The 72,089-nt window shown below is 37.7% G+C and overlaps 2 protein-coding genes across 3 annotated transcripts; both read left to right on the top strand.

Annotated features, from left to right (window-relative positions):
- Positions 1-1,385: 1,385 nt before the first annotated feature.
- CER1 (cerberus 1, DAN family BMP antagonist) lies at positions 1,386-3,101 on the top strand (the record flags this gene model as incomplete). Its single annotated transcript, XM_084225290.1, has 2 exons — positions 1,386-1,913; positions 2,808-3,101. The coding sequence occupies 2 exons, from the start codon at positions 1,386-1,388 to the stop codon at positions 3,099-3,101; spliced, it is 822 nt and encodes a 273-aa protein (XP_084081416.1).
- Positions 3,102-11,874: 8,773 nt separating this feature from the next.
- ZDHHC21 (zDHHC palmitoyltransferase 21) lies at positions 11,875-50,157 on the top strand. Of its 2 annotated transcripts, XM_084224836.1 has the most exons (8): positions 11,875-11,902; positions 18,103-18,301; positions 19,068-19,166; positions 21,872-21,983; positions 22,893-23,031; positions 30,907-31,023; positions 44,375-44,418; positions 44,908-50,157. In XM_084224836.1, the coding sequence occupies exons 2-8, from the start codon at positions 18,130-18,132 to the stop codon at positions 45,038-45,040; spliced, it is 816 nt and encodes a 271-aa protein (XP_084080962.1). In that variant the 5' UTR covers positions 11,875-11,902; positions 18,103-18,129; the 3' UTR covers positions 45,041-50,157. The 2 variants fall into 2 exon arrangements, with proteins under 2 accessions (XP_084080962.1, XP_084080963.1); XM_084224837.1 differs by lacking the exons at positions 44,375-44,418; positions 44,908-50,157 and adding an exon at positions 37,357-37,507.
- The last annotated feature ends 21,932 nt before the right edge of the window (positions 50,158-72,089 follow it).

Here is a 72,089-nt window from a genome sequence, read left to right as displayed (position 1 = left end):
GATGACCTGCAAATATGCATCTTGCTTCAAAAAGCCAAATTTCAGGTTTGAAAGGCATTGCTGAATAGTTTTGAGTGACTGTTACCAGTACATATCAGATTCAAGGTATTTTAGCTACAAAAGTCAACTGCTTCAGTTCAAATTGTTGGCAAACAAAAATATGATGTGTGGATTCAAAGTGCAGTTCTAGGCAAGAAACTAATTCCCTGAAAATTAAAGTCAAGTAACATCATACATCTAGTACACACAATTTTTCAAGAATAATACAAACTTTAGAGTCTACTGATAGACTTTTGTAGAAACAGGAGTGTGTGAAGATTAGCATACCTAAATGGCAAATTATCTGAAGCAGAATTTCTTTTTTGTATTTTAATATTAGGATCACTGTTTGCAATGTTTATTGAAAATAACTTTTCCTTCTCCCAAAACTTTTCTCTGTATGCTGTTCCAGCAGATTATTTTTTCTTACATGTTGCATAACATGGTAATTATGCAAAAGATGCCTCTATTTTAAGGTCTAGTAGTCTTTAGGTATTTCTGTTGAGACTTTGATAGCTAGAATAATAAATATCTATTTTAAACACATTCTATTTAAATATTCATTTAGCATTATCACTTTATAGGATGTCTGGAGTGGCTTTGGTGCCTGAACAGGATGTGGCACTGTAAGAGAATCTTTGAAAACCCAGGAAGCAGAGTTTCTTCACCTTGAGACCTTCTGCTCTGTGCTGGTGACATGTCTGTACTCCAGCAGCTGCAAAACTGCTGTGAGGAAGATGAAGCGAGGACTATTGCTTCCTGACAGATTCCTCTGACTGTCTGAGCAGCAGTCTGTTAGTTGCAGACCTTGGGTCATATCCTAAACCTGAAAGTCCAAAGTTAGACTTAACTTTTGAAAACACAGTCTACAGATTGAGCTTACTGTTTCAGCAAACTTTAATCAGCTTGCCTTTTCCTATTGTAATGAAATAACACTCCCTGTTTTGACAGTCTCTGGCTGTATGGAATGGAAAGTCAAAATAAACAATGGAGACCACACTGAACATTCTAATACACAACCTCAAATGTTTACTTAATTCCTCAGCCTAAACTAGACACCTTATCCAAACATTTCCCCCTGTTGACTCCTTCTGTCCTCCACAACATCCTGGGTTACTAGATTTTAGATAGGAGCTTCTAATACACATAACTCAGATTGAAAGCAGAGTTTCATTAGCACAAACTTGCCTATCATAATTGTAATCTACAGTAAATGAATGCAATTAGCCCCACCAGGGTCTCCCCTGAGCCCTCCTCTTCTCTGCCATAATCTCTTCTTGTATAAAGCTAGCATACTACATTCACTGCAATAGCAGCAGGTCTACAGGGTTGCCCTTTCCAGCATCATGTCACTGCTTCTCCTTCAGATGTTAGTGCTCTCATGTCTTGGAGCCACAGAGCTACAGAGAAATTCACAGCAAAGGAAAAGCAGAGGGCCATTTCAGCACTTCCTCTACCTGAACAAAAATCTGTTTGAAAGTCAAAGTTCTCCTGAGCGGATAAGCGAGAACCCAGTAGGAATTGAAGAGACCCTGAAAGTACCAAGCTTTTTTGTATCGATTCCACAGACAGCATCTGGAAGTGAGAAGAAAGAGGAGAAAAAAATGTCCAGATTCATACTTCCCAGCGCAGGACTCCATGCAGACCAAAACCCAAAAACCTGGGTTGCATCCAGAGAGACCTCTCCTGTGGAAAACGTCTCTCCACCCCACTATTCCAGCAAGAGAGAGTCTGAAGTTCCCTACAGAAAGGATGCCAAGAAATTCTGGGACCATTTCATGTTAAAGAAAAATTCAGCATCTGAAGAGGTTGTCCTCCCAATCAAGACCAATGAAATGCACCAAGAAAACTGCAGAACCCTGCCTTTTGCCCAGGTAAGAACAAGTATCCAAGATCAATAAACATGCCTTTCCCCCGTCTCTTGTAATCAGCAACTAAAGGGACGTGGGTTATTTAAGTGGCTTAGTCAAAGGGCTTCAGAACACTTGCTCAAAAGTGGCTGAAAGACTCTGATGAAAAAGTTTAGTTTGATCAGGCAAACTGCTAAACGGCATCACTGGAAAGCCATAGACTCAATTTTTATACAGTTATTTATTATTTTTATGCACAGATATTTGGACATGGTCTAAGCAAGCAGGAAATTGATGACTAATTATCCATTCAATAAATATACATCTCGACTGTTTGTAGATCTGAATTATGATCCCTCTCTCTATGTACAGATATAGATATGTATGTGTATACACACACACACACACACACTTGTATGTGTGTGTATGTGTGTGTGCATATACAGACTCTCATAACAAGTAATTACAGGAAAAACTGGTTGTTCTCTTACACCTAAGCAAGGATTGTTTTCTTCTGTATTAATTAGAAAAACTGATGCTTATGTTAATTCTATGTTAATTCTATGTTAAGAATTTCAGAGAACTAGTAAATTGTCCCATACACAGACGAAGCCATTCTGTCACATTGTAACATTAAGATAAGCAAACAGTATAGGTAAAAATGCTGTATTCCTTGTAAATCACCATCAATTCTCAGTGTTTCTGTAACCACGATCTGTGAAGGACCACGTCTTTTCACATCCAAAACTAAATTTATTTCACACAGACATACAGATGTTGCCTAGAAACCTGTACTATTTGTTCTGAGAAGAAAAAAGTGCAGTAGCTAGTGCAGTAGCTTTTTTTTCCCCTCATGCCTTATAGCAAAGTACATGGGCTATTTCTGCATCAGAAACATTAAACTGCTTTCTGTTTCAGGGTGTTACTCATAACAGCTGTGAGAAGGTGACAGTGCAGAATAATCTGTGTTTTGGAAAATGTAGTTCTTTTCATGTTCCTGGTTCAGAAGATCATCTTTATACCTTTTGTTCTCGTTGCTTGCCCAGCAAGTTCTCCATGAAGCGCCTGGATCTCAACTGCACTGATTCTGTTCCAGTGGTCAAAGAAATCATGATTGTAGAAGAGTGTAAATGTGAAAGTCGGAAGATTAAAGACCCTGTGACTGGATCTCTACTGTCAGACTTGTATGAAAATGTTCATGAGCACAATTAACTTGGCGCAAAGTACCTCTTAACGTGATCATAAGAATTTGCCAATGAAAAAATTCAAACAAGTTGTCATCACTCTAGTACAAAAAACATTAAAAATGTAGACTTTCCACATGATTTCTGTTTCAACAATAACTTCACCTAAAGTGTAACAAATATTTCCTTGCAGCTGTTAAGGAAAATGAGGTGAAATTACTGAGCTTATGTGTAAAGGTCTCTAACAAGGGAAAACTTCAAAAATTTTCCACCCTTCCTATCATTGTTTCTAGGATGCTAGTAAACACTGAATTAACATGATTTATCTGTGCAAAACCCAAATGTTGACTTGTTTTGCTTGTCTTTGCTTGTGAGGAGTACCAATATAGCTCTATTGGCAACAAAGATGAGATTTTTAGTCTGTTCCCTACAAAAACAGGTCTACTTTTACAGCAAGATAATGGCTGGAGAGTGTAAAACATAAATGGACATGAGGTACATAGAAAGCTGTGATTAGTTAATGCCATACTGATTGATCTCAGCTGGGGTTCAGCTCTCATTGAAAACTAATATACCACACAATTTACACCAATAGATAATGGCAACGGGTATTTTGCCACAGAAACCATTTGCTCTCTTTTCCACATGCCTGCATTCACTCTGTACCTTTATTTTTACTTAAAGTGTTCAACTGCAGAACGAGGAAAAAAAAAAGCCACACTCCTACAGAAAACATCACAGATAAATACACTATCGTTATTTAAATTCACTGTGGAAAGACAACGCACATTTTCCAGTCTGATGAATTTTTACATTGTCACTGAATATAAGAGAAAATTTAAATAATGCTCTCAACTCTTAAACCAAAGCAGAAAAGCCATTTGTGTGACAGAAAATCTGAGAAGGGTTTTATCATTATAGCAATACCTTAACAACTTTACAGAAGAGCTGAGAGAGCCCTGCTAGGAAGCATTGGAGTCTACTACTAGGCAACACAGCACTATTGACTATTAGCTGAACTGCTGGCTTTCCGGCTCTCTCCAGCTGCTTCTCCCTGGATTTCTCTTGCAGACCTGGCACACCAGACAGAGATCAGCTTCCAGCAGACGAGTTCAGCATATTTCTACGCCAGTTTTTTCAGTCCTCTGGAAATCTGCTCTCAGATCTGGGCCACTGTTGTTAAACTCTCCAAGCTCTTTTTTAGGGTATTGGAAATCACTACTGACTTAGCTTATTCAAGGTCAAATTCAAGGGCTGAGTATTCCTTGTATATGAACTGAAATGGAATTAGAAATATCTTAATATTCTTTCAGAAAACATGTGCATCATGGCTTTGGAGTCCAAGGCCCATGTTGAATATTTACTATAAATTGCATCTGAATTATATTCTGATACTGGGTGTGAAGCTGTTTGCTTTTGCAGGTCACTTGCAGTGAATGAACTAAAGATTAGTATATACTTACCTTTCATTACATATAAACCTTTTTTTAATTATTAAAATTTTGTACTAAAACTCAAGCAAGTCTTCTATTCTTTTATATGAAGGAACGATGTGAAAACTATATATGGCTGTTTATATGCTATATACGATGCCATTCCAAGTAATTAGATATCAAGCCCTTATAATCCCTGTATTGTGTGTGAAAATTGGTGTACATTTTTAATCAAGCCTAAGGAAGAAAAGCACACACAGCATTAAAGTTCTCAAACTTTTTCTCTTTATTGATTTTTTTTAATCTGAAAAAACCAAGTGTTCTGAGTTGTTTTGCTCAAAATTTTTGATATGTTTTAAAGCTGTCTGAATATATAATAATGTTCATCTACTTTTTTTTTTTGTTTTGTTTTCTGAAATGCAAGCATGTTTTTAGGTTTGCAGGAACCACTTGAAGGTAGGACCTACATACACTCCTAGTAAAATCACACGTCAATTATAAAGAAAAATCTTCCAATCTTGTAATTTTGACAAAACTGACAGTATGAGTTTATCATGATGATGTCTGAATAGAAGCTATATTGTGGACTGCAAACTATTCAGCCTAATTTTTAAAGCTTCTTCTCTGTACTGGAGCATTACTGCAGTCAAAGAAAGCTTTTCATGTAAGGAGTTTGCAGGATGAGATTCTTAGTGTAAATTTGCACAGCTTAAAAGTAGGTGAAAAGAGGTAATGACAGCTGTAGTAATTGCTAATTAGATTAGTGCTGTAGGTTTTTTGGATACATGTTTAATTAACCCAGCAATGACTGGTTTCATGTAATTAGCACAGTATTTTGCAAAATCAATCAATGTGTTAATTGGATCAGATTTCTCAGCGTTTAAAAAATCCAAATTAGGAATATGTTTTATCCAGGGCCTAAAGGGATTTTGCTCTCTGGACATGACGATTGCCTCTAAAAGCAGAACACTGTGGATTAGAAAGGTGAGGGGTGTGATCCATATCAGTATATGGATGCTTTCAGTAGTAACATTTTAGCAACAAACCCTAGTTGTGTCTGCTCAGAGCTTGCAAGCATTCTGTAATGAAAGCTTTTCCACTGCAGCTATGCTGACAATATAAGTGCTGCTAATGCAATCTATTTAAGAGCACTCCTTGTGCAAACCTACTCACAGAACAAGACTATAGTTGCAGAGTTCTCTGAAACCTCTAATCAATTCCAAGCAGAGTTTCTACACTTCTGCCCTTTTATTTGTCCCATTGTCTCTTTTCCACGTGGGTGTGCTTTGTGTAGAAAATAAGTGAAGTGCTGCTTTTTTCCTACTGCTTTAGCAAAATAAGTCTTCAGTCCAGGCTATTCCATTAAGTGTGGATTTAATGCAACCAGCTTTAATGCCTGTAAATACATCAAATACCAGGTTTACATCAAACTCTTATTGAATTCTGCACAACCATATATTCCAGGGAAAAGTCTCTGAAGCTGCACTTCATGCTGTGCTTTCTACTTTTTTCACCACCTATGAAACATTCACAACTAAACCCATAGCTCTCAGCTGATTAGCTTTTACCGGCAGGTGGTGAAATTGCTTGCAGTGCTTTCTCCTAAATGTACTCCCTCATTCCTTGCTGCAAAACAATACTCCTTACTCGGACAGAAGCTCTCTGCCAGCTGCATAATCATGTCTGGAATCATAAATATGCTGAGTTGGAAGGGACTCCCCAAGGATCATGGAGTTCAACTCCTGAGCCTGCATAGGATATCCCCAAGAGTCACATCATGTGTCTGAGAATGCTGTCTTCTGGACTGACACTTCTGGAACTGTCAGGCTGCTTCTGTGACCACTTCCCTGTGGAGCTGTCCCAGTGCCCAACTAGCCTCTGGGGGAAGAAGCTTGTCCTAATATCCAACCTCAACCTCCCCTCACACAAGTTCAGGCCATTCCCTCGGATCCTGTCAATGGTAACCACTGAGAGAAGAGTGTCCACCCCTCCCCTTTTCTTCACAAGGAGGTTGTCTTCCAAAATGAGGTCTCCTGTCAGTCTCCTCAGTCAGGCTGAACAGACAAATGACCTCAGCTGTTTCTCATAAAGGCTCCTTCCCTCCTAGACCCTTCATCATTTTCACTGGCTTCTTCTGGATGCTCTCTAATAACTTAGTATCTTTCTCATATTGATGTGAGCAAAACCGCCCCCAGCACTCGGGGTGAGGCTGTCCCAGCTCAGGGCAGAGCAGGACAATCCCCTCTCTTGCCTGCTGGTGATGCTGTGCCTGATGCCCCCCAGGACAGGACTGGCCCTCCTGGCTGCCAGGGCACTGCTGACCCATGCTCAGCTTCTCACTGACCAGGACCCCCAGGTCCCTTTCCATTGAACTTCATATGGTTGGTGATTGCCCCGACCTGATTTGTCAAGGCCTCTCTGCAGCGCCACACTACCTTCAAGGGCATCAACTCCTCTTGGTTTTGTATCACCTGGGAGTTTGCTTAGTATCCCTTCCAGTCTTGCATCCAGGTAATTTATGAAGATGTTGAAGAGCACCAGGCTGAGGATGGAGCCCTGTGGAACCCCAGTAGTGACATGTCCCCAGTCTGATGTTACCTCACTCACTGTAACCCCTTGTGCCTGATCTGTGAGCCAGCTGCTTACCCATCACAGTGTGTATCCGGCTGTGGGCTGCACATTTTGTCCAGAAGGATCCTGTGAGAGACAGCATCAAAAGCTTTGCTGAAGCCTAAAAAGAATACATCAACTGTCTCTCCTTGACCACTTGCGTGTGTTACCTTGTCATAAAAGGAAATCAGGTTTGATAAGCAGGACTGTCTCCTCATGAAGCCATGCTGGCTGTGACCAATGACTGTGTTGTCCTTCAGGTGTTTTTCAATACCTTCCAGAAAAATCACCATAACTTTACCAGGCACTGAAGTGAGACTGACAGGACCCTGCAGTTTCTGTCTTCTGCAAGATAAGTTGTCTTGCCCTTCTTAAAAACCAATGTTCTCCAGCTTCCTATCAGCTGGACAGCTCTGGATTCCCAAGACCACTCAAAAAATCATTGAGAGAGGCTTTGCTATGACAGCAGCTAGCTCTGTGAGGATTTTCAGATGAATCCCATCTCACAGATTTGCAGGGATCCATCTGGAGCAGCAGATCCTCCGCAATGTACCCAGAAGTATGTGCTGTGCCAGATGGTGCATTTTTAAGAGGTGTGGAACTGGGGCTACTTCGGGTCCTCCATCAGACAGTTTATCAGTAGAAACAGGAACACTGATAATGAATTATAAATATTTTGAATTTTCTATTGTGCAAAACCTAACTCCTTGGATATCTGGTATGTAACCACCAAATTCAGCTCACTTGAAATCATTCTCTGACAGCTCTGCACAATCCTTCTGCTCAAGTGAGAAAGAATGGGGATGAAAAGACTTTGTAGCTGGCCCTCATGCAAGAATATTGATAAAAGGATAACTGTCCTTATTGAGAACAAAATGTTTAGAGCACCTCAGGCTCCATGGCATCAGCAAATCGCATTTTCACTTGAAAATTAAAAAATTAAAGAGAAGCTAAATACTACTACTACTACTAATTTAACAATGATAATTGTCATGATAATAACAATAATAATAAAAATAATAAAAAAATAATTACACTTACAACAATAATAAATAAAAAAGGGCAAGCCTGATGTTTCTTTACAGGTTTTCTGAGGCATTTTCATTTTTCCTGGTTTAACTACTGCTTTTACCAGTAATTTAATCTGACATTCTGCTGGTGGCTGCAGCCCACAGTCAGGGTGTTCAAAATGAGTAGGCATGTACCTAAGCTGCCTTCTGAACAAGGCTGCATCTGCTGAAGCTTTTTCAAACTCACCTCACTGCAGAGATGTGGAACATTCAAGCAGTCTGTTGCCCTGCCTGGTGTTTAGACAGCAACTCTTGGAGGAAGAGAGGCATTAGAAGAACTAATACTAGGACATCTACAGCTGGGCACTGTCTGAGCAGAACTCCTCACACCACTGAAGTGCCTTAGATGAAAATTAACTCCCTAAATTACACTACTGCCTGGTCTGCCTTAGTACCCCACCTAATCTGTTTGGGCTGCAGGATCAGGAGATTTCACCATGTCTACAATTGAGGCAGGCAGATTAGAAAACATACCTTGTCTTTGATTTCTCTGGCTATTAAGAAAGAGAGAAAATGGAGCCTGAGACACATTTTCCTTTAACACCTACAGCGTCTTCCTCAATATGTCACATAGTAACTTGTGGGCCACAACAGGCTTTGTTTCAGCATGCTGTTTCATTGACACAGACTTTTTTCTTCAAGACATCAAGAATTCTGCTCCCATTCAAGAGTTTACAAATGTCTTCTATGTATGTCACCAAGGTTTACAAGTAAGTGAGCAAAGCAGCACTGCTGCAGAAATGTAGTAGCAACACATTTTAGGAGGACCCAGGAAACTGAGTACTGCTGAGAAGGCTGACTTCTCAACTCAGTATGTATCTGTGCACAGAAAATGTCCCTTCTGCATGTTGGTCAAGGGGCACAGTTGGGCTAAAAATGAATCCTGGAAAACAGCCTCAAGAAGCAAAGGGCTTGTAAGCTGTAAGAATCGTGGGAGTCACAGTGCACACTTCTTTCTTGCATGTGTTCCCCATAACAGAGCCTCAGCTGTTAGTGCACATGGCTTGATTTTAGCAGGCTGATTTAATATTTACAGAGTGCCAATAAAATTTATAGGACGACAGCTGGTGGCTCCTGTGGTAATTTATAAACAGCAACAACAACACAACACAGACATCAGAAAATCCAAGAGGAATTCTATGCCATTGTGCAATATTCAGAAGAAGGTGAATAATTTTGCAGACTTCTAATGATCTTTCTGTAATACATCCATATTGGATTTTATTTAAATCCATACTATGCAAAGCTAGGACTCCCATCGGTATATTTTTCCACACAGAATGTAGTTCATCACAAAGACTCATTATCTGTCTGGATTTGATATTCTGGCAAAGGAGTAAGGTAATATCACTAGGTCAAGACTTTTCAGTTGGGAAGTCCAGCACACAACTGCCTGCTTTTCCTCCTGCAAAGTGCTTTCTCAAACAAAACAAAACAAAAAAAAAGCCAAACAAAACAAAACAAACCAAAAACAAAACCAAAAAAAAGCATTAACAATGCTGTGCTATGACTAAGCCAGAAAAGACCACTGCCCTTGTTCCACAACCTACGTTTACATCACATTCCTGAATACAAAAAATATAACCTGCCTGGCAGGATTACAGGCCATTATCCGTGTACCACTGCAGAAATCCAAATGCTTGGTATTCAAATGGAAGATAGTATTACTGATTCTTTTTCTTTCTATATGAAACCTTCATTGGTCATACTATTATTCTTTTCTTACACTTCCATTTTACTTCCCAAGAACATCGGTTTCCTTTAAATTTCTTGGTTTTTTTTTTCCCCATTGAAATTAATTCTTCAAATCAGTGAAAAGTTTTCACAGCTTATTAGGTGTTTTACATAGAGACATAAATATATATATGAAATTTGTCATGGAATAGAGCCAGAGCCTGGTTTTTGTTATTTTTAAATATGTATAAAAGAACAACTTCAGTTTTTCTTTTCCCCTTAATAGACATATTAACAGTCCCATTAATAAGTCCATTATTTTCAGTGTTACCTGCTCCTATTAACATATATAGATTGTTCTGAAAGATCTGATCTCTGATTTACCTGGAACATGCTGCTTTCTCCTTCCAGAAACCTCCAATTTCTGCTACAAATATCTATAGTCAGGTTAGAGCAACTTTAGGTTGAAATGCTAACAACTGCCCTGTGTAATAGTTTGGTTTTTTTTAAGTGGTGTTGTTGTTGTGGTTTTTTTTTGTCGTTGTGTTCCCCCCCCCCCCCCCCCCACCCAAAATAATCATGTTATGATTAAGTTTTAGGAAGAATCTGATCAGTAATTAAGGTGAGTTTTTGGCATTGGTAGTCTTCACAACATTATTCTTCATCTATTTCATCCATCATTGTGAAGGAAAACTGCTTCAGGGTAAGAGCCCATCAATTTACAGTGGGAACGACGCCATTCAGACAGATGGGGTACCTTTAGGTAGCCAAAAGATCATATATGTTCATCAGCAATGGGTGCTCGAGGCATGATTCCCAGCTGGGAACACTGAAAATTTTGTCCGTTACAAGCTGTCTGTGGCTCTTACCCAAAGGTAATCCCTTGCAGGTCTGAATTATCTTTTTAATATGAAGATTGGCTTCTGTGGACAGGTAAGGGTTCTATGTGAGCAAGGAGCACAGCACAGCAGGCAACCAGAATGTCATAAAAATGTTCCAACTGGTCTGAGCTGATTGAGGGGAGAGGCAAGGATGCAAAACACATAATTACAAGAGTAGTTCTTCCCTCATGAAGTGTTCCATTCAAATCAGGAGGTCACACTGTCTTTAACAAACAGTTCTTATCCCTTTCATGCATTTATATACAACATGATTTGACCACTCACCACATACCCCACATTCATGCTGCTATTCTGGAAAACAGCAATAAATCTATGGTGTCACCATGCAGCTGATTGTTTCTTGGTTTAGGTGTCCCAGGAGTTGGTCTTGCTAGAAGACCACCTATGCCAGAAAATGGCAGGGTTTTGCCAGAGGTGTTGAAAGTACTGGGATTCTGATATCTTCATTGTCCAGAGATATTTTTCTTCTTCATATGGCTTTAAGATTCTGAGAGATAATAGGTCTTTATCTGCAAGGTGGGGCATGTCTTCCTCTTTGCAGCGAGCTGGGGGCTTTTACTTACCGTGAAACCACGGTAAAGCAAGTCTCCTTTAAGGAGGCTAGCGTTAGTTTATACTATTAAGTTAATACAACTTCAAGCTATGAGGCCTAGCCGCGGCAGCTGCCAGATTCTCCTAGGAGCAGCCTGGAGACTGAGACAGAAGCCTTGCCTGCAGGGCTCATTTTTCACAGGGATTGCAAAGGGACTCTGCAAAAATGAAGTACGGAAAAGGGCTCATGCCGAGTGAAGTCTGTGCTCGGGAACGAGCAAGTGACAGCGAGCTCCAGCCCTGTGGAAATGAGGCTGATCGGCCACACGGTTTCCCACCGGGCAGGGTAGACCAGCCCTACAGAGCGGCTCCCCCGGCGCTGCCTACACTCAGCATACCTGAGACCCCCGCCGGGCCGGCGGAATGCCCGTCTCTCGCATGCGAGGCGAGGCGAGGCGCCCACGCCCCACGGCCGTGAGGGGCAGCTGAGGCGGCTCGGGCGGGTCCGAAGGGCGGCTCTGCCTCCGCCGCGCCCTCCCTGAGGGGCGCGGTCCCGCCCGTCGGGGCGCTCGGAGCGCGCACGCGCGGCTGGACCGGCGGAAGCCCACGGTTGGTTCCGCCGCGTGCCCGGGCGGGGGGCGGCGCGCGCGACCCCCGTTGGGCCGGGAGCGGCGCTGCGGGCGGGCCGGGCCGGGCCGGGCCGGCGGGAGGGGCGGGGGGCGGCGGCACCGGCACCGGCACTTTCTCGGGCACGGTCCCGCCGCGGCCGGCGGGCTCTTGCGGGGCTTCCTCCATCCCTGCACCTCCCCTCCAGCGCTGCTGTTTGTGCGGGGAGCTGGGTGGGGAAACTCTGGGCGGAATTGCCGGGTATCTCCCCAGCTGTGAAATAAGGAAATGGTGCTATCGCTTTCGTGCTGTTGCCCTGTGAAGGAGGAGGAGGAGAGTGTTTGCTGGTATTGAGGTGTTAGTAGGAGAGGCACGAGGTTTTGATTAGCTGTGTCCTCCAGCAGCGCGGCACAAGGAAATGCAGTGGCCTTGGCGTCCCTTGTTTTCACACTATCACTTCCCAGCTCTAGTAGTTTGTCAGGTGAAGTAGGTCTTCGTTCGCCTCAGACTGATGATCCAAACACTAATGTTCTTAAAGTAACGTACTTTGTCTGTCTATTAGTGGCTGTTTGGTCAGCAGTGATTGACTTGTGATAAGGAGGGTAAGGTGTGCGTATGCTAATGTCAAGCCACATCCCTCTCCAAGCCCAGGTGACATTTTTTATAAATGAAGTAGTTGTTTACAGGTGTGCTTCGCTAGATCCTATCAATGAAAAGTAACTGGGTGGGAATATCTTGCCTATCTCAACAAACCTGTCAACAGCCACCTAACAACTACTTTGTGCTAAGGTCTCTGCTGCAACCATCCATTGTATAAACACAAGAAGTGCCTGGTGTGTGGGGTTTTGTCATAGCACAAATATGCTGTTGCTTATGTTAACTGGCTATTCAGATACCTATTCTATTTTTTTAAGCGAGTGTTGCAAAAAGCTTAATGGCAATTCTATTCTGACACTTGACAATATAACGTAACTTTCTTAAAATCTAGTTTGTAAAAGAAGTTCAGTTGATTGGTTCAAATCCACCTTGTTTTTTCCCACTGAGTGTATTTTTTGTTTTAGTATCAGTAGTCTTTGGCAGTAATTCTTTAGATTTCAGGAAGGTCACTGGTGTAAAAATGCAGCTGGATACAGAAATTGGGGAAGGCTGTTGATTGTTGCTGCTCTGCCTAGTTATCACAAATATAGTGAGAAGTGTGGCTCTCTTGTGTTTCTACTCTCTGTTCTTTTTTCTGACTTGCTTAGGACACAGCCTTTTTAGAAAGTGGTGTTTTTTCCACTCTCAAAATGTGTATTAAGGAGCATAGTATTGTTCAGTTTGTGTGGAGTCTTAAAATTGTCTTTCATGGTGAGCAATATAATAAGTTATTGATCGGTGTTGTTCTGCACTTGTTTAAGGACTTGTGAAAAAAGTTCTGCAAGTCAGATTTCAGAAGTCATACTTTTCTTAAGGAGCAGGGCTACAGTGAGGCGCAGTATCTAGTTGTGTATCAGTACAACACCCATGAATTTGCAAGAAACAGGATGTCCCCAGAGCTGACTGTTGTGCTTCTTAGGCTGAGAAATTGAGTACTGCTCATGTTGGGTGTATTTATGAAATACAGTTTTCTAAGTGTGTTTTGGGACATTCTTGATGCAAAATTATATACTTTTTATTTTTCTAAGGTTGCATTCAAATGAGTCTATTAAAGCAATTTATATTTCACCTTAACATTTCTGGTTAGCACAAAGCTTTCTCTTTTCTTGGAATTGACTTTCCACCTGCTTGACCCATTCTGTGGTCTCAATATTCTGTGGATGTCACACAAAGAGTCATATTGCAGGTGATTGTAGTGAACAAAATACTGAGTTTATGATACCATTAATGGAACTGCACAGAAAGAAAAAAAAGGGTTAGGAAAAAATGCTGTCCAGGCATCCTGTAATAAAAGTATTTTTTGAAAGGCAAGAACAATTCCCAATAATGTAGGAAAGACTCAGTCATGTTTTGGTGCAGTTGAAGCTCTTCATAGGCGCAACTACTGTTGGCTTTCAAATTATTAGTATTTGAGTTATTTATTTAGAAGAAATAGCTATAAATTAGGGCACAAGGGAAGAAAACCACAAAAGCTCTAACATTAGTGCTCTCTGTTTTCTCCTAAATTATTTAATTGGAAAATTACTTTGCTTGGAAAATTTCATTGCTTGTATGAATCCTGAGTGTATACAGATATAAATAGCTTATTTGTTTCTCTCCATTTATTTGTTGTTAACCTTCTCATAGGGTTTTTTCTTTGCATATTGTAGTTTTTCTGAATTTTGAATTTTGAAGAACAAAGTTATATGAGGTCAATCATCTCTTTTTTTTGGCACTGTGTTTGAAAGACTAATACATTCAATTTGTTTATGACTTAAATTTTAGTCTAGTACTTCCTTCCTTGTTATCAGATTTTGGAGCTCTTACTTTTTCTTTATTCCCCACACTTTATGTATTTATGCGTGGTACATAAACCAAGAGAAAGAGGGGAAAAAATTACTTTGCCAGAGTAAGTCAATATATTGACATCATTTATTTGCTGTTGCTGCTGAACTATAATGAAAAATATAAAACTTAATTTACTGTTATAGGAAACTGGAAGCAAATGTGTGTAACTGAAATACACTGGCAGTGCTGCAGTTTTACACAGATCTTTCTCTGAACTCTTACATCTGAACTCCCTCATCTTTATATATATATATATATAAAGATGTATCTATATCTATATCTATAGATGTATATATATATATATTTATCTATCTATATATCTATATATATATATATATTTAAAAATTGTGAAATGGCCTAGAACTGAGATTTGAGAAATGCAAGTTAGAATTAACTTGTCAGTTTGGAGACAGTTCTACTCAGTAAAGTGGGGTTTCAAAAGCAGAATAGAAAGTAACCTCTTACGTGCTGCCTTTCAGACAAGTGATAATGGTTGATTGCATATCACACTTTCAGGAGATACAGAAGGCAGATGAAAAATCACCCTGTCTTGAGAGTGAGGCCTGTGTTTGCGTAGTTCTTGCTTAATTCTGGGTTTTGGCATCCAAGGTATGGTTTTGAGCATGGTGGAAGTTTGTTTTTGTTTTCTAATGATAAAAGTGAATATGGTCATGCAGGCAAAAGTAAGTTACTGAGGGATAAAAATTTGGAATGTATTTTCTTGATGGGCATTCTTACTGTTTTCTCCTATATCCCTCTCACTGCTTATTGCTCACACATCATGCAAGTCGGTCACTCAGGAGCAAATATTTCAGTAATTATATCTCTCTGCTTTGTTTGTTGAGCTGTTATTTCCCATTTTGAGGAAGTGCTGTGAAGTCATGGAATCTCTGCTGCTCTGGTAAGATGGAAAACACATGGATTCCTCAGTGGTCAGCAGTGTTTCTAGCTACATTTGTTTTTTTTGGCCTCTATATTTCTATTAGTCTGCATGATTTTCCCTTTGTAAATTCATGGTGATTACTCCTAGTCTCCTTCTTGTCCTTCATGTGTTTGAAAATAGTTTCCAGGATTGTTTCCTTTACCTTCCCAGGGACTAGGGTGATGCTAGTAGGCTTGTAGTTGCCTGGCTCCTCCTTCTTTTCCTTGAAGACAGTATTTTCATTGACACTTGTTTTCTTGAATCCTTTGGAATATCACCCATCAGCATAAAACTTCCAAACGTAGTTGAGAATGGCTTCACAAAGACAAAACCAGGTCTCTCAGCACTCAGGCTGGCACCTCAGTAGGTCACATGGAAGTGCTAGGTCCAGTTCACTTAAAAATTTATTAATCTGATCTTCCCTCGCTCAGAGTAAGTCTTTTGTATTCTACACTTTCCCATGGGTGTCGGAGACCTTGAATTCCAGAAGGCAGGTCTTACCCATGAAAGAGCAGAATAAACAAGTTGCTTTGACATTTTTGTATGATTTTGATACTTTCAGCAGCAGGCTGACGTTTCCTCTCCAGCCTTCCTTGTGCTTCTCATGTACCTGTACAAATCTGTCTTGGAATTTCACATCTCTCATCAGATTCAACTCTAGGAGGACCTTGGTTTTCTTAAGTCTATCCTAGGCCACCTAAGTGGTGCTCTTGTGTCAGTTGTGTGTACACACTTGGCGCAGCCCCACTTTACCTTGGTTTGGTTGATTATAAGATCTCTGTTTTCCACATCATCCTGCATCCTTTGCGTGTGAACCGTGACCACCACTTCCTTGCTCATTCAGAGGTCACCACCTTCCTCTATCATCATTCTTTGTTTAAGCATTCCCGAGCCAGCCTCTTGGCAAAGATACTCTTACTAACCATGTAATTTCGGGTGAATCTTGTTCCCCTTCACCCTCAGTTTTTGAGCCTCATAGAAGATTCTATGGATGTAAATGCTGCACAACCACTTGTTCATTTGCAGGATCTGTCTGCTTCTCTTCAAGTTCTTCCCCTTTATCACCAGCATGAATGAGATACCACTTGGCTACTAGACTTTGGCCAACACCCTGTTAACTGTGTAGTCATGCTTGGTAAACTCCTGGTCTCCCCTGGCTGTGTCCATGGTGCCTGAATGGAAGAGCAGCTAAGGGTAATAGTCTAAGGGCCAGACTACTGCCAGCCTCAGTAACAGTCAGTCTGTGGTATCCAGGACCCTGGACCCTGGCAAGCAGCATACTTTGCCAGTTGACAGGTTGGGCCAGCAGAGGTGTCTTTGTCCCAGAAGCAGAGACCCACTGCTGTTCCTTAGCCCATGCTGTTCCTCATACCCAGTACAGGTACTGCCGCAGCACTCAGGCACAGATGGCTCAGAGGTATTCTTGGACAGAGTTTCCTGTCCATGTGTGCTGCCAGGGCTCAGAACCTGCTCCGTAGATCAGAGCTGCAGGCCGAACAGGAACTCTCCTCTTTGTGCTGGAGCTCAGAGGCTTGACATGTCCAGCTGGACAAGCTGAGGCTCTGTCTGCTTCTCCTCTTCTAGTGGGGGTTTCTGTAGCTGCAAGAACTTGGGTGGGGATCTGAATGATACGTGAATGGGAACATTGTTATATTAGAAAATAACAAACAGAGGGTGATGGTAAATAACACAAAGGAGAAGTGTGGAAAAATGACAGCTTGTTTGGGTCTGATTTTGATTAGACATCTAAAAGAAGAAGAAAAGAAGACAATGAAATTTGTGAATAGTATTAAGTAAATTTTGAATGCAATTGAGGACAGTCAGACATGAAGCACGTAAGCAAAACCCTTGGAAACAGAGATGTTTGAGAAACGAAATTTCAGTGGAACAAGTAGAAGCTGAAAGGAATGGAAAAAAGCCATCAGAAATGGAACAAGATTCCTGAAGCCTAGAAATTGGGGGAACTAATGGGTGAGAGTAGATTGGGATTTATGTGTGCATTGCAGTAATAAAATATGAAAGTAGTCTGACAAAAAAAATAACAGTAGTAATCCCTTCCATCACAATTGTGCTGATTAGTGATTAGGACTCAGTGCTGTGTTGTTGAAATCAGTTTATGAAGCTCAGAAGTTTACACTGTAAGCCTTGGTGAGGTTTTTTCAGTCTAAAACCAAAAGGAACCCAGCCCACTAAAGTGTAAGGATGGAAACTTTGATGTTTTAAATGTGATTAATAGAAAATGTTCTATTGTGTGATATTTTCAATAATTACGTGAAAGATGTCAGGGTTTGCTATTTATGTCATGAAGGACATTTTTTAAGCAAGGAAACCCTGAATTCTTAGTGATGCTTTTGACTATTTTAGCATAAAAGCTTTAAGAAAACAACCATGAAATACAGGGGGAGACTGTAATAGATAGGTGGGGTGAATCTTTGTGGAACCCCAATATTTCTTATTTGCTTTACAATCTTTTTACTATGATGGAAGAGTTTTCTTTGCTGCTGCCACCTGACTACGGTTGCTGTTTTACCTATGGCTTAATAGTTTCCCAGGTAGTGTTTTTACTTGCATCTTGGTGATAAATGTTGCTTCTTAGCCAGATATAACTAATTAATGAATTCATAAAATGTTTTGCTACCTGGTGCTTAAAAAATGTATGTGAAATGTTTGTAAGTTTTTATGTAATTCCTTAAATCAACAGCTACAGGTTTTTTCTTTCTTACTTGAATGTACAAATTTGAATGTATGAACCATATAGGTTGCACTATACTACTTAATTTACTCTTTTAAAAAAATAATAATTTATTTGTCTCTTTAGGATTATCTTCCTGGGTCGTGACAATTCATGATGTGTTTGTGTTCAATGGGGCAACGAATTCACTTTGTGGTTGACCCTCAAGGTTGGTGCTGTATGGGCCTAATTATCTTCGTCTGGCTGTACAATACAATCTTCATACCAAAGGTCATCCTTTTTCCTCATTATGAAGAGGGAAATATTTCTGTTGTGGCAGTTTTGTGTAAGTAATTTTAACTTTTTTCTACTAATAAAATAATATCTCTACTCAATGTACATTTAAAAAAATCCTATCAGAAAATAAAAATTAGGGTGAAAGTAAAGACAAAAGATGAAGGGTAAGTGTAGTGGATGCATCCTATGTTTTTGTGTTCTGAAAAGCTGTGGCACTTCATTTTGCAGATGTTATTGTAGAACTTGTTTTTGCGGAAACTGGTGAAAAGCCTGAACGTAACTTTCAGGTCCTGTACGTAGAACTTGTTGACAGGATTCCAGGTTCACATCTGCGAGTGCCTATATCAGAATTTTGTGTGATAGTACTGATGATGGGCAGCAAAAGAAATTTTGTTAGTTTTGTCATACGTCCCTGTGTGGGTTAGCTCATGCAAGTTTTGCTGGTAGGTTTGCTGGGGAAAAGTCTTGAATTATGGCTGGAACAAACTTCAAGGTGAAGATGTGCTATTGGGAATATTGTACTATTGGGAATATGGAGGCTTTGAGGTGTGGTATGATTGGTGTTTATGTGGTAAGATGGTGGAGGAACTTCTGAAAAACAGTAGTATGGTCATAGTAGCACCTGCTAGTGCTATCAGAACTGTTTACTACTTTTTTATTCTATGTATTGGGGAGTACTTAATATCAAAATTATATCTGGAATTGAATGAGAAGGCTGAGTATTTTTCAGCTCAGTTCTAGAGCATCTGTATTTTTTGATATAGTGTACTTTGCACACATGAAAAAGTCTAACAAATGCTTATTTATTTTTATAGGTTATTACTTCTGCTCATTGTTTTGTATAGCTTCATTATTTAGAGCCTCAGTAGCAGATCCCGGGAAACTACCTGAAAATCCAAAGATACCAGTTACAGGTATATTAACTTGTTTCTATATAAGTGAATGAAAGTTATTTTAATAGTGTCAAAATAATTAGGAATAAATTTGTCTTCGTGAGACTTACTGGAAACCATGAGCTGTCCTTGCTTAATAAAGTTAGTATGTCACTGTTTTAAAGTTGTAAATTTCTAGCACTTTGCCTTGTGTAGTTTCAAAACTTCTGTTTCTTAAACTTCTATTCTACCAGAAATTACACCATTTTTCAGTTATATAGGACCTTCTGCTAGGAAATTTTTCTATAGGAAGATTTTTTTTGTTTTTGCATGCTAGACTTTTAAACATAATGCATGTACTATTAATTTGATGATATTTACTGAAAAATGTTTATAGATGGCTAGTTAATTTAATTCTATATATTTTGTCTTAGTTAATTTATATGATGTTGAAAATGGTTGTGGAAGGTAGTCCTATGCTGGTTTTTACCTGTGTATTTTTTTGCTGGTTTTTTTCCTGTGTCTTTGATTGTATGGGCTGTTAACAAAAAAACCCAAACCATGGTGCTAGTTACACTGCATTTCTGTGAAGTAGCAACTTAATCAATCCTTTCTGTCCTTGCAAATTTACCCCACTATTCCTGTATGGTATCCAGTGCTCCAGAAGTTGGAGGAAATTTAAAACCTTAATGATTCTCCATCGGAGAAGGACAGTATTTTTATGAACTGTTGGGAGCTATTATCTAATGCATAGGGCTTTTACTTAGGAGTTTAGAATGGAGTAGGGCTGTTAAACAGCATGAGCTTTGTCGTATTAACAGATAACACTTCATGAATGAAGAAAATGTGTCCCATCCAGTGAGGGTGAATGCTTCAGTCTTGTCTTTAGATGTGATGAATGCCCAGAATAAAATTTTTCTCTCTCTTCCCAATGTTACTGAAAATCTTAGGATGATGCGTTTGGAAACATGATTTTTTCAGCCTTAGTTGATGATATGAAGTAGACAGCTTATTGTAGAAAGGAGTGTGTCTCCCTGGGATTCAGATGTGTCACCACTAATTGCAGAAAATCTCATGCCAGTGTTTTTCTGCTTCTGGCAGCTGATACTTTGATCCAGTGAAACATCAGGTGTTTCAGACTTGGGTTCTGGAATCAGAGATTTTGCTGCAGGAGGAGCAACGTTGATTTTGCAACCTGAGCTGGATAATGAAGACACTTGCTAGTTACAGACATTTGTATTGGAGTTTTCATTTACCTTCAAAATACCAGGAGCAGTACAAATTCCTTTTGTACAGAAATATTTTTTTTCTAATTTAAGGTATCTCTTTGCATAGCTCTCCAGCTTTTGCGTGCTCCAAGTACTTCCAAAGGTGGAATATTTAGGCTAGGTCACGACTTTGATATTTTGATTTGGTGTGTGATGTATCAGGGGTATTGTACTTCTGGAGGTAGCCCTTCAATTGTCTGGTATGTGCTAGGCTGACAGGAGGATACATTTTTGCATAGTATAAATTGTGTTAAAAATGAGTTGGGGTGTTTCTGAACTCTGCTGGTAGCTACCCTATTAGTGAGTGACACCTTTGTGACACTGGATTTATGGGAACAGATTGTAAATCAGTTTCCATCTGTCATTATTACTAGTTTAATGATCTCAGATATTGGGTTTCTTTACTTCCAGTGTCCAAATGTTATTTTGCAGCAAGAAAGACCAGATTAGAGCTGCCTGAAGGTGGCTCAGAAGTGCTAAATATAACTTTATTTTGGTTACATTGGGACAGTGTTTTACAGTATAAAATTTTGGAATGTCCTACTGTAAATATGAAGCCTATTTGCTTTTTTCCCTTTTTTTTCCCTCTGTCCCTGAGATATGAGAAGTTTTTGTGCCTCAAAAAAGATTATTTAGGTAGAAACAATTTGAACAGTCAAAGTATTTCTCAGTCGTCCACCTGTTTTCCTTAAAGACAGAAAATATATGCTTTTGTGACTGGAATTATTTCAGTGTTAATGTTATTGTTTCCCATGGGAAGATGAAACTCTTGAACATATAATATGAATTTTCATTTTCAAAGAATTCCTCTAATTTGGGTGGTGCATTTTGAGATAAATAATAGCCAGGCTGAGCAATAGTACTCCTGGTACTTTCAGCTAGTCAGTATCTCTGGGTAGTAGCTTTTAAAAAATCTCACATTAGTGATTTAAAAATAGTATATATTTTTAAATACAAGTCTATCCTTTATCTCTTTCTTTGATTGTCTTATATCTAAAATTGCATGTGGTGATATGCATGTCATTAAAATGCTTTGAAATGGAAGATGCTCCTGAAGTGTTTACTGTGTGTCATATTTTAGTTAGCTAGCAGTAGCAGTATTTCCTCAGGGGGTTCTGAAATAATGAGATTGTATCCTGATTCTGTCTAGCAGATAATTTTTTTTCACAGTAAAAATGGGAGGAAATAATTGAGTTACAGTCTTCCTTTTCTGAGTCACAGGTTTGTTCTGTAATAATTACTTTGTAGAAATTTATAGGAAGAGAGGGCATTTTGGAGATGGAAACTGGAGTGGAGTAGCAGTAATATCTTCCAGTTTAATTAAGGTCACAGTGGGAAAAAGCTTTTTATGTGGTGCTTATCCTTCTCAGATCATAGTAAGATTTGTTTTTTTAATTAGAGTTACAGGCATATAGATTTATTATGAGTACACATTACTGAGTTTAAATCTCTCTAACGTGTTTTTCCATTTTCACCTAGAACGAGAATATTGGGAGTTATGTAACAAATGCAATATGATGAGACCAAAGCGTTCACACCATTGCAGTCGCTGTGGACATTGTGTGAGGAGGATGGATCACCACTGTCCATGGTAAAACCAGGACATTTCTTCTAATTATCTACTGTTGTTTTAGTGAATCATTCTGAAATTTGTGGTCTTGACAGCTGCTCATGTTTTCCTGTTTCTTTCCCAGTGGTGCTTAATCATTTAGGCATATAAAGCAAGGTAGTAATAAATTTGAGCTTTCCTATATCTACCAGTAAAACTCAGAGTAAGTGAAAATAAACATTTCTGAAAGTAGTTCTGAGGTATGATTTTTACAAGACAAACTGCGGAGAACAGAATTGATGTCAGGATTCCCAAAAAAAGCTACCTTTTTTTGTTAAGTTTTTCTACTTCAGAGAATAGTACTAGTATAATGCTTTTGTCACGCCGGCTTAACTGAGTGTCTGTGCCAACACTTGTATGAAATTGCATTCATGTAACTTTTGATCTTGTACTTGGTACAGATAAAATCCTTGCATTTCTTTTACTCTTTTCATGTTGGAGTATGCAGAAGGAGTTTCTGAATAGGGATGCCTTTATTGTCTTCTGTGCCTTTGGTTAATTTTTAAGTTGTATTTCTTTGTTACTGGGGCCTGTGATCACATTTATTTTAAAACATTTGTTTGTGTTTCCAGTTTTTGCACTCTTGTAGTTCACGACCTGTGAAATGTATTGAGTAGCAGAAGATAAGACATATTACTGTGAAATTTTGCAGACTTTCAAAAAATAACTTTATTACTAGAGTTTTACTTAAAGTTGCAGCAGTATCTTTGCTATGTAAAAATGCAGAGAAGTGTGTCTCCTGTTCTAAGCAATGGTCTCAGTGCTTTAAGTTGTGGTGCAAGGGATCCAGTAGTTTGCTCCTTAAGCAATCATGAAGTCTTCTATTCACAGTATCGTAGCTTTAGTATTTGTATTTCTGTTTTTATATATGCACACTTTGTTTCTCTTCAGGATTAATAATTGTGTTGGTGAAGACAATCATTGGCTGTTTTTACAGTTGTGTTTCTACACCCAGATCCTTAGTTCCTATACGCTGATACTTGACTTCTGCCATTACTACTACTTTTTGCCTCTGAAGAAAGAAAACTGGGTAAGATCTGTGAAGTGAACAAATAGTATTGCAATGTAATTTGTTTCGGCTTCTAGTTACTGCACATTTCTGGTGGGTCAGCTTCACTCTTAGTGAAGAGAGTTCAACTAGCTGTATGTTATTAAGTAAGCAAAGTGATTTATGGTTAAGTAACAAAATATTTTTATGAAAGGGCATATGATTTCTTTGTGTTAAAAGCACAACATTAGTTCTCTTACGAATATAGGAAAGGAGGGAAGAACCAGTTAGCTTTCTTTGGAAGTGATTATCAGTACTGGAGAGAATTAAGGTGATGTATTCAAATTTCCTTTTACTTTTTCCAAAGTAGATTTATGCAGAATATATAGTTATCCTAATACCATGTTTTTAAAAGCTGATAGTGCTTTTTTAAGAAAGGAGAAAAACACATGATCATCCTGCAAGGGGGAAAATATACATTGGTTTTGTAGCAGTATTTTCTGTTGCTTTGAAAAGGTTATGTGGGTTAAGGGAGAATGAAGTTTGGTTTGTCTCATGTGGCCTTACCAACTGGATTAGAGTAAAAGATCAAGGACTTCCTTTCACTATGAAACTTATATTGTAAAGCTGCTATCTGGTGCTCATTTATGCCTGTTATCTGTAGTATTCAGAATATTAAAGATGGTTGCTTGAAATTTCCTCTGTTCTTGAAAGTGCCAGAACAACAAAGTTAGAACTGTTTCTTAATAAGAAAACTGTTATGCTGTCTTGCTTATGAAGAACCATAAGAACTTCTAGCTTAAATCTGAGAAGAACTTTGTATTTATACTGGACTCTTAACAAATACAAGTACACTAAAGAGAAAAAACTAGAAAACAAGTTCAAAATATTTTTAAAATTAGGTAGCATTCCAAATATCATAAGAGAGTAAGATCATCTCAGATATTGCACTCTAATTTTGTTGAGATTTTTCCCAAATACTGAGGTGCAGAAAATTTTTTAATTCTGTGTTGATGTGGCACCCCAGCATGCTCTGTGCTGGTGATGTCATACTCATCTTTCCAGGCTACTGGAACCTGACCCTTCATTGTGGGTAAGGCAAGTCCCATTTTCCAATTTTTTGAACAACTCAAGTTTGTCATATGATTTTGTATCCTACATTATATAAGAATTTCACTTTGTGAAAAATTCTGCTTCTGGAAAAGGATGGGACATAGTCTTCTGAGCTTCTTATTTGCTCCTGTGTCAGTTTGAAGTGGGTGTGATGTTCCTATAAAAATAGATGTGAAGATGATGTGGCAAGGGAGAGGTGTAAGTGTAGGAAGACTGTATTACTTGGTTAATCCAAAACTGATAAAAGTGCCACATTCAAATTCATAGATACCACGTTTTTATTATGTAGAATGTTCCAAAGTTGCAGATTTTTGTAACTCGTTTTTGAAAATATTGTATTCTAAAGGAATTTAGTTATTTTTTTCCATCTACATGAATACTTCCATTTAAATAATTAAAGGGATTTTAGAAATATGGAAAAGAAAATAATTTGCTGTTTGCTTGGAGCATCTTTCCATAGACACTGAAACAGACTTGTTAGCCTCTAATAGTATAATGTCATGGTAGGGTGATTCCTTTTTATTGTGAATATTCCCTGAATGTATTGCTTTGTGTAATTAAACTGGATTAGGTAACAAGCCAAAATTCTGTCCGTTAGCCTTGCTTTTTAAAAGTAGTATGAAAAGTAACCAGATTATTTGCTTGAGGGGGGTCTCTGCAAGAGAGGGAAATAGAAATCATGTTGGCTTCAGATATTTATTATCACCTCTTTAGGTATTGTAAAATAATTATTAATAATGACAGTTCAAAAAACAAGTATGAATATGTATAAAACTTGTTCTTGCCAGTATAACTGGATTCATTTGATGTTGTTTGGAGAGAGGCCTGATTTTAATACCCAGTCTTTTTACAGGTGACAGGTTAGAAGACAGAATGAATACATGTGCAACAATTATTTTAGTTCATTTTATTGTGTTTCCCTGAAGAGGAGATCAGGTTCCTGTATTTGGCTGCCTAAGTTTACAAAGAACTATGGAAGAGATCGCTTACTTTGCTCTGTTTAGTTTTGGTTAGTTTTCCCTGTGGGTTTTTTTTTTTTTGGCTTTATCAGTTTCCATATGTGAACATTTTGAACGACATCATTCCTTTTACAAAGTGGATCTGTGCTATCGTATACAGTATTCTGTGCCCCAGAGAGGAAAAATATGTTTATACAATATAGAAGAACAGTAGACATGGCAGGTATTTAGCTTTCTCAGTTTTTCAGCTGTAGAATAGGAGAGCACACAGTGAAGTAGAGAAAACTAAAATAGTTGGTATGCCTAGTCAACATATCTGCCTGGAAGATGACATGCATGAAGCTGATTTTTTTTTAAGTGCTGCTAAGGATGTGATCCTGTATAGATTTGTGCTACAGAATAATTTGTCAGAATTATGTCTTTTTGACACCAAATTAATGGGTGAAAAGATTGGCTTAGTAGTAGTTATGGTTTTAGGCAAGCATACTGCAAGATTCTTTTTATCTCCTTTTTATCAATTAAAGCTGAGGTACTGCAGCATTCCAGAGAGTGCAGTACCTTCAGCCTTTCACAAAAGCACTGTTCTTTGTTGAAATTTTGGCTATAACTGAGAGCTTACATTTTCTGAATTTACAGGGGCTAGTGTTTAGAACAGATTCAAAGAACTGGATGATTTTTTTTTCCAAACAGCCATCTGGAATTAGTTATTCTTGCTCATTAAAATACTTGTGAATTTTTTGGCAGTGTGCCTTCATCTAAGTTTTTATTCTTCAGATATAAAGTAGTACAAAACACAGAAGCTGTAGAATTAAAATTGCTTTTAGTGCTATCTTGGAATAATAATTTCATTACAGTACTGATTCATGCATTATGCAAATTTGACCACCATGTTAGTATCTCTTTCCAAATTAAAACTTGTGTTTTTAAAGGGTCAAGAAAGAAAACCCCAAAAATTTTTACTTAACTATTCCGAGTTAAGGGTGATAGCTCTAAAGGTAATGGAGGAATCTGTTTCTGTAGAGATGCAATCTTTCAGCTTCACCTCTTACTGCAGAAAATTGCTTCATAGTAGTCTTGGTTCTTGTAACTGACACACTGCCAGAAATTTAGGTTATGGTTGTTACCTCTGTTTGTCCAGCAGGAGGAGTGCAATTACTGCTAGAAATAACGGAGATGGTAATTAAATTGATTATGCGGGATGATAGCGCAAGAAAAATATATTGTTTGAATAAAATCAGCATATTAGTTCTTCTGCAAGCTTTGGTGATTTACAGAGGTTAACAAAGGAATATTCTTAATTTTACATTGTGATGAAAAAATGTCCGGAATGTCCTAAAATGTATATTTTAGGAAGTAGTCAATCTTCTGAATAGTGAGTTGAGAAGAATAAATACTAGACTTGTCACAACATAGTTGCACTCTCCATGGCTGTGCTGGCAGAGATTCTAGATACAGCTGGTCAAATTGCAAAAGTAAATGCTTTGGCGGTATATTTTACCTTATTTATAGAAGGCTTTTAATCTTCTAAGCAAAAGGAATTCTGCTGATAAATTCTGTTTGCTAGGAATGTTGCTACAATAATTGTCATAGCCAAACCTCCTGACATACAAAAACCTATGCCCCTTTGCTCTGATTAGTTTTATTTTGTTCCTGTTTCTGCAATTACAAATCATTGTTTTTGACTTTGGAAAAGGATTTTTTGCAGTAATATTAATATTATGCATTGACTGATATTAATGAAAATCTGGAAATATGTATAATCCAAAGTCCATTTATACTGTAAAGATAGTCTTAAGGAAACTTTTTGTCTTAGAATCACAAAATTATGTACCGGACAGGAGAGGTTTTTAAAATGAAAACCAGAAATTTTTCTTCTCAGCATTCTGCAAAACCAACCCAACCCTGCTGTCCTACAGTATAGTTATAAGGATAGTACATGAATATTGAATTAAGTCCTTCCTCTTTATTCCTACAAAACCTGCAGTCCATATTTTTTAGTTTGCTGTCTGGAAAGCCTGGCTTTCTTTTGTATTACATGCTGTTTTTGTGACACCCAAGTTGATAGACTGACTTCATCAATGGTCTGAGGCAGACATTGCATGCAATTACAACGTCTGAGCACAGACAGTTGTTGTGTTTTACACAAAATGTCGTTCCCCAAGAAAAAAAGAGGTCTTTTAATGTATTTTCTTGTATATTAATCTCTGTGTGTGTCATATTTCAGTAAAGAATAAAGATTGAATAAATTAGTCTTCCATTGTAAATTAAAAATTATGAAGATGGTCTCTTCTAGAACAGATATAGTAGTCCTGTGTTTCCTGCCAAAAGCCCTGGCCTCAGTACAGTGTGCTGCTTTAAAGGAATACTATAAATGCTTGAAAACAATAACACAGTAATGCACATGGCAGGGACTTGTTATATGTTTTTGAGCTTTTTTTTCTTGTTATTGTTGGTAGGGGACAAAGAGAGTTGAATTTGGAAGCATTGGTCTTATAATGGACTATGATCTAGAGCTGGACCCATTGTGGTTTTTGACCTCTCTCCTGTATGATAGCATAAAACCATGGTAGCTGTTGTTCTAGTCCATGGTAGCATTCATTGTAGGGGTCATCTATAGTGGTTGATGCTCACAAATGAAGATGAGGCATGTTTTTTGAGGGATTGAGGAAGTCTCTTATTTATCTGTCCCAGAGACAGAGAAATTATTATTTAAAATTATAATTAATATTATAATAAAATTATAATTAATAATAATATTATTATACATTACAGTATCTTATTTATCTGTCCCAGAGACCAGTAGAATGGTTTGGAATTGCCTGTTGAGATAAAGATACCAGATCTCATGGTAGTCCATTTTTCAACGTAATCCTATAGACCTACACGTTTTGTGACAAGTTCTCCTTGTTTACATTTCTATGCATTTTTATGGGTAACTAAGAATCCTTGCAGTTTGACTGGATAGATAGAAGTAGCAGCTAAATGGAATTTAGAAACCTTTAGAAGCAGCAGCCAGTGGGGCGTGCTGTGTGGTGTGGTATAGGAAATCTTAAGTAGAAAGGCAGTGGCAGCAACCCATGTGAACTTGAAGTTTTGGCAGATCAGTTAGACTGTGGAGCTGACATAAAGAAGATTAGAAAAAGGCTACCTGAAGGAAAGCTCTCACGTTGTTAAGAATATGCTTTCAGCATCTGTGCCAAGGCCATATATGACAGCCTGGCACAATGTAAAAAAAAGCTGCTGTGGAGCAAAACCCTGTTGTGCCATGATAGCTGAGTGTTCATGCACTGGGGATGCCAGCTAATCTGTGTGTATTCTTGGTGGCTCAGTCTGTACAGTTCTTTCTGTTAGCAGAAGTAGCCTGCACCCCAAACTCCAAAATCACACTAACTCAGTACTCACACTGCACTGAGGCTGGTGAATACTATTGAACCAATAGAATCTGTTCAAAACACATTGAAAGAGAGATTGATTATTGACTGGTTTTGATTGATTATAATTTTGATTGGTTTTCTCAGCTGAAAAAAAAGTCAGTTCTAAAAAGGGATAATGAAACCAACTTGATTTGAGCTTTTATGCAAAGCTGCAGCATCCCAAATACATGATTATTATTATTACTTTTTTAAAGGTCTTTTTGTCTGTTTTCATGGAGTTAAGTATTTCTATTCCCATGTAGAATTGTGTAACTCATTCTATTATTAAAGTCTGATTACCAAAAAACTCAGTTACTCCATATACTTTGGTTTTCTGTAGAAAAATGTTGTTCAGTCTGTACAGTTTTGAGGGCCCAGTATTGATTTCCAGTTCATAATTGCTTAGGAATTCATTTGCTAGGGATGTGGAAAAAGAGAGAGGGCATATGGGAGGAATATAGGAGTATGGACAGAGAATGCAGGGATACAAGGAAAGGCAAGGCCCATTTTAATTAAGTCTGTTGAGGTATGTCAAGGACCACAAAAAAGGCATCTACAAGTGTATGAGCAAAAAACCAAGGATTATAACGATTCTCACCAATGTGGGGATGCTGCTGAATTTAGGTGGGTAACCTGGTGACAGAAGACACAGAGGGGGCAGAGTGAATTCCTTCTTTACCTCAGACTTCACTGCTGGGGCCTCCTTCAGGAATCCCAGACTCTGGAGGCAAAAGAGGAAGGCTGGAGAAAAGAAGACTTGGTCATTGAGAGTTTGGTCAGAGTTTGGCTAGGCAGACAAAACCGCAAAGCCATGGGCCTGATGGGACGCACACACAGGCGCTGAGGGAGCCGGCAGATGTTGTTGCTCACCCCACTCTGCATCTTCTTTGAAAAATAATGAAGAAGTATTTTACAACTAGTAGAAGTTGTGTCTTACCTTGCTTTTCTTTAAAACTTTCATTAGCTAATGGAAAGAGAAATAAGGAATAGTATGACTGCTTTTATTTTGAGTTGATTTATCTTCGAATTATCTCATTAAATGAGTAAGAAACATTAAAAGAAATGGAAATTAATCTGTTTTCTACAGCAGCAAGAAAGGCCAGTATAAACAAGTGAGGGGAGAGGGGATGAGCCATTACAATAGTTCAAAAAAGACTGTTGGGGATTGTTTTTTTTGTTTTAGCTGCTTAACTACTGATTTCTACTTGTTCATTAAATACTGACTTTCTTCACAGCTTTAGTAGGCAGTTGAAACTTTTTTTTCCTGGGTTTATATTTTGAACCTTCATGGAAATCAATTAATTAATTAGGTGAAAAATTAGATTTTTTTTTTTTTTGCTGAACATAATTTGCCTTAACTGTTCTCTGTTTAATTAAAATCCAGTATCCCTCTTCCTCAAGTTCTAGGGGTTGAACATAAGCAGCTTTGAGGGGGGGTGGGTGTTGTTGTTTTGTTGTTGTTGTTTTATTTTGTTTTTTCATTCAGTTCTCTTCTATATTCTGGTTGTAATATAAAGTCTCCTTGAAAGGTTTTGATACTTTCCTGCCATGATCTAGCTTTTGTAAGTGGAAAAACAAATGTGTATATTTAAAAGACAACCTTGAAAACATAATTTTAACTTAATAAGAGAATGGGGTCTGAACTTACAGTGCACCTAATGTAACTGCCATGTAAAAATATTCTTCTGTGATAAAAATAAGGTGCTCTATCCTTTGAAGACATTGCATAACATTCTGTAATGCTTTTCATATCTTCTGCTGGTTGAGAAGAGACTTTCAGCTGATCAAATACATCCATATTTCTGTGTGCCCTGAAGCATCTGTACTGTTCATCCTTATTCAAAGTGGCAGAAATTCGCCTCAAGGCCAAAATATAAAAGTTGGAGATAAGTTTATGCTGGATAATAGACAGCACTACAGTAAGAACAATCCAGCACGGTACTTGGACTTTGTGGGCACAATCTTGAAGTGTCAGTCTTGGAATGTTTGTTTTCTTTTAGAAGAGGTGATGTAAAAATGAAATGTGCTGTGTCTGGTAGCCAAGTTATAATAAATCAGACCACTTAACAGAGTAGTTTTCCTATATTATATAGTTTGTGTGTAGTAGTTTGGCAAAGTTTGAGATGGAAGATTCAGAAATAATCTATTTGAACTTGATCTATTCCCAAAACTTTGACTACTTGAAGGAGTTTTTTAAACAGTCTGGCAAAATAAACCCCTAACTGTTAGCACGTATAAAGAAAATATTACTGGTTTCTGCTTTTAAAGCATAAATAAATATACCAATGATATGCAATGTAGCTCAGAATCCAGTATTTGCCTTCAGCCTTAAGGCTTTGAGAACACCTCTTACAGCTTATTTCCACTTGGTTTAAAGACTTTAATTACTTTGTAGCTCCTAAAGTATCTCTCTTCTTTCTGTCTTGTTCTAGGATGTGTTTGTATTTAGACATGAACTTGCTCTCCTAAGAATTTCTGCCTTCATGGGTCTAATAATATTTGGTGGAATAAGTCGACTCTTTTACACTCAGCTAATGGGTATTTTCACTGTAAGTATCTAATTTGAGAAGTATATATTAGATTTATTTTCAGTACAATTAGTCAAAGCAGAAAAGTGGATTGCATTTAAGGGAAGAGTAGAAAAACGCACTATGAGGCACTTGTTAGATACATGGTCTGTCAAGCTTCTTGACACCAGTGAAATCTAAGAAGCTTTCTAACAAATAAGTGTCTAATAATTCCACTTTCAAGTCAGTATCCTGATTTATATTAGGAAAATGGACTCATATCTTGTCCTGGAATCGCGCAGTGTAGAATATATGCAGTTGATTCTTGTTTTTGTTTTAAACTCTTGTGTAGCCTGGTCAAAATTTATGTGACAGTGAGGCTAACTGATAAATCAAATTTTGAGAACACAGCATCTTTGTTAAGTATTTTGATAAATATGCTTATGTTCATCTCTTTATTTGCTAAACTGTGGAATATAATTGTGCCATTTACAGTCCAGGTGGGTATTCTGTGTTTGGATATACAGAAAAAAATATCTTCTCCATGGAAAAATTTTTCAGTTAAATGAATTTGATAATGTAATAAATACTTACAAGAAACAACCTTTTTTTTGGTGTAACACTCTGTTCTGTACATTGGAAGCTAATAGCTGCCAGCAAATTTTGGAAGTTATCTTGAGAATCCATATAAATGTTTAAACTACTGTTAAACATGACACAGTACATGAGTTGGCTATATACATGTTGAAAAAGTCTATGATGTGGCCTGCTGAACCTTTTTTTAAAGGCAATAATGTACACGATGGCAGCATATTTTTGGCTGCAATTCTTGGAGATCTGCCTAAAATTTTACTTTGGAATTATGAAGTTTTGCATAGCATTAACTTTTGTAGGGACGTAATGGAAAACCTCTCAACTATATCGTGTAATTCTTTTGTATTGAATAAAGAAAAAAATTATAGTGTAGTTTTAAATTGTGTTAGATAAAGCAATAGTGCTGCTTTTTGGTTTTACTGTATTACTTTTAGATATTTACTGCCTTTTGCTTTTTCTGTCATGGTAGTTATACTGTCTATTATTATTACCATCATTACTGTCTATTATTATTACCATTCTCCAGCTACTCTACTATAATGTGTTTGACACGTACTCTCAACCCCCAGCTCAACAGATTTACCTTTGTGCGCCTTTACTGTGTTCCTGATTTCTGTTCCAGGGTCTTGCTGACAGTTTTTCTCTTCCCTGTTTAAATGTTGCCTTTATATTGGCATCATCTAGAGCTGGGATGTTTTCCTAGACCACCACCGTGGTGGCTATCTAGCTGACATGGTGAATTCTGCTTACCAGTAATGGGTGAGACAGAGACGATGCTTAAGTGAGCCTAATTGTTCAGGTACTGAAATATGAATGTCATTTTAGTTTCTGTTAAGTGGATATGAGAAGGGTCAGAAAACTCATCTGATTAGTACTGCACTATACCACAGATAGAATACAGAAGAAAACAAGAAAACCAGACCCTAAGTTTATAATTTTGTTCTATGTGCTGCCATAAGCTGGACTAAATTTTAGCAGTGACCATCAGCATTCATTCAGATACTATTACTGGATGTGAAATAAGACCTCCCAGACTGAACCTGTTTCTGTCAGATATACCTGAAACCCAGGCTGTTTCTGTTCTGACACAGGATACCAACTGCACTGCCACTGTAAAAGGCATGAGTGCCCAGTTGTAACTTTGCTGTCCTGAGCCTTAACACTTTCAGGCTGCTGCCACCACTGCACTCTATTTATAAACTGCTGTAAAGTCTTTTTTTCTCTGTCAGTTGTATGTACTGTGAAGTACCTATTTGCTTACAGAGCTGGCAGCTCCACTGGAACAGGTGTGGAGTTATAGCATTTTTACCTCCAGTTTTTCTGCTGAAATCATAATTGCTGAGCTACAGTATGCCTGGACACTTTTTTCTATTGTCTTTGCCAAACTTTGTAAAACAAACATGTACAGTAATTGTGGATGTGGATGGTCTATGAGAGGCAGATGCTAAAAAGTACAGATCTTCATTAGGGCCTCTTACTGCATCCTACCTATCCCCCCAAAAGCAGATGTGGCTATTGTAACATGGACAAGTTTTTAGGCTTGATGGGATTGCTGGGGAAGTAGAAATCCATTACTGGTGTTTCTCCAATATTAATTCATTCACACCATTTGGATGCTGTTGCATTGTCTCACTGAAGAATGTAGGTCATGTAGTCCATCCCCCACTCAGAGCATTTCATACCAGCAACACAATTGTCTTCTCCCCTTTCATTCCTTTCTTTGCAAATACAGAATTAGGAAGAAAAATAATACAGTCGTTTTGAGGGAATCTGCTTAGCAACAATTATTCCGACTTCAAACAAACAAAGCATGTCTGTTTGGTGCAATTGTGCTTAGTCTACAAGTGGTGTCAAATTTTTTGTAGAAATGGTTTTTGATTGCCAGCACTGTAGGGTGGAGACTTGCTTCCTACATAAGCATTGACAGCTTTGACAAGCAACTAGAAAAGGCAGAGGAGAGGGCAGCAGGTGAGTTAGTATTTTCTCTGCAGGTTCTAAAAATACATGGCTGCGGTGGTAAAGTAGGGAAACAGCAAAACTGGTATAGCCACCCAGAAGCTGAGCACATTGAGTATGTAAGACATTCAAGCCCCGTAGAAGCAATGAACCATGAACAGTAAGAAGCAGTGATGTTTCTAGTATGTACTGTGCTGGAGTTACCATTCAGCATCTAGCCTTCCTGTGTAAATTAACCAAATGGTATCTGAAATGAGCTCTATATTAAATATGGAATTAGTGATGAAATTAACTTAGTATAAGGTATAGATTAAAACCTGATAGCAGAACGCAATCATTAAAGTGTAATATGAAGAAAAGGACCTTGAAACAAAGTTAAGAAGCTTGGAGGCATGGATATGCATTTAAAACATTCACATTGTATGAAATGCTCCATGGCTATTCTTGAAAGCATTAATTTCAGTGATTGCTGAAGCTGCCTGTGTGTGCAAGGGACAAGAGCATGGGCCATTTGATAGACCAAAGCAACTCTTGTGCTTGTATGGGAGAACAGGTAATACACATTTTTGTAGTTCATGCTCTTGTGCCTCTTTTTGCAGTTCAGCATATACCAAGATTAATTCCCCAGCTCCTGGGGAAAAAAAACTGGTTTTAAATAGTAGAGACTGTAAGTGTTGCAGCTTTGTGATCTAAACTTTGGTGGGTGCAAACTGCTGCTGAGCAAGTCCAGCAGGTTAAGGTTCATTGGTGTTTAACATTACAAGTGCTGTAAAAACTTGTGGAAAAAAAGATAAATCTAAGATGAATCAAACTGTGACCCTTTTGTAACAAGACTGCCTGATTTCCCATAAGGTAAACTTGCTTGACCATCATTGCATAATTTTCCAGGAATTAAGCCAATAGTTTTTGTTTCATCATAGTAATACAAAGATACGGCCTGTTTTTTCAAGGAATACTGAACATGCTTATGAAAAAAATTTAGATTCTTCATTTATATTTGTATTTACAGAGGTTTATCCTTTTGCCGCAGCACCAAGATAGATGAAGTTTAATGTGTAGAATGAATTTGCATGTGATCTTTGTGTCCATTTTTAGAAGCAGAATTAAACTCCACTAGAATTGACCTAAGTGCTGGATTGACAAAACATAAAAATGAGCCAAAGTTTTTAATAGGTTTTCATAGGATTAGCATTTTGTCCTCTTTGATACATATTTTCAGAAGTTGTAAAATGCATGGAAAGAATATATCTCATGTACTCCATCATGTTTTTCTGGAATGAGGCAGTAGCTAAAAACAGAAAAGCAAAGCAGCACAGTATGAAGTGCAGGTGAAGTATTCTGCCATGTGAGGTGGCACTTTGCAAAATTCAGGTTTGTTTCACAGTTGACTGATTTGTGCCTGTCATTGTGTAGCTGTCATTGGTTATAACAGTAGATCAATTTTTTAAAAGGTCTTTAAGAAAAATATGCATGTATTCTCCATATGTGTGTATTTTGCTGTTATCCTGCTTCATGTGTGTTCAATATCTATTGATATTGGTATTGATATCTATTCCAAGGTGCTTGGAAAAAATGTGCTCTCTGGTAAAAATGAAAACTTCGTAAGCTGTATACTAAAATTTGTCAGTTACAGGGAAAATGTTCCTCACGCTGTAGTGCTTGATAAGGTGATTAGTAGACTAAGTAACCTACTACACAGTAATTTCTCTGAGTACATTGCCACCACTGTGATTGTGGTATCACTGCTAGGGTATCATTAGCACAAGGCTATTCATAACTCATTTGGAGGTCCAGGAAGCCAAAGAGCAAAGGAGGTGACTTCCTACAATGAGAGGAGAACAGCTGGTTGGCAAAAACTGTCCTTAGAGGAACTTTTGACATGAATTGTTCTGATGAAGAGGGGAGCAGCTGAGGTGGCCTCTATATACAGGATTAGTGCTTTCTCCCTAGAAACTAGCATATGTGAAACACACTTCTATCAGAAGGGGCACATGGCTCTTTTCGTCATCCTTCCCCAGTTGCTTTCTCTGAGCTTTATTTGCCTCTAATTTTGTTATCATCCTGAACTTTGATACTTCTTCTAGCATGTACTTTACATTACTCTTGGGGAAGTTTTATTTGAATACTTTGGAAATAGAAGTATCAAGGTTCTCTCTAATTCTTAAGCCTCTGAAATTTGGAGAAACTTAAAATCCTAGTTTAAGAACTCTAGGACTCTTAAGAAGATACTCCTCTTAAAATCTTATCAACAATTAGTATTCAAACTATTCGAGTTTTTAGAGAACTGGATGGAAAAAATTGGTTTCACCCATAAATTAAAACACCATTGAAGATAATTTCCAAAATGATTATGCATTTATGTTGAAGGCCTGCCTGTCTCTAGTGCTTGTTACTTCGTTTACCACTCCTCTATTTCCTGTAATTTCTTGTAGAGCAATTTAGAATTTTATATTCCTTAACTGGAGCCTGTGTTGTTACATTCTCAGACAGCCTGATTTTTAAATGATATTGTTTGAAAAGTGGAAGCAAACTTTCAAGTAAAATAGAAACATTCCAGAAAGACTTTTGCAAGTTGCACTTTACCAGGCGCAACCTTTTTACTCTCCTACTGAAAGTAACAATTTTAAAGATTATTGTTACTCTTTACTTCAGACCTCCTCTAGCTGCTTGTACTCCACAAGTAGTTTTTGGCCTGAATCACTGCAGGTTACAAAATAGCTCCAGTATAGACGCTTAAGACTCCATGAAGGTAGAGGTGTGGGTTTTTATTGGTCCTTTGCTGTAAGTCATAGAAGTATGATTTATAGGTAAGTTATCACTTTGTCCATTTCAGACAGTTTTAAAATCTTCTGGGGGAAAAAAATACAGACAATCTGTCTTGTGAACAGTTGCTTGCATGTATTAATGGCATTGTATTGAAGTGACAAAACCAAAGTATATTTAGAAAAGATTTTTTTGCACTTAAGCTAGAAGAAAGCATTGAGAAGGATGTATCTGTGTTACTAATTTTTATTTCCATTTCGGTTTTTTTTCGTTATATGAAATAATAAAATTTACTGGGAAGCTAAATGAAGTAGTACCCAGAAACTTGCTTGCTTTCTTGAAACATATTTTCATTGGAACATTTTTTCCTTGGAAAACATTTGTTTTTCAAGGATTTTTCTCTCATTTTTATATGTGACAGATGTTTGTTTTCCCCCCACAACTTGCCTGTTTATTCAGTTATTCATTGGAAAACGCATAAATTCACCAAGGGAAAAAAGTCTATTTTATCAACCTCAGATTGTTTCTGATGTATGGTCATTGAAGGTACAGAGCTCTTTTAACAAGCGTGCTTTGATTCAGTCTTTTTTAAAAATGTGGAACACCCAGAATGCTCATGTGTATGTTAACAGAAGATTAGCCCTGGCTTTTGCATTTCTCTCACTCATATTCCATTTTAGTTTTAAAAAATTATTTCTCTATGTCCTTCCCATTAGGAGTTAAATGATAATAAACAGTTTTTCTGTTTACACTGCAGAATTCTTCTATTGGTTAGGTATGATCTACAATGTATTACTACAAAACATGTAAAAAATGACATGGCATGCTGTTTTTTAATCAATGGCTTTTCTGATTATTTTGATATTTGTTCATATCTAGTGAGTTTTTAAATTGCAGCAGACATTGCTAAGAAGGTTTCTGTTTGCTGACCATTTTTTAAAAGCTGATACCTTTTGCATATATGAGATTTTCTTCCTCTCGAGATCTGCAGTATTCTTTATTTTGTTGGCTGCCACCTGTCTGAAGCAATCAGCCACTTCTTTCTCTTTCTCTGTACAAAAGGAAAATCCGGTCTTCCCATGGATGGTGGAAGGTAACAGGATAATCAGTTCAACAGTGATCCTCTGATGTCATTGTGGGAGCCCTGTAAAAGCGGATTATCTGTGACCCAGATAAAATAATTAGAAATTACTTGGACACTTACAAATAACTGATCTACTAATCTCATTTCCAAAGTTAAAAAAGGCCTGTCTCTCAACATAACACTACCAGATGTTTCAGTTAAACAGCATCCTTTGCAGAGACTAATCTGAACCCTAATTTTAAAGGATTACCTTTGATTGTTTTTATCTCAAACACTGAACAGTGTTTTCATTTTTCCATATGTTGTAACAAACTATTTCTGTGGAAGAAAAGAAATTTTCTTAATTCTTCCATTATGGTCCATTAAATATTATTTAATGTGGTTTATGCTTATTTTCAGAGGAAAACTTTTCATTGAAATTATTTAGTAATTAACTTGTTTCTCTGGGGCAGAACTATTTAATGGATAGGCTTTTATAAATTTAATAGATACCATGTGGCCTTTGTGCAAGGTAGTGGATGTATTATCATAAACTAAGTAGACAGTGACTTTATTAATTTAATTAATGCTACCAGGGTTTCCTGTTAATTAACTGTTTGAATGGTGTACAGTGATATGACAGTATCCTGTTGCATCAGTACTTTCTGGATGTGGAAAAGAGAAATTTCCCTTTATTTTCTGTTGGAAGGATAGAAGGGAAAATTGTGTTCAACAGCCTGCCTGGTGCACAATATGGTATCTACCACGTACATTTTTCCCCTTAGAAGCTTTTGAAAATGTTGATACTTGCTTTTTATTGTTGCAGTGTTTCTCCTTTTCACCTCAAATTAGCAACTAGATTTTACCAAGTAGTTTTCCAATCTTTTTACAAAGATTGTATTTCAAAATAATGAAAATGTAGCTGCAGTTATTCTGTTAGTAAAATCAAGAGCTTTTTAATTCTTTGTGTATTGTATAGCTTTGATACAGTGCTCATTTGATATGCAGAGTGACAAGTGATCTAGTTCTACTGAAATGCTTTTTGTCTTTAATAATAAGTATCTTGTAATTAAAAATATTTGCAATCATATCTTTAATCAGATAATCTATTAAATACTGTTTTGATTAGTGAATACTAAGGGCTTTCGTGTTTTTTCAAACATGGCAGAAGTGTAATCAAGGAGCTATTAATCCTCATAATTAAGTTTAGCATATTAAAAATTAGGATTGGTAGAGGAAATTAGGATTTCCAGGCAATTGTATTCTTTATGTGGCTACAATATAGAGTAAGATATAAAATAATTACAGAGGGAAAGCAAAGTATATATAAACTATAACCCCAAAAGAGTAACTGGAAATTACTAACAGAAAACAAACTAATATTACCATTATCTGTCTTCCTCTTCCTCTTATCCCTTCCCCTTTTCCTGTCTTTACCTTTAATCCACCTATAGCTAGATCTCCTATTAGAAGACTGCATGATGTTCTATAAATTAATTTGTCAGGAATTAGTAATGTCCTGGTCTTTGGATATGAGTTTGTTAACTCTAAATTCTTTTGTATCTTCATCTTTCTCTCAAGTAGGTTTGCACTTTGTTTAGCATTTTTAATAAATGTATTCTGACATCTTTAAATACATATTTGCCATAAAAATAAAATACTAGTTTATTTTTAAAAAAACCTCTCTTATGAGCTACTCAAAATGTAGGAATGAATAGAAGTGTAAGACATTCTAGGTAGTAAAAGATCATCACTTTTATTTAGGTCACTGCATGATCTTAAGTAAATATGAATATTTTAATTGAAATTAATAATTTACAATATTTTAAGGAAAAAGTGCAAGTTAGAAAATGTAATCAGATTTTATATTGTGCAAGGAGTATAAAATATCATCACATATCATGTCAGAATTATCCCTGGATCATCACTCAAAGAGGAAGTCCTTTAACTAATGTGTTTTCCTAATAGTAAAGGCAGTACCTTTAATCACTTGAAGATAAGTAACTATAAAAGTAATATTTGAGTGTTCCAGGGGCTGGGTGCATTTTGTTCACATGTTGCTTGTCAAATTTATATATTCAGACTATTAAAATGACTTCTGTGTGAAGAAGATCAACAGCTATTTCTTAATTGTTTTTCTCTTATATTTTTGTTGTATGATATTTGTAAGGATCAATAAATATAATGTGTTTTGTCCTGTCTCTTGTTATGCAGCTATCTGCACCAAACATGGTGTGGATTTCAAATAGCCTGAAGTTAAGAGATCTTGTGGTGCCTCCATTTTAGAAGGTTTCTTTTCATTGAGTCAGTATCTAATAGCCAATAAAAAAATTGGAAATCTATTTAACTAAATTAATCAGAACATAGAGGAGACCAGAACTATTCCCTTGAAGTAACAGAGTGTAGCTTTATTTTTCATTTAGTACATGAGTTTGATATAGGGGTTTAACCTTTAAATAGAACTATTAGTTTTCAGACTGAACATAATTGTAATTGATAAAATTAACTATCTTATATGAAAAGTCTAGATTAAGGAAAGAATGCTGAGAAGTGGCTAGAAGTAAACCCAATATGTATTTAATGCCAAAAGAAAAGAAAATTTCTCAAATATGATATAGTCCTTCTTTGTTTAGTATTTTATATTCTTGAGTTGCTCATCTGTTACTTGCATGCACACCGTGGAAGGATGTTAGACAGAAGATCAAAAAAACCCTTTATATAAAGGATGTGTTGTGTTGAACTTTTGGATAAAAGCAAAGGCTGCCAATCCAGGAAGGCTTGCAAGTTTTTTCTCTTTTTCTGCTTCATCATACTTTTCTGCAGATTCACCTACAGTGAACATTTGAAAGTACTAAATGCATGGCATAATGCTTACATTCTACTATTGCAAGTATTTAATAGAATTTGTAATGATTGCATGTCACTTAAAGCAAACACAAAAGAAAAACTGAACCCAGGATTGTAGTTGCATGCTTTGGAGTTAGTCCTGTAAGTTACAAATTACAGTTTATACTTTGGAAACATGAATCAGTAAGCGAAAAATATCTGAAAACATGGATCAGTAAGAGAAAAATATCCTTTGCATGTGCTTTTTTCATGATGAATTAGTTCATGATAAAACCCATCCTGTAGGGCAGTTGGTTAACCAGTGCATGTGATCTTTCTATTTTTGTTTTTTTTTTGGCAGCTGGTTATGCTAAATAGAAGCGTAGCTGTGAAAGGTGTAGTTCTTTTTGGAGCTAATTTGGATGCATTTATTTGTGAGTGAATCTGAGGCTGGTTTGCAGAACTCTATCAGTGCTTTTACATATGTCTCTTTCTCTCCATTCTTCTCCTTCCTCTTATAGCAGTCTTAGCTGTGGCAGTAACTTACTTAATTTAGAGCAAACTGCTTTATGGATTTGTGGTATATCCTCAGAGTGAAAAAACCCCATATTTTTTCTCCCCTCAGCAGAATCTGAACACTTTGCCCTTTTCCTATTCCTGTGTTTATTTCCTCTTATTTCTTCTTCCTGTCTTGCTAAGGTGTGATTTTTCTCCTGTAGTTGCTTTAAGATGCTTATCATTGGATATGTATCTCTGAATAACCAGGTGCAGGAGCAATTTTTATTTCCAATCTGGATGATGACTTTGGGAATCTAGATGATCCCTCCTGTCAAATTAATCAGTTGTGTTTGTCAATTTCATCTTATATTCAATTGCAAATTGCAAGATATTTTTAGAGATTACTAGGACTCCATAGATATGTTTGCTCCATAGAGTTGTTTGCTCATATCAAGTTATTTTAAACTTCTGGATGAGTGCCAGCGCTCAAAAAGGGTTTTAACATTAGCATTAGCTTTGAGTCTAGAAAAAAAATCTTAGCACAGTTCTATTTGTATTAATAGTAATCCAAGCTGATAGTAGATGCAGACAGCCAAAGCCTCTTAGGCTGAACACAGTAATTCTGATGTTGTAGCAAAACCTTGGTGTACATCAAATGCATAAGAGAGATGATACTCTGATTGGAAGACATTTATGAGATGTGTTAATGAGCAGACCACCTTTTCGTTCAGAAGAATAGTGGTTATTCTGGTCCTTTGTCTCCAAAAGAAAAAAAATTCATGTCTGAGAAGGAAGCCTTAAATAGCAAGTCAAAACTCAACTGTGGTGCTCTCCTTTTCCTTCATCTCCTGTCTCCAGAGGGGCTACTGACTTTCCTGGGGTGCTGTGAAGTTTCACTTTCATGTGAAAAGGTAAATTGGTTCACTCTCAAATGAAAGTACATTTCAAATGAGCCTGTTTGGCAGCAGAGTTGGGGGAGGGAAGGTATGAGGTTGCAGGGAAGGTATTTTGTTTCTTAAGTTCAGTCACTAGTACTTGTTAAGCAGGTAAACTTCAGAGCAATGTTTCTTTGCTAGTTTGCAGCTTTTAAAATGTGGCTCTAAAAATTTTTTAATGTTGAAAAAGTACCCAAGAAGCAAAGGACTCTGCTCAGCCCCAATTTCTTTACTGTAAAGCAAAAGTAATCTGAAGTATATGTTGGCATTTTAAGGTCAGGGGAGGGAGGAAGGAAGGAGGTAGGCAATGAAGGAAGGGGGGGAAGGGAACAAAGGGAAGAGAGGAAAGGGAAGGGAGGAAAGGAAGTAAGTTCATTCCTGGTTTGCTACTTTAACTTAGTTAATTTAGCAGGTTACAGTTTGGAGGGCAGCAGACTCTGAGAACCTTTCAGGTCTTAATAACATGCCATGACAACACTTAAAATGAAATGAAATCTCCAGTTTCCAATCTGTGATTTTCCCCCAAAAAATCTCAAAACCTGTATTTTAGAGAGCAGTACAAGTGTATTAATGAATAAAAAATGTGCAGAAACACATTAGAAAGCCATGTATTTGATGTTACTTCTTTACCCAAAGCTGGTTTAAACGCCCCTCTTTTGAAATGATAGGATAAATATTCCATAGCAACATGTCCATTTAGAGTCTGGAGTAGCATATGTTATTGTTTTATGAAAGACCATTTGCCATTATTGCTTTCAAATATGCTAATATTATTTTGTACTGTTTGATAAACAGCTTTGAGGTGACCAGAGAATAATTCCTAGAACTGAGATATTTTTGCAGTTACAAAAGGAGATATAGCATCTCATGAACATGGTATTACCATTTTGCTGAAATGCCATGGAAGTAATCTCGTGTTCACTTAGTCCTTTTTATTCAAAAAGCCACGTCTGAATGTTTGTGGTAGGCAAAGATGGTGTTTTCTCTGACAAAAGCTGAATAAAAAGCCAGTCCAAGGAAGCAAAGTTTTCCTTGGCTGTGAAGTCGGGTCCTGCCCTTACAAGGGGAATGAGTTGTGTAATGCCACACTTGTGGCAGGAGAGGGAAGACAGTACTGTAATGTGAGAGGAGGAGCAGTTTATCTGTGGGAATCAAAACAAGCGGTGTTTACAGTTTGCTGCCTCCAGTCTTTGCCTCCCTCTTTGCTGAGTGGATGTTAAAACCCACCTAACAATGGGACAAGCACGGTTTATGTAATCCTGACTGGGCATGCTTTCTGTACACAAATGTCTGGGCAAGAACTTGTGCATCCTGGTGGATTGACGTGAGAAAAAACGGACTTTTCTCCTTTGCTGTAGTGCATCGGGAATTCAGCTGGGTTGTGGACAGAATTAAGATTTTTTTGCTGTTTAGTGTGTGGTAAGGGATCCTGTTCCAAAATGCTTCAGAGCTGGGAAGCAGAATAGAAAAAATTGGCAGGGGAGTTGGGGCCACCCATGTCTGGTGGAGCAGGAAATCAGCTTCCTGTACGTTATTTCCCACTCACATTGTGCCCTTCCCCCTCAAAACTGTCTGAAAGATAGGGGTGGAGTCCCAGCAGTGCCTGTGCTGAATTGCATGCAGGAACCATCAAGGAGCACAGTGTGGTTTTTAGTGCTAGGTAGTGTTTCCAGATGACAATGAAGTTGCAGCCTGATTAATCCGCAGTCCGTCTGTATGTGGTTGGGATGATTGAGATTAGCTCTTGGTTTTACTCAGATTCTACTGTAATTTGACAGATGCATTATGTGCATGCCTGAATCAGGGAAAAGTAAAGGGAAATACCAAACTTCCAGTGAAAAGGAGTTGAAATAATGAAGAATATTTCAGTTGATTGTGTTTTGAACTTCACAAGTGATTTCAGGATGTAATGAACTATATATGTATATTGAAACCCCCTACATGGTACTCACAAAGGAAGCTGTTTTGTGACATCTGTAGTGAAAAGTGAGAAAAAAGCACTATTGGTAATTTTAAGTTTTATTTGGGGGCAATGTAAGCTAAAACTGATCTGTTACTTTGCTTAACATTTTATAATTAAAGTATGAATGTAAGTTGCTTGTATCTGCAGGATTGCCTTCAATCTGCACGTTATTAGCTTTTATATTTTAAGAGAACAATTTTTATATTTGTATTTAATTATAGGAACTGTAGAAATTCATGGTATATTTTCCGTTGTGCTGTTTGCATTATAATCCTCATGAAGCTAATGGTTTTAAAACTTCTGACTAGCTCCTGCTTTTCAAAATACTACATCTGTAAATGACTGCATTTTGCTAGCTTTGTGATTATCTCAGTGGGATAGTCTAAGTCTGGAATAAGTGCTTGTGGAAAGTATGGCAAGAGTGGACCTTATACACATTGCTTCTAAATGTCCTGTGCATTAATTGTAATATCTGAATTAATTTTTGCTGTAATAATGCTGTAAGTTTTTGTTGGCATTCTTTAGTATAGTAGTCAAACTACACAGTATAGTTTCATATCATGTCTGTAAAAATAATTTAACAGACAGAGTTAAAATTTATATGTGTAATCTCACATTTATTTAAAACTAATATGGCATATGTGTAATATGCAACCTACTGAACTGAGGTCAAAACAGTGTACGTTAATAATTAATTCCCTGCTATGGTTATTTGCTTTCATAATGACATTTTAAAGGTTTGGAATCTAAATAAATACTTTTTCATTGTGGTTTTTTTTTTCTTCTCTTTAACAGGACACTACAAGTATAGAAAAAATGTCTAACTGTTGTGAAGACATGTGAGTTCTGTAAAATTCCTACATTGCTGAAATGCTAAAGGAGTAGCTGTTTATTAAGATGATTTTCATGGTACTGCGCTCTGTACTTCCTATCTGTAGCAGCACCTCACTAATCTTTTAATAGTGGTTGTACACAAAATAGTTGCGGCTGTTCCCTTTCTTTCCCTACTCAGAGACAGTGGAATATAGTTTCTTTTCAAAAATACAGATCAAAAGATACTTTCTGCAGTGTTTTGACATACATTTCATTAATACTGAGGTCTCCTGTGCTTCAAAAGGTGCCTTTGTTTGATTGATGACTCAGATAGTTTCTGTTCTCCAAAGTTAATTCTCAGCTGCATGTCGTAATGAAATAGAAGTTGTATTTCTGATGCTTGGACACAAATCATTAGAGTCCAGTATTGGATTCCCGGCCAACTGACATTGTTGTAGCTGACTGAAGCGCACCGTGGGCATGCTGTCTTTCACTAATAATGCTGTCTTCTGTAGATCGAGGCCCCAGAAGCCATGGCAGCAGACCTTCTCAGAAGTTTTTGGCACTCACTGGAAGATCCTGTGGTTTATTCCTTTCAGGCAGCGGCAACCACTGCGAGTTCCCTACTACTTTGCCAATCATGTCTAAACAGATGGATGGTGGGCACAGATGGGTCCTCCATGCTGGAAGTGCATTACAGGTTTTATGATAATAGGACTATGACAGTCTTCAAGTCAATTAAAATCCAGTCGTAGGCATCACAGTGTGCCCCGGGCATTATTTTAGTTATGGCCTTGATTTTATTCTGAAATTAAGGCAAGGTAAACAATCAGCTTCAGGCTTATTTACTTTCAAATTAGCTTTCCAAAGAGATTCCTTTTGTCTTCAAGGTTAATACCAAAAGCAAACAACTGGAATGTAGTCTCCATCCAGTTTAATACTGGCTCTTTTTTTTTCTTCCTTTTTTTTTTTTCTTTCCTTTATCGTTCTGTGTTTTTTTTGTTTTTGTGTAGAAAGCACTGAAGTTTACATTGATGGTTAGATTTCTCACTAAGTGTCTTATTCTGCCTTGGGATTTTTTTTTAGGATTTGTATCAGTAGGTCTGTCTGGATAATAATAATGTCTTTTTTTCCTGCTGCTTATGTTTAAAATTCCGTGATTCTGCCGGTTATTTATGATATGCGAAAGTAATCCTGCAGCACTGCACTATAAAAGGTAATATTGAAAACTGAAGCAGAGTACTTCCTAAACCTTTCTCTGAGAGGTTTTGTAGAGGCACATAAATGTGTGTTTTTACATAGAGAAGAGCTTGCAGTTACCTTCTGGCCTAGGTATGATGTTAGTGAAAAGTGTTCATGTCTTTATGTCAGTGAGAGGGATTAAATATTTCAGGGTAAACTATGCAGATACAAAGCATGTTTTCCCTAAATCCCGAGGATTTGAATCAGCAATAATCAACAAAGAAGTTGCATGATGCAAATATTAGAATGATTACTTTTAGAAAATACAGATGTAGTTAGTTGGCATAATGTGTCATAAAGAAGAGTATATTGTCAATGAAAATAAAAATTTTATATTTACTTTTCTTTAGTCTTGATTATCTGGAATTGGCCTAAGTGTTTTTATATTTAAAATAAAATTAATTTTAAATATTTATACATAAATAGAGATTTGCTATTAACACTATTAAAGTGTAAGGTGAAGTATAGAAACACTTTTAATAGGTCACTGTGTTAATGTTGATAGTTTGTTGTTCCTTTTAAGTATGGAAGTAGCTAACCAAAGAAAGTGTCTTTCTAATCTGGTAAAATGATAATTATTTCCAAAGTACCAGCTCAGTCTTCCTGTATCTGAAAAAGTTATGTACTTACTTTAGCCCTCTGTAGCTATACAAATATTAACTTCTGATGATTGTGAAAACTACTGTGGATTTCTAGGAGAAATTCACAGCTTAGTGTTTCCAGTTATGCTGCTTACTGTGTTTTTTGAATAGTCTAACAGGACTAGGATCCCCCTTAATTAACAGCCATGCAGCAGGACACAAAGTCAGGATTCTATACATGTAGATTGTGCGGAAAGTAATAGTTTATTTGTGAACAGTTACTTCAAAAAAGAAGGGTAAGATTTTTCATGACTGGTGTTCGCAAAAAAATTTTAGATTAACTCTCTTAAAGTCTTAATACAGTTACTGCCAATATTAGGTGTCCCTTTATAGAATTAACAGATTTTGATGATCCAAAACAGATTTTGAAAGTTCCAAAAAGGGCATCTTAAAAATCACTTGAACTTTAAACTTTTGTAAATGTCTAACATTTGATCCAACTTTACTTTTCCTGTCCTATTAAGAATAGATGCAATGTTTTGTTAATTTAAATTTTAAGCCTAATGTTCAGCTATTTTCCTTTTCTTTTTTTTCTCATGCCAGTTGTAGTTAGGTTAGACATTCTTTCAAGTGGTGTTGGCATATTGGCAGCAATATTTAAACAAAAAAGAAGCTTGAGGAAATGGATGAAAAACTGAAGCAGTGCTTGAAATTGAAAGGAATCTGGATATACATAATAAAGTAATGGCTATATTATTTTCTTTTCCTTCCCTCAACTATTTTAGTCTCTGGAATATATACAGGGAAGTAATATTTCATTTTCCATGCCAATATTTAAATATTTCATGAGCAAAGCATAGTTTGAAGTTTTTAGTGCTAATCAGTTATCAGAGCAGATTGTATAGTTCTGAATCTTATTCAGAAAGAGAACCAAGAATTTAACTATTTTTGGTATATTTATCATGGGGCATATAATTGTGTGTTCTGCTTCCCGGTATTACTGTTTCAGGCTGGAGTATCAGTTACAGTTTCCAGCAAGCGATGTCTGTGAAAATCTTGCCTGATTTTCAAACAAAAGTGCTAATTTCACAAATTCATGTTCTCAAATGTTTCCATGTTGTTTGATTTCCTTTAAAATCTACTTTTTCTCAGTCTCCTACTCATCATAACTGATAATCATAATTGATAATACCATAATTTATAGGCATCAATTTGCAACATGATTAAGACTGCTAGTTCATTGTTGTCCGTTTTTTAAGTGTTTGGGGGAAAAAGGGGAGAATTTGGAGAGTCTTGACATTTTAGGAGGTACTAAACTTTATTCTTTGAGTGAGTGGCATCTAAAATGGTAAAAGTAAAAATTTTTTCTCTAGCTGAAGGACCCTATCATGTTATTAGTTTCTCCAAGTAATGTTTCTGAAACTAATTCTCAGAATGAGTTGTTCTGTCAGGAAAAGTCAGACTTTTATCAACCAATTTAAAATCCTGCAGTTTAAAATTGAAATTCTTGAATCTTTTGAACCATTGCCTTCTTTTCCTTCTTAGGGAAAGAAAGTCTTCCTTAGGATTCTTTCTTTTAGTAGAAACTGCACTTTTAAGGTTGGTTAATGTTTGTCATTTTTATGCATTTAAAAAAATCTTATAGACAGTGTTCCTAAATTTCGTTCTAATATCATATCAGAACAACATGTACTTTATTAAGAAAAGTGACTATTGCTTTCTGATTTGGCAATATTTGATTTCCTGAAAGGCGCAAAGAGAACTTGAAGAACGAATAAACTCCTCCCTGAACAAATTTGAAAGTAGCTGATTTATTTACAGTGTGAGATAACGTCTGGTAGGATCAAAAAATGTTAACTTGCTATCTTCTCAAAATGAGAGGTCTGAGATTTCATTTGAAAAATGCTGATGTCTAAAATAAAAGATAATGTATTGAATAATATCTGTGAATCTGTCCTCTGATCTGTTGCTTTGAAGGAGAGATTCCATCACACAGCTGGTGTAGTAGTTCAGGTACATGAAAATGTTCAGTCTTGAGGAGTTTATGAGTCTTGAATTTTCATATACATGGAGTTTTAAGAATATGCATCTGTCTTTATTTATATACTTAACTTTAAAAATATGTTCTCAGCTGTCCTTCAGATATTCCTGAGAATTATTTTGATTAATTGGTTTATAAGTACATGGTTAATAAAACACCAAGTGGAATGTCATGTATCCTGGTTTAACACCAGCCAGCAATTAAGCACCACAGAGCCACTCAGTCATTTCCCACCGGCAGGAGGAGGGGGAGAATTGGAAGAGTAAAAATGTGAAACTCTTGGGTCAAGACAAAGACAATCTATGGGTTTGATAGGTAAATGAAAAGCCATACAAGCAAGCAAAGCAAAATAAAGAATTTACTGCTTCCCATGGTGAGGCAGGTGTTCAGGCAGCTGTAGGAAAGCAGGGCTGCCCCACATGTGACAATGACTGGGGAAGACAAACACCATCACTCCAAACATTCATGTGTTCCTACTTTCCCTAGCTCTATTTGCTGAATGTGACACCATATGCTGTGGAATATCCCTGGAGTCAGTTGGGGTCAGCTGTCCCACCTGTGTCCCCTCCCAACTCTTTGTGCACCCTCAGCCTCCTTGTTGAGATGTTGTAAGGAGCAAAAAAGGTCCTGTCACTGTGCTTCCTTCTGGCTCAGCTGTAAGGAAAGCATTCCTGTGCTATCAACACTCTTCCCAGCACAAATCCAAAACACAGCCCTGCATTAGCTCCCTGAAGAAAATTACCTCCTCCCAAACCAGCAGATCGTGACAGATTACATTGTTGTTTGCATTCAGAATCCAGGATATTTCATTGTTCATGTTTGGTTGATGAGAAACTCAACAAGACCTGGTAATGTGTGCTTTCAGCACAGCAAACCACCTGTTCCCTGAGTTGCATCATAAGAAGTGCAGCCAAGAGGCTGAGGGAGGTGATTTTTTCCCACCAAGAAGTTGAATCGAATTCTAAATAAGTTGAAGTATTAGGATCTCAAAAATAACAGTGTGATGCTGAATGCTGCTAGGAACTGCTTTTGGGAGGAACAGATACTTCTAAATACACCGTCTATACTTAGGTAACATATTACATGACTGGATACTTCAGAAAACATTTCTCAAAAGATTTTTGTACTGCTTTCCTGGTGACTGAGTATTTGCTCTTAGGAGGCATTGAAATACTTGTATCTGTGGACTGCATAAGGCCTAGGCTTTCAGTTCTACTGAAATTATCCAGCGGCATCTTGTGTCTTGGCCAGGCTATGGCAGAGTGGTTAAAACCTCTTGTAGCAACAATGGCCATCTAAGTGTCAACTGTATAACTGTAAGAATAAATTACATTTACAGAGATTTTCAAGTTAGAAAATAGGAAATTTAACTTCTAATTCCTGTGCACATTCCCAGGACTCACACCTGCATATCACAGTAGTCTGCAGACAGAAAATTATCACTCTGTCTCTTTAACAGGCAGAAAAATTGTACTAATTGTTGTAAACTAGCATTCTGAATTTTGTAGCTGAAACATGGACATGTGATTGAGTTTTATTCACTTGTTCTTAGTTTGATCTTGACTGTTTTCAAATAATGCTGGAGGAAGTTCCTACTGGAGTTAAATTATGAGGTCTAACACTGGTTATGCCTGAATGGTAATGTACGAGGTGAATGACTGAATAATGTCAGAACAGGAAAGCTTACTCTGGTGTTCTTTTAATCAAATCTGAAAATGCATGAGTATGTTCAGCTGATAAGCAATGTATTTTTTTTTAATTTATCTTTGTTAATTTCATTCATGTAATGTTTCTGTGAGATTTTAAAAAATTGAGTAAAATGATGGTTTATTTTTTTCATTCCTACTGAGAATTTTTTTGTTCTGTATTTTTATGAAATTTATTTTTAAATAAAAAAATTAAAAGTTTTTTCTCTTCACTGAATTTCATTTACATTGATTTAAAATTGGGAAATTGTTTACTAATATTTTTCAGATCTGTTGTAGATTTTTCTAATTATGTAATAAATTACTCTCACTGCTGTAAATTTTTATTGTAACAAGTGAAAAAGCTGCAATCCCAAATGACTGTTTTAAAAAAATGAACTGTGAGAAATTGCTGAATAGTTAGTGAGGTACTTACTATGTGAGCTTTGTTGTTTGCTTTTAAGAGAACAGCTGAATGTTGATGGAAATATTGAAAACTTTCTCTGTTAGGAGTAGTCTACCAACTAATGTTGGTATACAGCACTAGATACAGCATTGGTTAATTTTCTTGCCTATAGTTACAGCCAGAGTAGGAACCTCTGATGTAGGTATCAACTAAGATTTATATAAATTGACACTTTTCAAATTACATAAATAGAATTTGGGGTTTTTTAATCTTTGGCTTGTATTTTTTTTTTTTACAATGTATTAGGTTGTTCATCCTTGGAGCAGTTTTTGAGAGAGCCAAATGAATCTCTTCTGCTATGTGTACATGGGAGTTTATGTCAGATTTTGAGGCAGAAAAATTTCACATGCTTTGGTCTATTTTAAATGAAATACTGGCTTTAAGGATGTAAAAAGAAGTGCAGCAGTGGTCACAGGAAAAAAATTCAGAGAGCAATAAAACAAAAGTTGCTGGGTGTGGTGCAACCAGTAGTCTCAGCTTTAGAAGTACAGGGGAGATTTTTGACGCCTGGGAAGATCACTGCAAGACTAGTAAGCCCAAGGGAAAAAAAACCAGTGGTTATGTCTGCAAGGAAATGATTAGCATAGCTGAACTGTGTCACTTAGTGAATCAGGAGGTACAAACTACTTGTTGATGGTTTGTGGTGCAGGCCTTTCAACTCAAGAACCGGATTCTGCTAATAACAGTAATAAAAATCACTTCCATAGCAATCTTTCCAGACTTGTATGAGCGCATGCTATCTTTTCAATATGTGGAAACTGGGAACTGTTCCCAGTTGCCCATAAAAATAATTTAAAAATGTACATTCCAGTATTTTTAGTGCCTAAGGCTCCTGAAAGTACTTCTTGATATGTTGCTCCTGAAAGTATTTCTTGATGTGTTTTGTTAGTTTATAAATGGAATGAAACAGTATTTTTGAGTCTATCAATTTAAGAGGCGACCAGTAGATGAAGAAATGCATGCAAAAACTCCTGTAGTCTGGTTTATTACCCATATAAGCCAAAATAATGCTGATGTGGAAGGGTAGTTGGAGGGAAAATTTTACCTTGTGTACTTTAAGCTGAATAAATAGGCTTGAAGAATGATGGAGCATGTGTTAGTCTGAATGAAAAGAAGCTAAGCTAAGCTGAAAAAAAACTGGCCATAATTTGTATCAGTTATAGCACTTTTTTTGTATGTCTTCTAGTTTCACAATATTTTTCTTATTAGACTTCCCATCTCAAAAACATTCCCTTTACTGAAGGATTAGTATGAGAACAGATATGTGCAGCAAAGGCTTTGTATGGAGTAAGCCAAAAAGCTGTATTTCAGTTGCACAAAGATAAACATAAAATAAAGTGGATGGGTGCTGCTGAAAAGTAACAACTGTTTCAAGACCAAGTAATAATTTATTCCCAAATACAGCGTGATTTTGCTGGTTACGATGTGCTTCCTGATCTCACTTTTATTCCATGAAGCTCGGACTTCCCTGTCACTGGGGCCCAAACCCCCAAAATCTGCTCTGTTGGCTGCCACAATGGGCTCCTCTTTTTTGGTAAGTATAAAGCGTGAGATATGTAAGTGTGGACAGTGCAGAAATTTGAGCCCTATGGAGGTGGAATGTGATTGTTTGTTGTGATAGCTGATGGATGCTAACTCACTGGATTAGACTGCAGGTCTGGCCTCGCTCACTGTATCTGCCTTCAGTTCTCTGCGAGACCTGTGGTTCTCTTAGTGAAGACACCTGATGAGGGAGTTGCACAAAGCTGCAGTGCTGAAGGTGTGCTGCCCACATCAGAGAAATCTGGATAATCCGCTTCAGAAGAAACAGCCATATCCCACACATCACACAAGGAAGGAATTTGGGCCACCTAGCATCCTAGCAGTGCATAGATGACTGGAGTTTGAAGCATGTGTGTTTTACAGCTCATTCCCATGAACTTCTTGGTTATGCCAAGAAGAGAGATCACATAAGAAACTGTATTTAATTTTCTACTTCAAGTTTGGATTAAATTTAAGAATAAAAGATGTGCATGTCATAGGAAATCACCTGAGATAAATTTATTTTGCTTTCAAATATTGAAGCTTTATGTATATGCCTTTTTATAAAAAGTACTTGTAAGGAAATTGAAAATACGTTTCTGAATCTAATTTGGCTCTTTTCTTCACAGTTACATATTCAAGGCATATTCCTACGAAAACATACATGCAGCATGTGTATGGATGAAGAATAATTCTGGTTGTTTATCCCTAACAGCCAGGACTGAAAATTTTTATTGTAAGGCTCTTCATTCACCGGTAGTACATTTTCAGCATCATCAGCTGTTCAGCTTTATGTCAAGGTTTTTTAATCTGGCACTGAAAAATCAGAATTTAGTTTCCCTGTTCTACCTCAATACTCCCAGAACAAAAAAGCTAAGAAGTTCTTTTCCTTAGACCAGTTAAATGATCACATAGCCACGTAAATCTGAAAAAATGTTGCATTTGACTCTGTAGCAATAGGTACTACCTTCATATCCTTGGTTAGTGAAAAGCCACAGCAACATGAACTAGGAAAGGAGCTGCAATGCCTTTTCTGCTGATCCAAGTGTGTTGTTTTGTTTAATTCTTTTTTGCTATATATTGGAGAGTCAGGAGCCTTGTTTGATGAATAAAGCATGTATTTTTAACCTAATGATGTTTTAAGATAGAGGAAGTAACAGTACTGCAGCCGCAGCGCGCCAGGCAAAGATGAGACTGCAGAGGAGTCTGTGGGTAGCATTGTGGCTCTGTGACCCTTTCTTCTTGCTTGTTTTTGCAGATGAACAGAGAGATGTAGCACCATCCTCCATGTCTCAGAGTAGCATCTCCCTGTGGGTGGGCGATAAAATTTTTGTTGCTAAGTTTATATTAATTTTCAAGTAATGGCAGTGAAAAAAAGTCTTATTTGGTCTCTTTGTCCTTTCTGCTGCCATCACTTTAGCTGCTTTTGTTCTGTTAAGCACAACTCCTTGGAGCTTTCCTGTGGAATAGCTGAATTATGAATGGGTGCATCTTGATGGGACATGCATTGCACCCTTACCGAGTCTTCCTGCAAATTCCCTAGAGATATTACTTTTCAAAAACTAGACATTTCAGCTGTGTCAAAACTGCAGATTCTTGGAAGATGGAGCACTGATGGAACTGTTGAAGTTCAGCCATGGTCATGTCCAATTGATCAGATTTCTCACCTGCATATCTTTTTCAAAGCAACAAAATGAGTCTGAATGTACTGACCAGCCAAATTGATATCCATGCACCTCAGAGAGTATTCTCATTAAAATACAAGTGCTGTTTTCTGAAAAATTGATTCAAGGGCAGTTGAAAAGCCAGAGGTTACTGTTACACCTAAGACATAGCACTCCCTACATATCTGCTTAGAAAAAAGGTAAAAATTAACTGTCACAGTTGAATTCAGTGTACACATATGATTCATAGGAACAATTTTCCAGTTTTGGAGAAGTCTGAATGAAGCCATTATTCTTACAAATAGATCTTGAATTAATAAATGCAGATGATACAGAGCAGCATTTACTTGAAACAATTTTCTCAATTACATCTCTTTTGTTTGGGAAAGTCAACAATGTCAAATTTTCTGATAGTTATTTGCAGCTGATTCTGATAAAAGATTAAACTTTTTTTTAGCACATTGTTTATCAAATTTTGAGAGAAAAGATGTGAATGAGTGAAAGAGCAGTTTGTTTTCTCATAAGAGATAGGCAGTAAATAACATTAATGTATTGCTTAAAAGGGATTGGAGATAAAGATATTATGCCTCCATCTAGGAGAATGATGAGGCTTCATATGTCCACTTACCATTACTAGGTCTAATAAGGTTTTTGGCAAGCATACCTTAAATGCACTTTCAGTTATAATGCCTGAAGTCTTTGCATATGAAGGTCTGTATTGTATTACAGCTGTGGTTGTGTACTAAACAGCTATGGGTGTTTAGCTGTATTTATTTATCATGTAAAATGGATAGCAATGTGTAATTAGTTTGTGAGGAGGACAGCAATTCCAGGTTTCATGAGTTCTTTGCAGGATGGTGTCTCAATCCATATGTTTTGTGCAATTATTTCACAAAGGCCAAAGGGCATTTGAAGGTAGAAATTTTTATCATTACCTAAATAGGTTTCACTTATTATCAGCCAGCGGAGCTGGCTAGGTGGTTAGAATAATTCATTCAATTTGTCTAATATGTCCTTAGAATTTTAAGTTGCTCAGATGAATTGAACTACATTATTATATTAAGTCATTTCAGAAACAAGCTTTTAAAACAGACACTGCTGAGACCCTGGAGCTTTCAGACAGGTAGCAATTTTCCCAGATGTGAACTGAGTTAAATATTGCACTTCTTTCTATTTATACACAGTTCATTCTTTTCTGTTGTAGTTTGCTGTTCTGTGCTTCATCGGGTATAGAAGGATGACACACCGAAAGAAGTGGGGCTAGCTTCTTATAGTGCTGCACCACTGAGCTCCCTGTGGACTTCTAATTACCCATGTTTGTTATTCCCTGCAGGTTTGTGGTATCTAATGGGGCAGCAGAGGATTTGTCAATTTGTTGAGCTACTTCATATTCTGCCCACAGTGTGCTAAACTTTATATGGTAAAACTGGACAAAAGGAAGATGCAGAAACACCTGATGAATGAAAGATGAATGAAAACACCTAAACAACAAGGCACATGAAAACATGTATCAAGTCATGATAGCATTGTGCACAATAGCAATAGTCACAGTAACATACATTGATAACTCTCAGCATATATGGATGGGTAGCTAAATCTCACACCTGTAATCACAGGGATACTGATAACTACTCAGTGAAAAAGCTAGTGCTTTTGTTGGGAAAACTTAATCCTCCCCTCTGGCATCAGACAGATACCTGTGTGAGGTCCAGTGATTCTGGCACCAAAACTCGAGGCAAAATACATCTGCACAGACAGATGTACAGACATCACACATCTGCACAGACAGATGCACAGACATCACACATCTGGCTTGCCTACAATGGGCTGCAAACTGAGGGATAGCCTGAAGTGCTGTTTGCTGGAACATCATGAACCTTCCAGAACTGAGGAGGATAGAATGTAGAAGAGAAGATCATGGCAGATGCAAGCCTTTTAATAACAGGACAGACACTCCAGCAGAAAAAGACTTGCTGAGAAATCACAGGTCCTACGTTAACATATTACATCTGCAGGGATTTCTTCTATACCCCCTGTATGGGACTCATAGTGGTGATCTCTTGGAGGACCAAATAGAAATCGACCTTGTGCCAAGGGAGGCAGATACTCAGTTGTGGGATAGCAAAGCCTCTGTGACTGACTGGCAGTAAAGACTCTCACAGCATCGAGTGTGCAGCTGAACACTGTTTAAAAACCTCCTGTGCTTCCTGCCTTCCTGCATATAGGAACTCATACAGGTAGTGCATTTGCATTCTTCACAGGATGGTGCTGGGCCTGACCCAGCATTGTGCTGAGTGAAGTCAGAATTCTTGCTTAGCATCTGGGAAGGATTATGATCACGATCAGCATTGTGTAAGGAAGTCTCCTTTTGCTGGCACATGCTGTCAAAAACGTTGGTTGGTCCAGGGGAGTTAATAGGAAATAAAGTTCCTAGATGTTTTAAGTAGGAATCTTTCTTTTAGTCCTCGCCTGTTTGCCTCCATTTCTCACTTCAGTTGAAAATCACTCAGGTGAAATCAATTGCAGCTATGCTACAATGCCTCACTCTACATAAAGGTTAACCATACTTCTGTAGTTTTCTCTTTACAAGCAGAATGGGCTTTCAGACTGTGAACTGTGTGAGGAAATGAAAGAGCATGAAAATGCTCACATGGGGAAATCATTAACCATTACTACCAGAGCAACCAGGTAGAATGAAGATAACCATAAGCCTTACTCAGAGATAAGCCAGTTAGCTACATTGATACCATTGGATTATTCTCAGCAAATACACATGATGCCCCCCAAACCAAGGAGACTTCACTATCTGTGCCTCATGTCTAATAACAAACCCCTTTTACATCATTCCGCCAAAACCATCAAAATGAAATAAAGGATCTAAATATACACATTCTTGGAAGAAATGAGCTAGAACAGGGCCTTTCCCTTTCTTTGCACTTCACCTTCTCAGGAGTTTTGTTTCATCCAAGAAAACTGGTGGAGACCATATTTTCTGCCCCAGCTGTCCCATCTCTGGTTTGACCAGCACTTAAACAAAGCCACCTGCCATGCCCAGTCCTTCTGCCCTGAGAGAATTTGCTGTAAGGGCCTGGAGCTGGTATTAACCACATGGGAAAGTCCCTGTCCCTTAGCCAGTTATCCATTGCATTCTTCCCATCCCAAGTATGGTCTGCCATACCAAGAGGTTACCTGGACAATCTCTAGCTATGGAGCAATGATTGCCAGTCATAATTCAACTCCCACATCTCCTTACCCACACTGGGGTAAGTAGTCCTTGCACCTAACCAGCTGATAGAAGACAGGCAGAACACTCAATACATGTGGTGACTATGGACTCAGTATCAGACCCGCTTGCTTTAGGCAAAGTGGCCCCAGAAGCCCTGCTGTGGGTTGACCCTGGCTGGATTTCAGATGTCTACCAAAGCTGCTCTGTCTCTCCTCAGCTGGAAAGAGAATATAATTAAAAACCAGTTGAGATAAGGACAGGGAGAGATCACTGACTGATTACTGTAATGGGCAAGCAGATCCAACTTGGGGAAATTAGTTGAATTTATTACCAATCAAAATCAGAACAGGATAGTAAAAAGTAAAACAAAACCTAAAAACATCTTCCTCCTACTCCTCCCTCCTTCCCAGGCTCAATTTTATAACAGATTCTCTACTTCCTCCCCATCAGTAGTGGAGAGAGACAGGGAATGGGTGTTGTGGTCAGTTCATCACATGTTGCTTAGGCTGCTGCTCAAGGAGAGGAGTCCTTCCCCAATATGAAATCCCACCCACAGGAGACACTCCTCCATGAACTTTTGCACTCTCAGTCCATCCTTTCAGTTCTTCATAAACTGCTCCAGCATTAGTCACTTTCCACAGGGTGCAGTCCTTCAGGAACAGGTTTCTCCAGCATGGGTCCCAGAGGTCACAAGTCCTGTCAGCACACCTGCTCTAGCATGGGCTTCTCTCCACAGGGCCATAGATCCTGCACAAAGTGGGCTTTCCATGGAATCACAGCCATCTTTTGGGCATCTGCCTGCTCCTGCATCCTCAACTGGCTGAAAGTGGATCTCTTCTCCAACATGGGCCTCCATGAACTGCAGGGACAGAGCTGCCTCATAGCTGCAGGGGAATCTCACGTCCCGTGGTTGGAGCACCTCCTTTCCCTCCTTCTGCACTGACCTTGGAGGCTGCAGGGCTTTTTCTCTCTTCTGCGGCTGCAATTACTTCTGTGCAAGAACGATTTTTTTCTTCTTTAATATGTCATTACAGAGAGATTGCTGCCATTGCTGATGGGCTCAGCCTTGCTCAGCTGTCCATCTTGGAGCTGGCTCTGCTGGACCTGGGGGAAGCTTCCAGCAGCTTCTCCAAGAACCCACCCCTGTAGCCGCCTGCTACCAAAACCTTGCTGCACCAACCCAATACAAACCATACAGAGCTGCAAAATCACCAGCAAAGATTTTAAGTCTATCAAATTAGGAGAAAAAGTTCCCACAGTTGATGGGTTACAAGCAAAGGAAACACCTGAGTTTAAAGGGAAGACAAGGCAGAAAATGTCTTGGAACTAGCTTCCTCTCATGCCAAACAAATGCTAAACATAGAAAGACATATTAGGAACAACTAAAGTTATGAAAATGAATGTAAAATGGAACTAAAATAGAGTAGAAAAGAAGGAGTCACTGCTAAGGGGTGAGTTTGGCTTCCAAACCTTTACTGCCTACGGTGTCCTAGGAAAGGGGAGCAATCAGCTTTGGTTTTTTTGGTACCTACGCTACCCCCCTCAGATTTGCAATGCAGTCTGGGGTAAGGGCACTGCTTTCCCTAGAGCCCTGTACTTTTACTGTTGTCCACGCTGGCTCACACTGAACTCGATGTCAGTGTTTTGGTCTTGGCTGATAGAGCTGTTTCGGCAGCCACTGAACTGGAGATGGGCTGTAAGCAAAGTGCCTGCTCCACAGCCAGTTACAAAAGTGCACTGTATTTGATAAAGCCTATCAGTATGCCCCTCTCTTCAAAGAGAAGGTGAAAAGAATCCATCCCTTCTTCTAAGGAGATTGTGAGCAGGCAGCATAATGACCTCCATTTATTTCAGGGCTTCTTAGCACTGCATCTCAAGGGATACAATTCGGATTTGTATGATTCTCACATTGCTCATAGGAATGAAATCCAATCCACAAATGAGATAGATGGAGTATTATCCTGTACTGAACATTAAAGGCTACTCTCCTCATGAAACAGGTACTTACTGAAGAAAGAATGCTTGTGTGAGACACACAATTCTTAAATGTCAATTTTTTTTTTTTAATGGCAAGTGTAACACCACCTTCACATTTGAATAATGGTTTTCCTTTGGGAAAAGTGTTTTTGGATGTGAAAAAAGTTACATACTGAATTTTATAAACTCTTTTAGAGAAATAAATGTAAAAGAATGCTAGAAGTTTAGCATGTTGATTTATTGTGCATTGGATTCATTATCGCACATGGATTATTTTGATGCAAATAATGCAAATGAACAATTTTCTTACATTTTTTGTGTACAATTGAATGTAAAATTGAACATTCCAGTTCTGGGTATGTCTCCATCATTGACTATCTGACTGTCTTCTGCCCAATTTGCAATGTGTCATAGCCCACAAGCTATACTTACATATGCATATATACATATATACACAAACTGCATCAGTTCTTTTGACATAATGAAATTGTCTCATTATTCCTTTTTCAAGTTAAACCATCATATTTGCCTTTCACTTGGACTGATGTGTGCTTTTGAATATAACAGCAGTTTTGACCTTGCCTTGCTAGTCAGAACTTCCCATATATTACTTCAAAAAGTTATTTGAAACAAATACTTTAGCCTTATTTTTGTTCCTGAGTGTCATCAGACCAGGAACTGAATCTCTTGCCTTTTGGAAGCCAGCTTGTCCACCCCAGATGATACTTGCCATCCTCTATTTTCTGCCTGCCCCAAAAAAGAGCTGTGCTGGGCCCAGAAGACCTGCAGGCACTTGTGACAGGAGAAGAAGTACGAGGGTTGGAAGAACACTATCAGACAGCCTCCCTGCCAGCCTTCACTTTCCCTTTCAGCAGAACTGCTGTGGCTTCTGCTGGATCCTCTGCCAGGAATCTTTGTGACTGAACTGTGGAGCTCTTCATGTTCCTGGAAGTATCCTGCCATGTCTTGGATACTCTAGAGCTTCACAAAAGAAGAGGTGTTTCTACCCACAAGAAAGAGATTGCTTAGAGGAAAGTGCCTCATTTGCCCAGAAAACAGCTTAATAGAAATGACAGCTTTTCATCATTTTGGAAGTCAACAAAGATGTTTCTCGGGCAAATACTGCCATGGTTTAATTAATTTAAAAAAAAGTCTTTATTTTTCTCTTCACTAATGTCAAATGAGGAAAAATAGAAAGGCTAAACAAAGTTAATAGCAAGTATTCCCCACCCCCATTACTGCCACATTATGAAGGAATAATCCAATTTATATTTTCCAGGGTACGTAAAGCAGTCAAAGGCAGCAGATTGTCAGGCTTCTCTAGACATGTACTGCTCCCTTAGTAGAAATTAAAAGGCCTAAAGCCATAAAGGATGTTTCCATGTAAGTTTATTTCAATGGGTTTTGCAGCTGCCAATGATGATTAAAATATTTACCAGAAAACAGCAGGAGAAACAGGAAAGTTACATGCTGAGGAGGATTGTGGGGAAGTGTCCCTAGGTTCTGGAGATCAGCAATCCTTCTGGATTCCCATGAAGCTCTGAGGCAGGGCTGTATGTGCCCCTGACCAAAGATGGGAACGCCAAAGGGGCTTTCCAAACACCTTTTTACAACCGGTAAAATCTGCCAGTGTAAATAGCTGGGACTGATCTCCCAGCTTCAGCCCATCATCAATGACTGTGTGCAAGTGTGGATGAGTTTCTTCCCTACAATTGCCTAAATCTACAATACTAGTTTGGGTCTCTGTCCCAGCTCTGCCTATCCTCCGGAGGAGAGTACTGTGAATTCTTTCTTTGAGCCTATTAGTAGGTGTTGGGACCTTACAGAAATAAATTAAAGCATTCCTAATGGTTCCTTCTGGGTATGAAATGGAACTGTTCCCTGGAGTAGGATCAAAAGCTGAGTCAGCCTAGAGAAAACAAACCTTAAAAAAATCTAAACCTTGGGGGAAAAACCAGATTGGCAATTACTTCTTAATGGAAGACAGATATTAGAAGTGGATGAACTTGCTTACATTTTACTTGTTTTAAATATGAAACAGACTTCAGTTCTGCCAAATTTTATATTTTCATACTTGTCTTTTTTCCTTTGAAAATGTTTTAAAAATGCTTAGCCAAAATAAATTTGTGTCAAATTCACTTGAAAAATTAATTTGAATAATCCAGCTCACTTGAAAATTCAAATTATTCCATCTAAAAAACCTCCAAACATATATCAATATGGAAGCCTGAATTACCTTGAAATTCATTGTTATTATGTAACCAGCATATTGTACTGGATGTTTTCTTCATAAATCTGTCTTTTTCTGAAAGGAAAAAGAGGTCACCTGAAAAATTTCATCCAATAACATACGTGTCTATGTTGGTTATGACTGTATCTTCAAGCTCCATAGGAGATGTGGTCTCTCCACATATTACAGCATTTTAAAAATTCCACCTGCAAAACAGGCATGGCTGGGAGAAAGGCAGGAGGAGGCGTGGGAGCAGCATGTGTGGGGGAAGCACATGCTGACCAGCACTGCAGGCATAGTTTTCCTGGGTGCCAGAAATCCCCATTCTGCCTCAAGCTAATGCCAGAAGGCAACATGCAGCAGCAGAAGGGAGGCTTATCATTAACTCTATCTTTCCTGGATGTACAAAAGCAAATATTCATGTGGTGCTTGTGGCTATAGGAGGTGCATAGTCTTCCTGAAACTTCAGGAGCTCTCCCGGATGGAGCATCTCCACTGTTGACTGACTTAGTAAAAGAAGTTGCTGCAAGATTGGATCTGCTGTAGGCTGGGCATCTGAAGAGCAGCTTGAGACCTCTCAGCTAGCTACCGTGTGATAAAACTTTTATCCTCTTTTAAGCACAGTGAACTGGCTCATGATTACCTAAAGTGTGGGCTCACACTCCCAGCCGTCACAGTGCTGCTGGGGATTTGTGAATTGCTCTAGTAAGGCAGATTAGTGGCTGAAGCAATTGGTCTCTTCACCTGAAGTCTGATCAGACTTCTGTGGATGGGAAACTGCAGAGAATCTCCCTCTTCAACATCAGCCCCATTTTCCCTTGTGGTGGCAAATATGCTTGTTAGCATGTTTGAAGTTAGGGGTTATGTGTGAAAGCACATGTCCAGGGTTTATCTCACACCCACAGCTGACTGTTTTCTGTAGTCCCACCAGGATGAGCCTGTTAGTGAAGGCCACATGAAAGATTCAGCCTCAGGACATCTGCCTGTGCACTGCTTGCCAAAAACTGGATAAAACTCTGCTGCTGGTGCTCTCCATACCTTATAATGTTTACCACAAAGCCAGGCTGTTTGAGCAGGATGTACGGTACGGAGCTGAAGTTAATCCTCCTGTGCACTCTAAGTGCACTGAGCCATCCCACAGCACATGATCATAGGCAGATTTTACAGTATTCAAAAATTTTCTCGTGTCCCAGTTGATCACTGTGACCTAAATGAAATTAAAAAGGAAACATTCTCATTATTATACAAAAACTCTTCTAGAAAGAGAGCTGTGCAAATTTAGGGGATTGGGATGACCAAAATCCCCATTAATTTTTGGTCTTTTTTGATGCTGGCCTCATCAGTGTATTTGAAGCAACTGAGAAACTGAGGTTGCAAGCCAGCCTCAGTAGCGCACAGAGAGAAGGGAAAGCAGCTCTTACCTTTTGATGTACTGGGTGCTGCTACAGAGCTGTTCTGCTTTCAGATTCTGGATTGGCTCAGGGAGTCATTTCATTAGGTGCTGTCAGTGCTTCTGGACCTCAATAAATGGGCCCTTAACTCAGGAGTTGATCATGTGGAAACAAGAAAAAAAAGAGAAATAGCGGTAATAATAATAATAATAATAATAATAATAATAATAATAATAATAATAATAATAATAACAATTGTTGCTGCTGCTTTGTTGTTATTGCTGTAGTTATTGTTACTATTCTAAAGTGTTCATTTTAAGGATAACATTTTGGAGATGTAGAGAGGGTTATTGCATTGATTTGCTTTTTGCTAAAGAGGGATTTATTGCTAAGGTACATACAGAATCTGCAATACATCAGTAAAACTCTTGTGTGTGAGATAACTTTTTTCATCCAGGACTGGCAAATCCTGGTTCTTCTTTATATAGCTTTTAAATGTAAGCCAGGGTTTATGGATTTCCTCTGTGCGCTTATGTGAGTACTTTTTCTTTTCTGCACCTTAAAACAAAATCAGAATTATTTGTTCTTCTATGCTAGTCCTTCCTTCAGGGAATGACAGATTTTCCATTAGGGAAAAAGCCCTGCAAGGAAAACTTTGAAGGAAGAATGCCTTCTCACCCTGGTGGCAGTACGGAGAAGAAGCAAATGACCTGAAGCTGTGGGGCAGAAGGGAGCCCGTGATTAAAATAGTTCCCTGCTCACTCTCTTCCCCCTTCCCAGCTAGATCATCCAGAGCAGAGGAAATCAAGAGCATCCATGGGAAAGGGAGGAGGAAAAACCTGTATCACTGAAATTCTAACTGCACCTCCCGTCTCCTCCGGAGGACTTGCAGCCTTCCTATTTCTCGCTAAAGCTGATTGCAAAGAGTTAAACTGTTTCCATATGTCCGGTTCCAGAGTTTGTAGCCTTTGGCAGCCCCCCTGCTCCCAGCTGCAGCTGCTACCTGTGTGTTCCCGGGGCGCCTGCCCGTGCACGCGTGTGCGACCCCCAGATCCACGTGTGCACACATGTGTGCTCTGACCTCGGCCAGGGCCCCACCGTGATGCTGAACCCGTCTGTCCTTCTTGGGGAAGACACTAATTCAGAATAATTCCTTTCCCCTCCTCTCTTACACTCAGAGCTGACCATGGATCGTGTCAAACAATATACAACTGAGAAGAATGCAAATAAACTTAAGTCCGTGTAGCCCAGCAATGCAGCTAGCCGCCCACTTGTGAGATACTAAACTGCTGTACACATGATACACAAAGAACGCTGGCTGGTTTCACCAATCCCTTCAGACAAAAAGAAAAAAAAAAAAAAAAGAAAAGACCTGATCCTTGTCTTTATATCAGTGAGGTTGGAGTTCTTGCTAATAAAGGAGCTTTTCCCATGATGCAGTGTGATAAGGATTGGCCTACATGTAGCCCAGCAAGCCACTGCTGATGTTTTCTTGATTAGGTGTCTTATCTTCCATTGAGCTGCATCTGATGAAGGTTGCTGACAGCGTAATGGCAGGAAAAGCATCGGACAGCTCCATAAAATGGCAGCTTTGCTATGACATGTCAGCCAGGACCTGGTGGATGGTAAGTTGGTGTGATAACTTTTTTATCCTCTCCCTGGAAGCATTTTTTTTTTCTTTTCTGAACTCCTCCTTCACTGTTGCAATGCACGTGCTGCAAAGTTCAGAGCGCGCAGTTTGCGGCTCCAGCTCAGTGACTCCTCAGAGCTTCTAACATCACAGTGAGATAGATAGGGTTTCTCTGCTGCTGTGGGGGCATGGGCCTTCTCATTAAAACAGCAGCAAGTACAGCATGGGATTTTTCTTTACTTTCTCCGTTTTATTTCTTCTCCTCAGCTCTCGCTCCTCTTTTTTTTTTCTTTTTTTTTTTTTTTTTTTATATATTCCCCCCCACCCTTGCACCCTGTGAAATGCAAATTTTTCAGTTTGCCAAGCTACTTGGTATGAGAACGTGGAGCTGGAAGCAGTCACGGAAAAAAAGAAAGCAGCCTTGTCATCATGCTCTTGGCTAATTGTTCTTGAAATGGTCTTAAAAATAGAGCAATCTGCCTCTTTATTCTGTTTCCTCTGAATAATTATTTAGAAAGTGTATTGTATCATGTTGTGAGCAGCCTCCTAATCACTATGCGATTGTCCCCCACGCTTCTCTTTAATTTGGAGTCCTCCTCCCTACCAATGAATGCAGTAACTGGAGCAACTACTGATTAATATGCTGCTTGTCATAATTAAATTTAGTTAATGAGGATATGCATATTCAGTCCATTTTTTCTTTGTTTGGATGAGCATGGCTTTTTGTTCATATTTATACAGCTGCAAATGAAAGCGGAGAGCTGGAAAGAAAGCAAACCTTACTGAGCTCAGGGAAGGGTGGACCCTGAGAGACAACTTTTTTTAATGTTACCAGGCAAAGGAGCCCAAAACTTTACTTAATCAAAACGGTGGGACCAGGAGAAAGTATTTTGGGAATGAAAACCTTTTCTCCTCAGCAGAACTACATGAAATTTTCTCCACATACGGATTTTTTCACTTGTGGACAATGGTCTCTTGTATGCAATAGCCATGCCATGAAAGGGACGTTCGGGTGGCTTGCATTCCATTATGAATATTAATTTCATTCTTGGGTTGCTTTGTCTGGTGGCATATTTTTATCCTTTTCATTCCTTCATTGATTGCCTTTGCTTGTTTGTCTGGAAAATTATAATGCTTACTGCATGCGCTGCGTTTTTTACAATTAGTACAGTGCTGGGACAATAGGCACTTTATTCTTGGGCAGTGGGTCTGGGGAGCACCAGTGGAGAGCACATCCCAGTGCCTGGACAGAAGGCAGGTTTCTGATTAAAACTGCCTTCCTACACTGCTTTGCAAGGACTTCGTTATCTTTCCAAAGGCGGATGTTGATACGTGCCTTCAGTGAGGGTTTCAAACCTGAAGGGAGTATTTAATTTAAATTATGCTTATTACTTGTGTTTGTTTCTGTAGTTTCTGAGTACAGGGAAGAAGAATTATTCTGTCTTTGCTACTTGTTGAACTACTGGGGTAACTTTAAAAAGAATAGTAGAATGTAGATGATAAAAAGCTATTTTGTTAACCTGCTATTTTGCTGGGGGTTACACTGTTTAGTATCATCTTTCGATTCATGTTTAGATCTTTAATCAGATTTTCTTCTTGTAATTTTGTACATTATTGAGTAGAGCTGTTAAAGTGACTGACAGTTGTTTAGCCATGGACATTATGAAATGTTTGCATAGTGTATTTCCTTAATATTGCATGTGTGAAGGCTTGCTTTTATTAAAGAGCACATCTTAAGTTTAATATAGTATTCATTAAGGATACCTTTCAGTGAGATGGCATTGCTTCCTGAGGGAAAAGAAAATCAATACTTTCACTGCAGTATTTTATCCTGAGTGGTAATCTGTAAAATACATGTAATATAAATGTTCATTGTTTTGAGTGTGTATTTCATGCACACTTTGGAAAGGGAGTTTAAGAATGCTTGACTGTTCTGTATAGGTAAAAATCCAATGATATTTTAGCTCTGCATTCTGTTTTGCATCATATTTCTAACTTACAAATTCACAGCTGTAAAATCTAAGGTAAACCCGTCTGCGCACTACTAATACGAGTTGTTTTCTCTCAGAAAAGAAAAACCTCATGCTACAATGTGTTAGTGTGCAAAATATTATCACAGAGTTGATTGTGTAATTATTTACAGTGCATTCCTATCCAAAATATGCAGTGTAAGTAAAACATTAAGACATCTGAGGGAAAAAACAAGGAAGACAGACTTTATCCTTCTGCTTTTGCTTTTCTTGAATGATTGTAAACACAGAATTGTAAATGCCTTATGGGGAACAGGAAATATTGTATAAGATGGTTACTCATAGTTATAAAAAAGTTTATTAACAAATGCTATGATGACAGACATCATTATAAACTTAGTGGGATTTTATTATACATAAGCTGTGTATAACTATTGTGCAGCATGTAAATCTTAGTATCAAATTTCATTTGAATAAACCTAGAATATTGGCTTTTGATAACTTTGAAGTAATTACATTGAACTAGTCTCATCAAGAAAGACAACATTCTGTCTTGCTCTTTAAACTAAGTGGAATGACTGTTAAGTTTTTTAGGGTGTTTTTTGTTACCTATCTTGCTGGTTTTTTCCTTCATATTATTTTATTTGGCTACAATAAAAACATGTGGTTTGTCAGGGAACAACCAAACAAACATAAATTACACACTCTCCATCTGTGCTCTCCTGAACACAGACATATTTACTAAAACACAAGAGGGCAAAAGTTTTAATGAGAATACAATGAACAACCAAATGCAACCAAAAATAAACCTTAAATATACTAAATAACTGAATATATAGAAACCTGTTAACTGATTATCTCTTTCTCTTGTAATTGTGTAAATATGACCATCTTAGTTGTGCATCATATTTTTGCATTAAACTTTGTGATAAGGGAAAGGATATGAAGTGAAGAAACAGAACCTGTCTCTATCAAGTGCTGTTCAGTACAGTTGGGAAATAATCTAGAAACTTTTTTTTTCCTGTAAAATCTCCACTTAAAATGTGAGGAGGAATGTTAATGAGGGTGATTGAGAGAATAATACCCATAGAAAAACTAGATATTTTTTCATTGTCCCTTCATTAATGACAAATGGCTAGTTTGGGATTATAGTCATAATCAGGTTTTGTGATTGAATTCACAAATGTAATAGTTCATCGCTTTACAGGTCTCAAAATTAAAATCTAAGTAGCTATTTCCATAAATTGATGGCATTGCTAATAAGCTCTTGGGTTTTTCTTGGGGGAAAATATTCCAAATATTTACATCTAAAACATCTCTTGAAAGCTATTTTCTTAAATCTGTGCCTAAGTCTGAATTGATGTCTCTGGTTTGCAGATCCTTGTCATGCAATTGTATAGAGGGAAAATACATGTTCTAAAGAAAAAACTCTTCTTCCCAATATCAAAATCCCATTTTTGTGCACAAATTTACATGCCTGTGCAGTAGAGATAACGAAAAACTGTCTTTTCAAACTCTTTTCAAAAAAAAAGTATTGAAATCACAGATTTTATTAAGAACAAACTAGAGACAACGAAAAACTTCTGATCAATTGTAAATACTGCACATTTTGTTATGCTTAATGGCTTGATCTGATGATCAAAACCATCATTACAAAATTTTGGAATAAAAAATCTGTCAATACAAAGTTTATAATTTTGAATTAAGGCATATTAATGGGGCAAATAATCCCAAGTGGAGGTTAAATTAATAACAATTTAGATGCTATATTTCAGCATTAAAAAGATTTATTCCAATCCTAAATTTATTAGTAAATCCAGGTTTTAATGTACTTTCTGGTTTAATACAAATGTTAATCACATTCCAGGGGAGTTGCAGTATGTCAATATTTTGCAGCAGCACATCTGTGCAGTTTTCTAATTTGGATTAAAATGATATTCATAACACAACAACTCCATCAGTTGTTCAGATGTACAGCTTGTTAATGAATCCTTTGTTCTCAATAATGACTTTTAATTAAATGATTTAGAAACAAATGTCAGTGTAACTGTGGACATATTGAACATGCTGCGCTTATTCGTGGACGTAGAACACCAGATCTTAATTCTATAAGTTTCAGGGAGAGGAGTGGGTAGGAGGATATAAGGTTATATCTGTAACCAGTTGTTCAGTTTTCTTTACATGAAAATGGCAACAGCATATACAACATATTGAAAGATCATTTACTAACTATCTAATACTTATTCTATTCTATCTATTCTATGAATGATGAGCCACAAGATATCTTTTTGAAGATATGTTTGTTAGGGTTATGTGACACTGTAAATATACAGTTTTTAGTTCTTGTTCAGAACCATCGCATTTCTGTTTATAAAAAATATTTGGCTCAGGTACTCTGTATAAGGACAACTCAGAATAAATTTGTTTAAAATCAGAAAGGTCTGTATGGAGAATTGTAAATACTCAATGCATGTTCATCTCTATTGTTTAATGGTTTTTATTATGGAATGGGGGAATAATCTTCCTTCATCAAAAAAACCCCACCAAACAACACAGTAACATTGCACACACATTACACACATACTAAGACCATGTGCTAATATAGAATGAAGGTGGTTCTGGTCACTTTCAATACTCCTTCATTGCTGATTTAAAAAAAATGTGTCCCTTTAAAATGTGTCCCAAGAAAAATATATTTGTGTTTACTGACAAGCACATACTTCTCTAACTCCTCCCTGTCTTTAGACACATGACTGCGTGTCCAGGTAGATTTGTTACTGTGGGGTGTTTAGCAGTTGCAGCACCGTCTCAGCAAAGTTGCTTTTTCTGCTTGTGCTTCATACTTTTACCAAGACTCTACTCTGGGAGGCTGATAGTGCCTCAGTTTGTCTGCTCACTCTGGCAATGTTAATTGTTTTATTATGGTGAAAACGGTACATCAACAGTACTATGAACATTAGTTTGCTCATAGTTTATTAATTCACTAGTTTGTTCATAGTGAAGGTGTGCTTGTGACTGAGTATCTAAATGTGTGGGCACTGTCCTGGCTTAAGGCACGATCTAAAGCTCACTAATATCAGGAGAAAGCAACTACATAATTCTAAAACATCTCTCTACAGCATGGAAAATGCAATTGTACTTTCAATAATTTGAGATTTACACCACTGTAGTATTCAGGATGTAATTAACATTGGTGTTTTGTGTATCTATTCGATTATAGTTTTACTTTGTAACTTCTCTGAACTTGTATTATGACTGAGGAAATGTGTGCTCCAAATAGGCTATGGCACCTTGCTATACCTGATCCTTCTGTAGGACTTGCAGAAATTCCATGCAACTAATAATAAAGTTGCTTTTTCTGTTCTGAAGTTATCACTTGATTCTGTCACTTTCTTTCTCCCCCCAGATATTTGATTTCTTTGCTCCATTTAAAAAAAATAAATATATATATAATGTGAAAAAAGGTTGTTTTCTAGCTGGAATTTATGGCCTCCAATGTTACTTGATGATGATTGAATCCAAATAATGGAGAAATAAAGCTGATTTTTCTATGCTTGATACTAACAGAGTGAAAATTCTGTCAAAACACATTTACTCCTTAGGATATATTTTCAGGATCCTAGTGTAAGACAGTAGAATTACAATCTTGAATGAACCAAAAGTCAGGAGAGAAATGGAAGAGCTAAATTAAAGACAGGTGAAGCTTTCTGCAATTTCTTTTTGCAATTTAATTTAGAAACAGAAGTTACTCATAGAAAAAACTGAGGTGGTTAGGTGTTCGCTACAACTGGCATTGAGATTATAGCATCAAGGCAAAGGTAGTTTGAAGAAGAAAAAGCTTCATTGAGAACAAATAAAATAAGTTATTTCAAATCTTTAAGCCCAATAGGGTTAGAAACTAGCTTTGATTTTCTTTACAAACTGCTAATAGCAACTTTAACACTTTGCACTGTGATGCAGTGGTGCAATTAACTGTCTCAATATTTTACTATTGCTGTTCAGAATTCAAAATAAAACAAAGCCACACCAAAAATATTTTAACAGATCCTGTACTTTGTAATGTCATCAAACCGTCCCTCTGAATGTTCAATGTAATTCAAAAGTTTTTCTGTCCTTGCAGTAGAATGCAGTGATAGATCTATGTTGTTAAACATAGGTTCAATGTCAAATGTCACATCTCAGATTGTCATTGTGGAATGTCAGTTTCTCAAAGTTATTCAGCACTAATGGAGAGATTTTCTATATAGCCTCATTTTAAATAATGACTCACTTCTTAGGGAATATGGAATAATATTACCTTCCAGTGGAAGTTAACTTAATTCTTTGCAAGTCAAGGAAAGACTGTGCTTAGATTGGTTAGACTAGGTGCAAATTTTCCCAATACTCAAGAAAATGAGGCCGAGGGGTTTTCCTGTAGTAAAGACTTCCCTGTAGTAAAGACTTCTGATTTATTCCATATAATAAATTTGAACCTATGAAATTGTGTGATCTTTTGTTTAGGGCAAGAAATCTGTAAAATAAAGCGGTTACCAAAACCTATTATTTTGAGAATCGTGGATACAATACAGGGGCCAAGTTCCCCTTAAAAACACACTGAGGATAAAGCTGAATTCTTTAATACTGTGTCTTTAAACTAAACCAGTTAAATACTTGAAATGCTTCATCTTCCTTTTATGGCACGCCAAGCTGTCCTGTTTAACCAGTCATATTCCATTTGCTGTGGCTGACTTGTGTTTGTTTGCTAGAACTACCTTATATATGTTTTGAGAAACTCTGCTTTTATAACACCTTTAAAAAATCACCTGTTAAAGGATATTAAACAAGATTCTTTCACCAAATAAATCAGACTGTGCTTGTTCCGTGCACGAAGGCATCATTGTGCTACCTGACAGTGAAAGTTCATATAGCTTCAGAGACCACCGAGATTTGTTGCACTGTCCTGAAAGTCTGATGGGGTTTTAATCTCTCAGAGCACCTCTGCAGACACACTGATGTTTCTTAAGCAGAGTTTGCTACCTCAGCATCCCAGCTGCAGCACTGTTCCTGCAGGAGTGTTTTTAAATCAAGGCTTTTTCTGTTGAATCCTTGAGGATACTAGGGGAAATTGTGGTTTGTTTTCTGCTGGCCATGATATAGCTGTGGTCTGTTATTACATCAGCCTTTGCTCTCACAGAACTGTCATCTCTCTGGCTAGAGCAGCAATGTAACACCCTGTCGTACCAAGAAAGGGGGATATGGTCCACATAAGTCTGTATAAACATATTGTCACGTTTCTTAGCCTGCCAGTCAAATTTATTTTTGAGTATGCTTTCAGAGGCCCAGCATTAGGAGAAGGTATTGGATGGATCTGACCCAAAGGCTGCTATTTATCCACCCAACAACCATGGCAGAGGCAGCAGCAGCAGCACTGGCTTTCACTTTACACCTGGGCTTGAGTCTCGGCTCTGCAAGGGTATAATGCAGTCCTAAAGCCCTAAAGCCCAAGAGTTTCCTGTACTTTGTAGTGATGATTAGCAAGTTTGAGAGACAGGTTGGGACTCTTGAGGCAGAATCTGAACTTGGTTAGCCATTTGCTTAATTCAAGTCGGTATTGAAGTCTTCAGTAGTGATTTCAGTTCATTCCCACCAACAAGCCTTTCACTTTAATCCTGTTAATGATGTGTCTTTCCCCAACTTCATGCTGTGACTTTTCATAAAAATCTATTCTTTTCATTGAAATTAGTTGCCATCCTGGAAATTATTCCAGAGGGGAAAATGTTATGAGTTTCTTTTAAGCCTGAGACTACCTTAGATAAGGAGTAATTGTCAGTGGGAGAAGGGAGTTCTTTTATTCTTTCTCAGGTAAAATTACGCTCTGGTTAATGGTGTTGCCCAAATAAGGGGTGTAAAATCTTACTTTAGTGTGTGTAATGTGAATGTGTAAATAGCAATGAAAGATAAATTCTGATTTACTAAAAAGTCTTACCCAAAGTTAATATTATACAGTGATCTTCAGACTGCTTCTTCCAGATGTATTCTTACATAGTGATACTGGAATTATCTCAAGTTATTTTATAGAAAAGTAATAGGGAAG

This window comes from Fringilla coelebs (genome assembly GCF_963513975.1).
Source record: "Fringilla coelebs genome assembly, chromosome: Z".
Taxonomy (NCBI): domain Eukaryota; kingdom Metazoa; phylum Chordata; class Aves; order Passeriformes; family Fringillidae; genus Fringilla; species Fringilla coelebs.
The sequence above is the reverse complement of the archived record's forward strand: the minus strand, read 5'-3'. Positions and strand labels throughout refer to the sequence as shown.

Excerpts from the sequence above, each read along its gene's own strand:
- ZDHHC21 (XM_084224836.1), top strand. The coding sequence starts at position 18,130 with ATGATGTGTTTGTGTTCAATGGGGCAACGAATTCACTTTGTGGTTGAC. Across the intron at positions 23,032-30,906 it reads CTCTGAAGAAAGAAAACTGG|GATGTGTTTGTATTTAGACA; the intron begins GTAAGATCTGTG and ends GTCTTGTTCTAG. Across the intron at positions 31,024-44,374 it reads AGCTAATGGGTATTTTCACT|GACACTACAAGTATAGAAAA; the intron begins GTAAGTATCTAA and ends TCTCTTTAACAG.